This window comes from Heterodontus francisci, chromosome 22 (assembly GCF_036365525.1).
Source record: "Heterodontus francisci isolate sHetFra1 chromosome 22, sHetFra1.hap1, whole genome shotgun sequence".
NCBI lineage: Eukaryota > Metazoa > Chordata > Chondrichthyes > Heterodontiformes > Heterodontidae > Heterodontus > Heterodontus francisci.
The window spans coordinates 30264617-30336705 of NC_090392.1; the positions used below are offsets into that span (position 1 = coordinate 30264617).

Below are 72089 nucleotides of genomic sequence, written 5' to 3' on the forward strand. Positions count from 1 at the left end.
AAACCTTCCTTTGTTCTTAGCTGTACAGCCGACTATTGGCCATTGCATCAGAAGTTACATCTTTTCCCCTGGGCATCTGATCAGTGCTCCAGGTGTGAACAGAGACGAGAGGGAACCAGCTAGGCTGAGTAAGAGAAAAGGAATTTGTTCAGGGAATGTGTAACCCTTTAGTGTCCTGGTTGAGTTAAAGCAGAAAGCTGAAGGGGAAGTGCTAGGTTTCTGTGTTTGAGTTAAAGAGTTTGAAGAGCATGGCTGGGGACAGTGTGGAAGATTCAGCATTGTGGATATCATCCAGACAACTGGATGTATAAACCTTTGATCTCATAGTTTAAAGTAAGACAGGTTAGTTGTCCTATGGATTGGGAGGATTCAGCATCTGTGCGATACTTATTGAGATATTTATAAAATGAGGACACAACTGAAAGAGGTCAGTTTGTGAGTTTTGTTTTCCATTCACCTGTTCATCAGCTATCAGTGTGCTATTCATCATATCCTTGTGATTTTGAAGCAATAGAGTTAGTTTGAGAATTTTGTAATCCTATACCTTTGCCGGTGTCATTATTTATTTTATTCAAGCTTGAATCCTCATCAAATGGAATGTGTGTGGGGGGTTGTATGGGCAGTGGCATTTGGGTATAGAAAAAGTTATTGATCATAGAGTCATAGAGTCATACAGCATAGAAACAGGCCCTTCGGCCCACCGTGTCCATGCCGACCATAATGCCTTTCTATACTAATCCCACCTGCCTGCATTAATTCCATATCCCTCTATGCCTTGCTCATTCAAGTACCTGTCCAGATGCCTCTTAAATGTGGCTACTGTTCCTGCCTCCACCACCATCATGCATGGTGATTGCTCGTACAGGGAAAGACCCTAACACTGAACCCAGTGATATCATGCATGAGGGGAGAGTGAGGGTCAATCCTAGATATAATAGGGTCTCCTTTACTTTATCTGGCACTGCAGTCGAGATAGCCAGGCCAGCTATTGGAAGAAGATCCCTCCTGAACGACTGATCATTGATGAGTGGGAACTTGGTGAGATTAAAGACACAGACTAGGGGAGAGTCTGTGGGTATTGTTTGTAACATTGATTTTACAGTTATACTTACTGGGATTTTAGTGCTATTTTACTGGAATTCTATGTAATCTACGTGTAATGTTTAATCTTGTGGTGCACATTTAATTTTTTTGAAAGCCATATGGAGTTAAAGCTTAAGGTACTCCAATGGACTCATGAGTGTTGGCCTTCACATTGAGGATACCCTCCTTCATGTTGTGTGGCACTACCACTGTGCTAAGTGGGATAGATTTTGAACAGATCTAGCAATGCAAAACTGGGCATCCATGAGGCGCTGTGGACCATCAGCAGCAGCAGAATTGTACTCAACCACAATCTGTAACCTCATGGCCGGCATATCCCCCACTCTACCATTACCATCAAGCCAGGAGACCAACCCTGGTTCAATGAAGAGTGCAGGAGGGCATGCCAGGAGCAGCACCAGGCATACCTCAAAATGAAGTGTCAATCTGGTGAAGCTACAACACAGGACTATCTGCGTACAAAACTGCGTAAGCAGCATGCAATAGACAGAGCTAAGCGATCCCATAACCAATGGATCAGATCTAAGCTCTGCGGTCCTGCCACATCGAGCCGTGAATGGTGGTGGACAATTAAACAACTAACTGGAGGAGGTGGCTCCACAAATATCCCCATCATCAGTGATGGGGGAGCCCAGCACATCAGTGCGAAGGATAAGGCTGAAGCATTTGTAACAATCTTCAGCCACAAGTGCTGAGTTGATGATCCATCTCGGCCTCCTCCTGAAGTCCCCAGCATCACAGATGCCGGTCTTCAGCCAATTCAAATCACACCGCGTGATATCAAGAAACGACTGAAGGCACTGGATACTGCACAGGCTATGGGCCCTGACAATATTCCGGCAATAGTACAGAAGACCTGTGCTCCAGAACCTGCCGTACCCCTAGCCAAGCTGTTCCAGTATAGCTACAACACTGGCATCTACCCTGCAATGTGGAAAATGGCCCAGCTATGTCCTGTACACAAAAAGCAGGACAAGTCCACCCGGCCAATTACCGCCCCATCAGCCTACTCTCAATCATCAGGAAAGTGATGGAAGGTGTCATCAACAGTGCCATCAAGCAGCACTTGCTTAGCAATAACCTGCTCAGTGACGCTTAGTTTGGGTTCCACCAGGGCCACTCAGCTCCTGACCTCATTACAGCCTTGGTTTAAACATGGACAAAAGAGCTGAACTCAAGAGGTGAGGTGAGAGTGACTGCCCTTGACATCGAGGCAGCATTTGACCGCATAAGGAGCCCTAGCAGAACTGAGGTCAATGGGAATCAGGGGGAAAACCCTCCGCTGGCTGAAAGATGGTTGTGGTTGTTGCAGGTCAATCATCTGAGCTCCAGGACATCACTGCAGGAGTTCCTCAGGGTAGTGTCCTATGCCCAACCAACTTCAGCTGCTTCATCAATGACGTTCCTTCAATCATAAGGTCAGAAGTGGGGATGTTCGCTGATGATTGCACAGTGTTCAGCACCATTCGTGCCTCCTCAGATACTGAAGCAGTCTGTGTAGAAATGCAGCAAGACTTGGACAATATCCAGGCTTGGGCTGATAAGTGGCAAGTAACATTCGCGCCACACAAGTGCCAGGCAATGTCCATCTCCTAACCATCTCCCCTTGACATTCAACGGCATTACCATCGCTGAATCCCCCACTATCAACATCCTGGGGCTACCATTGACCAGAAACTGAACTGGAGTAGCCATATAAATACCATGGCTACAAGAGCAGGTCAGAGGCTAGGAATCCTGCAGCAAGTAACTCACCTCCTTACTTCTCAAAGCCTGTCTACCATCTACATGACACAAGTCAGGAGTGTGGTGGAACACTCTCCACTTGCCTGGATGGGTGCAGCTCCAACAACACTCAGGAAGCTCAACACCATCCAGGACAAAGCAGCCCGCTTGAATGGCACCCCATCTACAAACATTCACTCCCTCCACCATCAACGCACAGTGGCAGCAGTGTGTACCTAATTACACACGAGGCCATAATTTATTCCAAGTTCTACAAAACATAGGGCTCAGTACATCCCAACCTCCATTTACAATCTAAATGTTTCCTGGTTCCTTAAACTTTGTGGTGGAGCAGGTGACTCAGAGTCTGTTCTTTACATAGAGTCGTAGAGTCGTTTATGGCATAGAAGGAGGACATTCAGCCCATTGAGTCCATGCTGGCTCTCCTCGGAACAATCCAGACAGTCCCACTCCCTGCTTGATCCTTGTAGCTCTGCAAGTTTATTTCCTTCAAGTGCCCATCCAATTTCCTTTTGAAATCATTGATTGTCTCTGTTTCCACCACCCTCGTAGGCAGCGAGTTCCACTCACTGCGTAAAAAAGTTTCTCCCTGCATCTCTTTCCCAAAATCTTCAATCTGTGTCTCCTAGTCCTTGTACCATTAGTTAATGGGAACAGTTTTTCCTTGTCTAAATTAATCCTGTCATAATCCTGTACACTTCTATCAAATCTCCCCTCAATCTCCTTTGCTCCAGCGAGAACAACCCCAGCTTTTCCAACCTAACTTTGTGACTAAAGTCCCTCATCTCCGGAACCATTCTGGTAAATCTCCTCTGCACTCTCAAGGATCCTCACATCCTTTCTAAGGTGTGGTGACCAGAACTGTATGCAATATGCTAGTTGTGGCCTAGCCAGAACTTTATAAAGGTGCAGCAGAACTTCACTGCTTTTGTACTCTATGCCTCTGCTTATGAAGCATAAGATCTCAGGTGCTTTGTTACCACTCTCTCAATATGTCCAGTTAGCTTCAAGGATCATGCACATGCACCAGCATGTCCCTCTGTTCTTGCTGTTTTTAAAACTGTGCCATTAAGTCTATATTTCCTTATCCTATGCCTTCTGCTAAAATATGTCACCTCACATTTCTCTGTATTAAATTCCATCTGCCACTTCCATTCTGCTAGCCTATCTATGTCCTATTGCGGTGATTTGTATCGCCCTCACTATTTGCCACTCTGCTAAATTTGGTATAATCGATAAACTTTGAAATTCCATTCTGTATTCCAAGATCCAAGCCATTTATATACTGTAAAAAAAGCAGTGGCCCTAATTCTGACCCTTGGGGAATACCACTGTCTACCAGCCTTCAGTCTGACGAACAAGTATTTACCACAACTTGCTCTTTTCTGTTCTTGAGCCAAATTTTATCCAATTGGGCACTGACCCACCTATTCCATGAGCCTCAATTTTGTTAAGCAGCCTTTTATGTGATACTATGGTGTGGCTAAAACTGAACTCAGCTGCGCGAATTGCCGAGTTCATAAGTTCAATGAATACTGATACACACAATGGTGGCAGGACTAGATCGCTATGATATAGCGCTGCAGTGCAAATATCTATGGCTTCCTTAAGTGGTACATTGGTGAATAGGCTAGCAATGTCAAATGAGCATATGGACACGGCATTGCTATCGATATGCAAGTCCTGTATGGTCTTCGCAAATGTGAAGAAATCCTTCACCGTTTTTGTGGAGAACTTGGTCAAAACTGGTTGTAACAATTCGCCCAACCATTTGGCAATTAATTTCAGGATACTATTTACATTACTTCAAATAAAGAAAACACAACTACACAAAGAACTGAGCACAACACTGAATGTTTCACAGCAAATAGTCAAATGGGAAAGGGATGAAATACAGAAAGAAAAAGCCTAAAATGCTGAAAACACTCAGCCAGTCCAGAAACAACTGTGGAGAAGAGAAGCTCGGATTAATGGTCCAGTTCTGTGACCCTTCTATAGACCTGAAACATTGCTCCTACCTTTCTCTCTACACAGATACTGCTGGAACTGCTGAGTGTTTCCAGAATCTTCTGTTATTATTCAGATTTCCAGTGTGTGCAGTATTTCTCTTTTTGAAAATGAAATATTCCCTGAGAGGAATGGAACTTTACATAAAAAATAGGAGTGGGCCATTCGGCCCATCGAAATAGCTCTGTCATTCAATAAGATCACAGCTGATCTCCTACATCAACTCCATCTTACCACACTAGCACAGATCCCTTGATTCCCTTAGTATCCAAAAACCGATCGATCTCTCTCTTGGATATACCCAATGATTGAGCAACCACAGCTCTAGAGTCATAGAGAGATACAGCACTGAAACAGGCCCTTCGGCCCACCGAGTCTGTGCCGACCAACAACCACCCATTTATACTAATCTTACATTCATCCCATATTCCCTACCACATCCCCACCATTCTCCGACCATCTACACCATCTATACTATCTACACTAGGGGCAATTTACAATGGCCAATTTACCTATCAACATGCAAGTCTTTGGCTGTGGGAGGAAATGGGAGCACCTGACGGAAACCCACGCAGTCAGAGGGAGAACTTGCAAACTCCGCACAGACAGTACCCAGAACGGAACCAAGGTCACTGGAGCTGTGAGGCTGCGGTGCTAACCACTGCGTGTAGAGAATTCCCAAGATTCACAATGCTTTGAGTGGAAAAAAAATTCTCCTCTTCTCAGTCCTAAATGACTCAGCCATTTATACTGAAACTGTGACCCCAGGTTCTAGATTCCCCAGCCAGAGGAAACATCCTCCCAGAATTTGCTGTGTTAAACCCCTTAAGGTTTTTAGGTGCCAGTAAGATAACCTCTCACTCTTCTAAATTCTGAGGAATGTCAGCCTCGTCTACTCAATCTCTTTTTTTCAGAGATGCAGCACTGAAGCAGGCCCTTCAGCCCACCGAGTCTGTGCCGACCATCAACCACCCATTTATACTAATCCTATACTAATTCCATATTCCTACCACATCCCACCAGTCCCCATATTTCCCGACCACCTACCTATCCTAGGGGTAATTTATAACGGCAAATTTACCTATCAACCTGCAAGTCTTTGGCATGTGGGAGGAAACTGGAGCACCCAGAGGAAACCCACGCAGTACATTAAAATATAGTTTCCCGTAGTGGTTTTAAAAAACTTTTAAAACACAATTCTGCTTTTACCGACTCAAATTGCTGGCGCTATTTTATGAACAGCTTTATTTTGCCAATTTTTGTCAACTTCTTATCTGTAACTGACAGTAAAAGACTCCGTTCAGCAATCTTTCACGCGACAAATAACTCAAACTCGGTGTGGAAGTAATAAATTACAGACTATTGGTAATTCCCCTTTACACAGGCTTCAGGGGGACAGTGAGAAGCCACTGAAATAGTTGCTTCATCCTTTTAAAAGATTCCCATTCTGTCCTGTTACTGACGTGTTGGAATCAGATTTGTATTTAACAAGATATTTCTGTGAAAACAAAATCCTCAACGGATCAGCTGGGAATCTGGGAATCACTACAGTGAAATAAAAGGCTTTTGATTGAGAAGACGGGACCTTCTCACCAGCAGCCGGGTTACATTCCCCTCACATCCTGACACAGTGAGCAGCTCTTTTCCTCGAGAAATAGACAGTAGCAGTTGGAAGTTCAGTAAAAGGATTGGTTCATTGAGACAAGTTTCTGATTGACAGGTGGTGCTGAATATTAATACAAGAAGGTCCTGGAATGGGAAACAAGTGTCCAGAGTGGGGTCTGAAATCAGGACAGGGAAATGGCCAGCACTGACACAGATCATTTCATTATTACATTGATATCTGACTGTCTATAAGGAGAAGCGAGTTAAACACATGATGGTGAAAGGAATGGAAGATGACGCTGGTTGTTCTAGATGAAGAGGGATAGACAGAGGTGTGGGTACAGCAGACTTCAGACAGTAATCAGCCCTTTCAGATACTGTGGGTGGCTCTGAAAAGAGCCTTTGGGTATTTGATAAAATCCTGGCAGATTGACTTGGTTTCGGTGCCCGGAGCGCTGGTTTTCTTGGGCAGCAACACGGCCTGGATATTCGGCAGCACCCTGCCCTCAGCGTCCTGGAATCAAAAGCAAGTGTCCTGAGTGGGACCTGAAATAAGGATAGGGAAAAAATCTCTTTGTTTAAAAACCCTCAAATTGCTACCTTGCAATTGGTAATGTTACTAATGTTTTAGTTAGTGTAATTTATTAATAATTACTAATTAGAAAGTGCTGTTTGGACAGAGTGTAAAGCTGTGAGTTGATGTGTGAGGGACTTCACTGACGAGGGGAAGGAGGTGCTCTTTGGTCTCTCTTTTCTTTTCTGCCTTTTCAGCCTCCATGGAACAGGGGAAGATGCTGATCGGCGAGTAACTGGTAAATTATTCTACTTATTACACGAGCAATAATTAGTTTGTAGAGCGAAATAATGGCAGGGCAGCTCGGCCAGGTGGAATGTGCCTCCTGCGGTATGTGGGAAGTCGTGGATGCACCATGTGTCCTTGACAAACACATTTGCAGGAAGTGTCACCAACTGCAGAAGCTTGAGCTCCAGGTTTCAGAACTCGAGCAGCGGCTGGAGTCACTGTGGTGCATCCGTGAGCCAGAGAACTATGTGGATAAGACTTTTCAGGAGGTAGTCACCCCGGAGCTTAAGAGAGCACAGGCAGAGAGGGATTGGGTGTTTACTAGACAGCCAAGAAGGTCAAGGCAGGTAGTGCAGGAGTCCCTGGAGGGCATCCCACTTTCTAACCGGTATTCAGTTCTGAGTACTGATGGGAGAGAGGGTTCCTCTGGAGAGTACAGTGAGAGTCATGACCAGAGCACCATGGGTGGCTCAGCTGTGCAGGGAGGGAGGAGAAAAGACAAGAGAGCAATAGTGGTAGGGGATTCTATAGTTAGGGGAACAAATAGGTATTTCAGTGGTCGGAAACCAAGTTTTCTCCCTGGTGCAAGGATCATGGATATCACTGAGTGGCTGCAGAGAATTCTGGAGGGCAAGGGTGCACAGCCAGAGGTCGTGGTCCACATTGGCACCAACGATATAGGAAGAAAGAGGGATGAGGTCCTTCAGGCTGAGTTTAGGGAGTTAGGAAAGTGATTAGCAAGCAGGACCTCAAAGGTAGTAATCTCCAGATTACTCCCAAGGCCACGTGCCAGTGAGTATAGAAATAGGAGAATACACCAGATGAATGAATGGCTGGAGAGATGATGCAGGAAAGAGGGCTTCAGATTTCTGGGGCATTGGGACCAGTTCTGGGGAAGGTAGGACCTGTACAAGTCGGATGGTCTACACCTGAACAAGACTGGGATGAATATCCTTGCAGGAAGGTTTGCTAGTGCTGTTGAGGATTGTTTAAACTAATTTGACAGGTTGATGGGAACCTGAGGGCAGTTTCAGATAGGGCAATTTTAGGACAGGGACCAGGAGGCAGAAAGTTAGCAAGTGACTCTGAAAAACAGTAGGAAGAGAGATGGGGATTTAAGGCAGAAATTCAGGGAGCTAGGGTGGAAGCTTAGAGCGGGAACAAACAGAGTTGTTATCTCTAGGTTGTTGCCCGTGCCACGTGCTAGCGAAGCGAGGAATAGGGAGAGAGAGGAGTTGAACACGTGGCTGCAGGGATGGTGCAGGAGGGAGGGCTTTGGTTTCCTGGATAATTGGGGCTCTTTCTGGGGTAGGTGTGACCTCTACAAACAGGATGGTCTTCACCTGAACCAGAGGGGTACCAATATCCTGGGGGGGAGATTTGCTAGTGCTCTTCGGGGGGGTTTAAACTAATTCAGCAGGGGGATGGGAACCTAAATTGTAGTTCCAGTGTACAGGATGTTGAGAGTAGTGAGGTCAGGGATAAGGTTACAAGGACGCAAGAGGGCACTGGCAAGCAAGAACTTGGTTTAAAGTGTGTCTACTTCAACACCAGGAGCATCCGGAATAAGGTGGGTGAGCTTGCAGCATGGGTTGGTACCTGGGATCTCGATGTTGTGGCCATTTCGGAGACATGGGTAGAGCAGGGACAGGAATGGATGTTGCAGATTCCGGGATTTAGATGTTTCAGTAAGAACAGAGAAGATGGTAAAAGAGGGGGGGGTGTGGCATTGTTAATCAAGGAGAGTATTACGGCGGCAGAAAGGACGTTTGAGGACTCGTCTACTGAGGTAGTATCGGCCGAGGTTAGAAACAGGAGAGGAGAGGTCACCCTGTTGGGAGTTTTCTATAGACCTCCGAATAGTTCCAGAGATGTAGAGGAAAGGATAGCGAAGATGATTCTGGACAGGAGCGAGAGTAACAGGGTAGTTGTTATGGGGGACTTTAACTTTTCAAATATTGACTGGAAATACTATAGTTCGAGTACTTTAGATGGGTCAGTTTTTGTCCAGTGTGTGCAGGAGGGTTTTCTGACACAGTATGTAGACAGGCCAACCAGGGGCAATGCCACATTGGATTTGGTACTGGGTAATGAACCGGCCAGGTGTTAGATTTAGATGTAGGTGAGCACTTTGGTGATAGTGATCACAATTCGGTTAGGTTTACCTTAGCGATGGGCAGGGACAGGTATATACCGCAGGGCAAGAATTATAGCTGGGGGACAGGAAATTATGATGCGATTAGGCAAGATTTAGGATCGTAGGATGGGGAAGGAAACTGCAGGGGATGGGCACAATCGAAATGTGGAGCTTATTCAAGGAGCAGCTATTGCGTGTCCTTGATAAGTATGTCCCTGTCAGGCAGGGAGGAGGTTGGCGAGCGAGGGAGCCGTGGTTTACTAAAGAAGTTGAAGCGCTTGTCAAGAGGAAGAAGAAGGCTTATGTTAGGATGAGACGTGAAAGCTCAGTTAGGGCGCTTGAGAGTTACAAGCTAGCCAGGAAGGATCTAAAGGGAGAGATAAGAAGAGCAAGGAGAGGACACGAGAAGTCATTGGCGGATAGGATCAAAGAAAACCCTAAGGCTTTCTATAGGTATATCAGGAATAAAAGAATGACGAGAGTTAGATTAGGGCCAATTAAGGATAGTAGTGGGAAGTTGTGTGTGGAATCAGAGGAGATAGGGGAAGCGTTAAATGAATATTTTTCATCAGTATTTACAGTAGAGAAAGAAAATGTTGTCGAGGAGAATACTGAGATACAGACTACTAGGCTAGATGGGATTGAGGTTCACAAGGAGGAGGTGTTAGCAATTTTGGAAAGTGTGAAAATAGATAGGTCCCCTGGGCCAGATGGGATTTATCCTAGGATTCTCTGGGAAGCCAGGGAGGAGATTGCAGAGCCTTTGTCCTTGATCTTTATGTCGTCATTGTCGACAGGAATAGTGCCGGAAGACTGGAGGATAGCAAATGTTGTCCCCTTGTTCAAGAAGGGGAGTAGAGACAGCCCTGGTAATTATAGACCTGTGAGCCTTACTTCGGTTGTGGGTAAAATGTTGGAAAAGGTTATAAGAGATAGGATTTATAATCATCTTGAAAAGAATAAGTTCATTAGCGATAGTCAGCACGGTTTTGTGAAGGGTAGGTCGTGCCTCACAAACCTTATTGAGTTTTTTGAGAAGGTGACCAAACAGGTGGATGAGGGTAAAGCCGTGGATGTGGTGTTTATGGATTTCAGTAAGGCGTTTGAAAAGGTTCCCCACGGTAGGCTATTGCAGAAAATATGGAAGTATGGGATTGAAGGTGATTTAGTGCTTTGGATCAGAAATTGGCTAGCTGAAAGAAGACAGAGGGTGGTGGTTGATGGCAAATGTTCATCCTGGAGTTTAGTTACTGGTGGTGTACCCCAAGGATCTGTTTTGGGGCCACTGCTGTTTGTCATTTTTATAAATGACCTGGATGAGGGTGTAGAAGGGAGGGTTAGTAAATTTGTGGATGACACGAAGGTCGGTGGAGTTGTGGATAGTGCTGAAGGATGTTGTAGGTTACAGAGGGACATAGATAGGCTGCAGAGCTGGGCTGAGAGATGGCAAATGGAGTTTAATGCGGAAAAGTGTGAGGTGATTCACTTTGGAAGGAGTAACAGGAATGCAGAGTACTGGGCTAATGGGAAGATTCTTGATAGTGTAGATGAGCAGAGAGATCTTGGTGTCCAGGTACATAAATCCCTGAAAGTTGCCACCCAGGTTAATAGGGCTGTTAAGAAGGCATATGGTGTGTTAGCTTTTATTAGTAGGGGGATCGTGTTTCGGAGCCACGAGGTCATGCTGCAGCTGTACAAAACTCTGGTGCGGCCGCACCTTGAGTATTGTGTGCAGTTCTGGTCACCGCATTATAGGAAGGATGTGGAAGCTTTGGAAAGGGTGCAGAGGAGATTTACTAGGATGTTGCCTGGTATGGAGGGAAGGTCTTACGAGGAAAGGCTGAGGGACTTGAGGTTGTTTTTCGTTAGAGACAAGGAGGAGGAGAGGTGACTTAATAGAGACATATAAGATAATCAGAGGGTTAGATAGGGTGGATAGTGAGAGTCTTTTTCCTCGGATGGTGATGGCAAACACGAGGGGACATAGCTTTAAGTTGAGGGGTGATAGATATAGGAGAGATGTCAGAGGTAGTTTCTTTACTCAGAGAGTAGTAGGGGCGTGGAATGCCCTTCCTGCAACAGTAGTAGACTCGCCAACTTTAAGGGCATTTATGTGGTCATTGGATAGACATATGGATGAAAATGGAATAGTTTAGGTCAGATGGTTTCACAGGTCGGCGCAACATTGAGGGCCGAAGGGCCTGTACTGCGCTGTAATGTTCTATGTTCTATGTTCTAGAAGAAGCAAAAGTTAAAAAGTGTGCAGCTCAGGAATTTGGCAGTGTTAAAGGATATTCATTTATTTATAGAGGCAACTTGATTGAAACATATCAGATCCTGAGGAGTCTTGACAGGGTGGATGTGGAAAGGATGTTTCCCCTTGTGGGAGAATCTAGAACTAGAGGTTACTGTTTAAAAATAAGGGGTCGTCCATTTAAGACAGCAATCAGGAGAATTTTTTCCCTCAGAGGGTCGTGAGTCTTTGGAACTCTCTTCCTCAATAGGCGGTGGAAACAGAGACTTTGAATATGTTTAAGGCAGACAGAAATCGATTCTTGATAAGCAAGGGGGTGAAAGGTTATCGGGGGTAGGCGGGTTCGTGGAGTAATCAGTTCAGCCATGAACTTATTGAATGGCAAAGCAGGCTCTAGGGGTCGAGTGGCTTACTCCTGCTCCTAATTTTTATACTCGTATGTATATTCATATCGTAAATAAAGCTGATGAGCTGAAGGCACAGTTAGACACATGGCAACACAATATCATTGCAATAAGGGAAACATGGCTTAAAGAGGGCAAGAATGGCAGCTCAACATCCCTGGATCTCGAGTTTTCAGGCGGGATAGAAACAGGGATAAAAAAGGAGGGGGTGTAGCATTATTAGTTAAGGAAGACATACAGCTTGAGGAGGGATTATATGATAAATGAATCATCAAATGAGGCCATATGGGTGGAGCTCAGAAATAAAAAGGGGCAGCCACACTACTAGGAGTGTACTGTAGACCCCCAAATAGTGAGAGAGAGATGGAAGAACAAATATGGAGGCAAATTTCTGAGTGCAAAACTATAGGGCAATAATAGTTGGGGATTTCAACTATCCCAATATCAACTGGGATACAAACAGTGTGAAGGGCACAGAGGGCACAAAATTCGTGAACTGCATTCAAGCGATTAGCCAGCACATAACAAGCCCAATGAGAGGGGGCACAATTTTAGATCTGGTCTTCAGTAATGAAGTAGTAGTGGGTGACCATTTTGGAGATAGTGACCATCGTACAATTTAGTTTGAGCATAATCATGTAAAAGGACACAGATAAAACAGAAGTAAAAGTTCTAAATTGGGGGAAGGTAAATTGTACAATACTGAGAGATGATTTCTTGGATGTGGACTCGATACAACTACTTGAAGGAAACCACAAAGATATTTTATCAATACATTAAGAGCAAGAGGATAACTAAGGAAAGTGTAAGGCCTATCAGAGATTTTCAAGGGAACTTATGCATGGATGCAGAAGACGTAGGCGGGTTCTTCATGAGTTTTTTGTTTCTGCCTTCACAAAGGAGAGGGATGATGCAGACATTGGAGAAAAGAAGAGGAATGTGAAATATTAGATATGATAAGCACAATGGCAGTGGAAGTACTAGAGGGTTTGACATCCTTGAAAGTGAATAAATCACCAGGGCCGGATGGTTTGCCTCTGTGGTTGTTAAACGAAGCCACGGAGGAAATAGTGGATGTGCTGAGGATCATCTTCAAATCCTCACTGGATACGGGGGAGGTGCCAGAAGCTTGGAGGTCTGCGAATGTTGTACTATTATTTAAAAGGGGTGCGAGGGATAGGCCAAATAATTATAGGCTGGTCAGTCTGACCTCGGTGGTGGGTAAATGATTGGAATCAATTCTGAGGGACAGGATAAACTGCCACTTCGAAAGGCATGGATTAATCAGGGATAGTCAGCATGGATTTGTTAAGTGAAGGTCATGTCTCACTAACTTGATTGAGTTTTTTGAGGAAGTAACAAGGAGCATTGATGAGGATAGTGTGGTGGATGTGGTCGACATGGATTTTAGTAAGGCACGTTGGTAAGGTCACAGCTGGAGTACTGTGTGCAATTCTGGTTGCCAGATTATAGGAAGGATGTGATTGCATTGGAGGGGGTGCAGAGGAGATTCACCAGGATATTGCCTGGGATGGAACATTTAAGCTATGAAGAGAGGTTGGATAGGCTTGTGTTTTTTCGCTGGAGCAGAGAAGACTGAAGGGTGACCTGATCGAGGTGCACAAGATTATGAGGGGCATGGACAGGATAGGGAGCAGCTGTTCCTCTTAGTTGAAGGGTCAGTTACAAGGGGACACAAGTTTTAGGATAAGGTGTGGGAGGTTTAAGGGGGATTTGAGGAAGAGGCTTTTTACCCAGAGGGTGGTGATGGTCTGGAATGCCCTGCCTGGGAGGGTGGTGGAGGAGTACCTGGATGAGCACTTGGCACGTCAAAACATTACAGGCTATGGGCCAAGTGCTGGCAAATGGGATTAGGTAGACAGGTCAGGTGTCTTTAATGCATCGCTGCAGACTCCATGGGCCGAAGGGCTCTTCTGTACTGTATTATTCTGTGATTCTGTGATTTGATAAGGTCCCACAAGGCAGACTGGTCAGTAAAATGAAAGTCCATGGGATAGAGGGGAATGTAGCAGGTTGGATCCAAAATTAACTCAGTGACAGGAAACAGAGAATAGTAGTCGACGGATGTTTTTGTGAATAGAAAGCGGTTTTCAGTGGTGTTCCACAGGGCTCAGTGTTGGGTCCCTTGCTGTTTGTGGTACATATTAATGATTTGGAATTAAATGTGGGAGGTATTATTAGGAAATTTGCTGATGTCACAAAAATTGGCCGTGTAATTGATAGTGAAGAGGATAGCTGCAGAGTTCAGAACGATATGAATGGATTAGTTGAGTGGGCGGAAAAGTAGCAAATGGAATTCAATCCAGAGAAGTGTGAGGTAATGCATTTGGGGAGGGCAAACAAAACAAGGGAATACACAATAAACGGGAGGATATTGAGAGGGGTAGAAGAAGTGAGAGACTTTGGAGTGCGTGTCCACAGGTCCCTGAAAGTGGCAGCACAGGTAGATTGAGTGGTGAAGAAGGCATATGGAATGTTTTCCTTTATTGGCCGAGGTATAGAATGCAAAAGCAGGGATGTAATGCGAGAACTGTTTAAAACGGTGGTTAGGCCACAGCTGGAGTATTGTATACAATTCTGGTCGCCACATTACAGAAAGGACATAATTGCTCTGGAGAGAGTCCAGAGGAAATTTACAAGAATGTTGCCAGGGCTTGAAAGTTGCAGCTATGAGGAAATATTGAAGAGGCTAGGGTTGTTTTCCTTAGAACCGAGGAGGCTGAATGAGGTGTACAAAATTATGAGGCGCCTAGACAGAGTGGACAGGAAGGAGCTCTTTTCCCTGGTGGGGAGGTCAGTTACCAGGGGGCACAGATTTAAGGTGATTGGTGGAAGGATTAGAGGTGACACGAGGGGAAACTTTTTCACCCAGAGGGTGATGGGTGTCTGGAATTCGCTGCCAGGAATGGTGGTGGAGGCAGAAATCCTCAACTCATTTAAAAGGTACCTCGACATGCACCTGAATTCTACGGACCAGGTGCTGGAAGATGGGATTAGATTGGTTGGCTAGATTTTTTGGCCACAGAAGACACAATGGGCTCCTCTGTGCTGTAATTATTCTATGGTTCTATGGAAATGGCCAGCATTGACACAGATCATTTCATTATTACTTTGATATCTGACTGCCTATAAGGAGAAGCGAGTTAAACACATGATAGTGAAAGGAATGGAAGATGACGCTGGTTGTTCAGGATGAAGAGGGATAGACAGAGGTGTGGGTACAGCAGAGTTCAGACAGTAATCAGCCCTTTCAGATACTGTGGGTGGCTCTGAAACGAACCGTTGGGAATTTGATGAAATTCTGGCGTATTGACTTGGTTTTGGTGCCCAGAGCGCTGGTTTTCTTGGGTAGCAGCACAGCCTGGATATTAGGCAGCGCCCCGCCGTGACCGATGGTCACCCCTCCCAGCAGCCTGCTGAGCTCCTCGTCGTTGCGGACGGCCAGCTGCAGGTGTCTGGGGATGATGCGGGTCTTCTTGTTGTCCGGGGCTGCGTTACCAGCTAGCTCGAGGATATCAGCGGTCAGATACTCGAGCACAGCAGCCAGATAGACCGGGGCTCCGGCACCCTCATGCTCAGCATAGTTGTCCTTTCTCAGGAGCCTGTGTACACGGCCCACTGGGAACTGCTGTCCAACCCGGGAGGAGTGAGACTTGGCCTTGGCCCAAGCTTTCCCGCCGCTCTTTCCTCTTCCAGACTTTTCTTCCCCAAAAATATACATTATTCATAAAATTCTGTAAGAAAATACATTACAAAACAGTTCAAAACAGCACCAAGTTGATATTCCGGAAAGTGCAAAGGAAATCAGTTTTCTTCAATACAGGAGTGAGTTCCTCACAACCCTTCCATTCCATTTTACATACAATGTACATTTTACAGCAAACCCATATTTGGTGTAGACAGCATGAGGGGTTTCCCAGAGGTCCAGCCCCGAGGTTCACTATGGCGGGAGGACCTTACACAGTGATCTTTCACCATTGAGCCTTTGCAGCGGCTGCCCCAAGCTTTAGTGCGTCTCTCAGCACATAGTCCTGGACCTTGGAATCTGCCAGTCTGCAATACTTGGTCATGGACAACTCTTTGCACTGGAAGACCAGCAAATTTCAGGCAGATCAAAGAGCGTCTTTCACTGAATTGATGGTGCTCCAGCAGCAGTTGATGTTTATCTCGGTGCGTGTCCCTGAGAACAGCCCATAGAGCACAGACTCCTGTGTTACAGAGCTGCTTGGGATGAACCTCGACAAAAAACACTGCATCTCTTTCCACACCTGCTTTGCCAAGGCACATTCCAGAAGGAGGTGGGAAACAGTCTCTTCCCCACCACAGCCATCTCGAGGGCAGCGTGCGGAGGCGGTGAGATTCCGGGTGTGCAGGAAGGATCGGACAGGGAGGGCCCTTCTCACCACCAGCCAAGCTACGTCTTGGTGTTTGTTTAAACGTTCTGGTGATGAGACATTCTGTCAATTGATGGTTTGCTCGGGGAACCATCTGACAGGATCCACCATCTCCTTTTCCCATAGGGCCTTGAGGACATTCCGTGCAGACCACTGCCAGATGGATTGGTGATCAAAGGTGTTTTTCTGCACAAACATTTCCACGAAGGCACGGTCCAACTGGATGGCAATGTGACCAGATCCATTCTTCACAACACCGGGGAAAGAACCTCAGCACGTCGTGACAGTTGCTTTTTGCTTACTGGGGCTATCCACAAAGCTTGATGCAGCCGCAGACAAAGGTGGCCATCAGGTTGAGTGCGATGTTGGGTACGTCTTTTCCGCCTTTATCCAGAGGTTGAACCCTCCGGACCCAGTCAATTTTTGCATCTTCAGATAAAGCAGAAAATGACTCGTGTGACTGCCACAGCACAGGAGTGGGGTATGGGCCAGACCTGCACCATGTACAGCAACAATGTGAGCGCCATGCACTAGATGACCAGGTTCTTACCCACAATGGAGAGAGAACGCCACTCCCACATGCTCAGCTTATTTTGTACCCTGGCTACTCGCTCCTTTCAGGTTTTGGCACACGTCTCTGCCCTTCCGAACTATATTCCCAACACCTTCAAGTAGTCTTACCTGACAGTGAAGGGCACAAAGAATCAATCAGCCCAGTTCCAAAGAACATGGCCTCGCTCCTGCCACGGTTAACTTTGGCTCCCGAGGCCAGTTCGAACTGGTCACAGATGCTCATCAGTTTGCGCACAGACAGCGGATCCATGCAGAAGAAGGCGACATCATCCATGTACAGGAAGGTTTTAACCTGAGTGCCTCCACTGCCTGAGATTGTCACCCACCGCCCCCCCAACCCCTTCTGCTCGCATCCTTCCTAACAGACTCAGCAAAGGGTACAATACAGCAAGCAAACAAGACAGAGGAGAGAGGACAGGCTTGTCTGTCTTTGCAAAGCAGGTGTGGAAAGAGATGCAGTGTTTTTTGTCGAGGTTCATCCCAAGGAGCTCTGTTACACAGGAGTCTGTGCTCTACGGGCTGTTCCCAGGGAGTCACGCCGAGATAAGCATCAACTGCTGCTGGAGGACGATCAATTCAGTGAAAGATGCCCTATGGTCTGCCCGAAACTCGCTGGTTCTCCAGCGCAAAGAGTTATCCACGACCGAATGTTGCAGACTGGCACATTCCAAGGTCCAGGACTACGTGCTGAAGGACACACTAAAGCTTGGGGCAGCCGCAGCAAAGGCTCAATGGGGAAAGACCACAGTGTAAGGTCCCCCAACCAAGCTGAACTGAGGGGCTGGACCCATGGAAAACCCCTCGGACTGTATCCAGAAAATAATTGCTTGCTGCCAAAAGCTCATGGCAGGTAAAATGAAATGGAAGGGTTGTGAGGCAACTCACTCCTATATTGAAGAAAACTGATCTCCTTTGCACTTTTTGTATTGTTGACTTGGTGCTGTTTATGAACAGTTTTGTAATGTATTTTTTACAGTTTTATTTACGAATAAAGCATATGTTGGAAATGAAAAAAGTTCAGAGAAGGTTCAGTGGATTGATTCCTGTGATGAAGGGGTTGTCGTATGAGGAGAGTTGAGCAGGTTGGACCTAAAATCATTGGAGTTTTGAAAAATGAGACATATAAGATTCTGAGGGGGCTTGACAGGGAAGGTGCTGAGAGGATGTTTCCCCTCGTGGTGGAATCTAGAACTAGGGGACACAGTTTCAGAATTAGGGGTTTTCCATTTAGGAAGGAAATGAGGAGGAATTTCTTCTCTCAGAGGGTCTTTGGAATTCTCTACCGCAGAGAGCAGTGGAGGCTGGGTCATTGAATGTCTTCAAGCTGGAGTTCGACAGATTTTTATCGACAAGGAAGTCTAGGGTTATGGGGGCAGGCATGAAAGTGGGGTTGAGGCCATGATCAGATCAGCCATGATCCTATTGAATGGCAGAGAAGGCTCAAGGGGACAAATGGCCTACTCCTGATACTTCTTCTGTTCTTCTAATCTCATTACAGCTTGGTCCAAACAGAGACTAAAGAGTAGAATTCCAGAGGAGAGGTGAGAGTGATTGCCCTTGAGTGAGTGTGACATCAAGGATCCCCAGCTAAATTGAAGTCAATGGGAATCAGGTGGAAAACTCTCCACTTGTTGGAATCATAACTAGAACAAAGCAAGATGGTTGTGGTTGGTGGAGGCCAATCATCTCAGCCCAGGACATTGCCTCAGCAGTTTCTCAGGGTAGTGTCCTAGGCCCAAACATCCTCAGCTGTTTCATTAATGACTTTCCCTTCAACTTAAGTCAGAAGTGGGAATGTTAGGTGATGATTCACAGCTCATCAGATACTGGAGCAGTCTGTGCCCGCAAGCAGCAAGACCTGAACAACATTCAGGTTTGAGCAGATAAGTGAAAAGCGACTTTGTTGCCACACAAGTGCCAAACAGTGAACATCTCCAATGAGAGAGAATCAAACCATCTACCTTTTGACATTCAGCAGCATTATCATCACTGAATCCCTCACCATCAACATCTTGGGGGTTATCATTGACCAGAAACTTAACTGGACCAGTCACATCTATGCTGTGGCTATAAGTGTAGGTCAGAGATTGGGAATTCTGCAGCAAGTATCTCACCTCCTGATACCTCAAAGCCTGTCCACCATCTACAAGGCACAAGTCAGGAGTGTGATGGAATAGTCTCCACTTGACTGGATAAGTGCAGCTCCAACAACACTCAAAAAGCTCAATACCACCCAGGACAAAGCAGCCCACTTGATCGGCACCTCATCCACCACCTTAAACATTCACTTCCTCCACCACTGGAGCACAGTGGCAGCAGTGTGTACCACCTACAAGATGCACTGCAGTAACTCGCTAAGTAACCTTCGACAGCACCATCCAAACCCCTCTACCACCTCGAAGGACAAGGGCAGCAGATGCATGGGAACATCACCACCTGCAAGTTTCACTCTAAGTCACTCACCATCCTGACTTGGAACAATGTCACCATTTCTTCACTGTTGCTGGGTCAAAATCATGGAAGTCCCTCCCCAATAGCATCGTGGGTGTTCCTACACCACATGGACTGCTGCGGTTCAAGAAGGCAGCTCACTACCACCTTCTCAAGGGCAATAAGGGATGGGTAATAAATGCGAGCCTTATCAGCGATGCTCACACCCAAGAATGAATAAAAAACAAATCACTCTCCACAGATTCCCCACAATCCGGGCTTGGACATTTAGTTCAGGAGCACAGAGCTTTATATAACTTCAACATGAGTTCCAATCTTCATATTCCATTAGCCTTTCACATTATTTTCTACCAGTCCACTAGCTTTTATTGATTCAGTACTCGGGTCTCTGCTCCGCCACAGTTTCTAACATCTCACCACTTTCAAATAAACACTGTGATCTATCTTTCGTAGGTACGAGATGACCCCTCATTTTAAACACCATCTGCCAAAGCATTGCTCACTCACTTAACCTATCAAGAAGATTTGAAAATAAATTTCTTGCCAAAGGATAATATTCTGCTTCTGCTCCCTTGCCATTTGCTTTTCCCATTAGTCTATCACTTGGTGTAAATCTAGAAAAAGTAAAGATGGAAGGAAGGGAGGGAGGGAAATTCTTGTTCCTTTTCGTGATACCTATTTGATCTTTATTCCAGTCCAGTTTGGGTGAAGAATTCCAATTGTCTGTCTCAATTTTAATAAAGTATAAACAATTCTGGAATCACCAGCGAGATTTTGACAAAAACAGGTTTTCAGGCCGTCTTTACACAAAAGCTCCCCACTGGAAACAATAAGACAGGTCATAAACTACTGACAAGGATGGGATTTGAACCCACACATACAGAGCACAATAGATTAGCAATCCAACACTTTAACCTCTCACCACCTTGTCACTTGCGTAGACAGTATAGTCATCTTCAGCTCAGATCCTGGCTGTGCAGCCAGATGTGTAATGTTGGAAATGTTGCTTCTGCAATAAATGAAATTTCCATCACATCAGGTCATGGCCTGTTGGGAATGGAGTGGTGTGAAACATTTTCAGACCTTGTCCAACATGTTTCTACTCAGTGTGAAAACCCACAACGGAAATACTGGGACATACAATCATTTGAGCACATCATGATTAACATCATTCAGACGCCTGTACCATTAGGTCACTGACGAAGTCATGATGACTTCTAATTTCTCATGAAATGACAACTGAACTAATTGAGTGGAAGAATTGATTTAATGCCACGTGATCAGCTGTTTGTGTTAATGGGAAAGGAAGGTCACCTGTCAGTAAATTGGGATGTTCGTGTCTCTGGTACAGAAAGGTCACCTGTCAGTAAATGGGGATGTTTGCTTCACTGGTACAGGAGAATCACCTATCAGTAAGTTGGGATGTTTCTGTATCGAAACAGGAAGATCACCCGCAAGGAAATTGGGATGTTTGTGTCTCTGGTAAAGAAAGATCACCAGTCACGAAATTGGGATGTTTGCGGTCCTGATACAGGAAGATCACCTGTCAATAAATTCGGATGTTTGTGTCTCTTGTGCAAATGGATCAGCTGTCAGTTAATAGGGATGTTTGTGTTACTGGTACAAAAAGGTCTCCTGCCAGTAAATTGGCATGTTTGTGTTACTGGTACAGGAAGGTCCCCTGTCAGTCATTTGGGGTGATTGTGTTACAGGTACAGGAAGATCCCAAGTCAGTAATTTGGGAGGCTTGTGTTACCGGTACAGAAAGGTCACCTGTCAGTAAATTGGGATGTTTGTGTCTCTGGTACAGGAACGTCACCTGTCAGTAATGGGGATGTTTCTGTTACTGGTACACGAAGGTGAACTGTCAGTAAATTGGCATGTTTTTGTTACTGATCCAGGAATATCATCTGTCAGCAATTTGTGATGTTTGCGTCACTGGTACAGGAAGATGTCCGATCAGTAAATTGGGATATTTGTGTCTCAGGTACAGGAATGTCACCTGTCAGTAATTTGGGATGCTTGTGTCACTGGTACAGGAAGATCACCTGTCAGTAAATTGGAATGTTTGCGTTACTGGTACAGCAAATTCACCTGTCAGTAAATTGGGATGTTTGTGACTCTGGTGCATGAAGATCACCTGTCAGTAAATTGGGATGCTTATGTCACTGGTACAGGAAATTCACCTGTCAGTAATTTGGGATGTTTGTGTCACTGGTACAGGAAGATCACCTGTCAGTAAATTGGGATGCTTATGTCACTGGTACAGGAAATTCACCTGTCAGTAATTTGGGATGTTTGTGTCACTGGTACAGGAAGATCACCTGTCAGTAAATTGGGATGCTTGTGTCACTGGTACAGGAAGATCACCTGTCAGTAAATTGGAATGTTTGCGTTACTGGTACAGCAAATTCACCTGTCAGTAAATTGGGATGTTTGTGACTCTGGTGCATGAAGATCACCTGTCAGTAAATTGGGATGCTTATGTCACTGGTACAGGAAATTCACCTGTCAGTAATTTGGGATGTTTGTGTCACTGGTACAGGAAGATCACCTGTCAGTAAGTTGGGATGCTTGTGTCACTGGTACAGGAAGATCACCTGTCAGTAAATTGGAATGTTTGCGTTACTGGTACAGCAAATTCACCTGTCAGTAAATTGGGATGTTTGTGACTCTGGTGCATGAAGATCACCTGTCAGTAAATTGGGATGCTTATGTCACTGGTACAGGAAGATCACCTGTCAGTAAATTGGAATGTTTGCGTTACTGGTACAGCAAATTCACCTGTCAGTAAATTGGGATGTTTGTGACTCTGGTGCATGAAGATCACCTGTCAGTAAATTGGGATGCTTATGTCACTGGTACAGGAAATTCACCTGTCAGTAATTTGGGATGTTTGTGTCACTGGTACAGGAAGATCACCTGTCAGTAAGTTGGGATGCTTATGTCACTGGTACAGGAATTTCACCTGTCAGTAATTTGGGATGTTTGTGTCACTGGTACAGGAAGATCACCTGTCAGTAAATTGGGATGCTTATGTCACTGGTACAGGAAATTCACCTGTCAGTAATTTGGGGATGTTTGTGTCACTGGGACAGGAAGATCACCTGTCAGAAAATTGGGGTGATTTTGTGACTGGTACAGGAAATTCACCTGTCAGTAAATTGGGACATTTGTACCTCCGGTTAAGGCAGGTCACCTGTCAGTAAATTGAGATGTTTGTGTTACTGGTACAGGAAGGTCACCTGTCAGTAAATTGGGATCTTTGTGTCTCTGGAACAGGAAGATCACCTGTCAGTACATTGGGATGATTGTGTTCATGGTAAAGGAAGATCACCTGTCAGTAAATTGAGATGTTTGTGTTACTGGTACAGGAAGATCACCTGTCAGTACATTGGGATGATTGTGTTACTGGTAAAGGAAGATCACCTGTCAGTAAATTGGGATGTTTGTGTTACTGGTAAAGGAAGATCACCTGTCAGTACATTGGGATGATTGTGTTCATGGTAAAGGAAGATCACCTGTCAGTAAATTGGGATGTTTGTGTGTCTGGAACAGGAAGATCAGCTGTCAGTGAATTGGGATCTTTGTGTTACTGGTGAAGGAAGGTCTCCGGTCAGTAAATTGGGATGTTTGTGTTCACGGTAAAGGAAGATCACCTGTCAGTAAATTGGGATGTTTGTGTGTCTGGAACAGGAAGATCGCCTGTCAGTAAATTGGGATGTTTGTGTTACTGGTACAGGAAGGTCACCTGTCAGTAAATTGGGATGTTTGTGTCTCTGGAACAGGAAGGTCACCTGTCAGTACATTGGGATGATTGTGTTGGTGGTAAAGGAAGATCATCGGTCAGTAAATTGGGTGTTTGTGCTACTGGTACAGGAATGTTACCTTTCCGTAATTTGGGATGTTTGTGTCAATGATGCAGGAATGCCACCTGTCAGTAAATTGGGATGTTTTTGTTGCTGGTACTGGACGGTCAAGGACTTCTGTGTTGGAGATATAGTCCTGCCACCTGATGCCAAGTATTCTCCGAAGGCAGCGAAGATGGAATGAATTGAGATGTCGCTCTTGGCTGGCATATGTTGTCCAGGCCTCGCTGCCGTAGAGCAAGGTACTGAGGTACACTACTGAGTCAGCGGCGCTTGAGATGGCTTGGCCATGTGAGCCGCATGGAAGATGGCAGGATCCCCAAAGACACATTGTACAGCGAGCTCGCCACTGGTATCAGACCCACCGGCCGTCCATGTCTCCGTTATAAAGACGTCTGCAAACGCGACATGAAATCGTGTGACATTGATCACAAGTCGTGGGAGTCAGTTGCCAGCATTCGCCAGAGCTGGCGGGCAGCCATAAAGACAGGGCTAAATTGTGGCGAGTCGAAGAGACTTAGTAGTTGGCAGGAAAAAAGACAGAGGCGCAAGGGGAGAGCCAACTGTGCAACAGCCCCAACAAACAAATTTCTCTGCAGCACCTGTGGAAGAGCCTGTCACTCCAGAATTGGCCTTTATAGCCACTCCAGGCGCTGCTTCACAAACCACTGACCACCTCCAGGCGCGTATCCATTGTCTCTCGAGATAAGGAGGCCCAAAAGAAAAAGAAAACTGGACGGTCACCTGTCAGGCAATTGGGATGTTTGTGTCACTGTTACAGGAAGATCACCTGTCAGTAAATTGGGATGTTTGTGTTACAGGTACAGGAAGGTTACCTGTCAGTAAATTGCGATGTTTGTGTCACTGTTACAGGAAGATCACCTGTCAGTAAATTGGGATGTTTGTGTTACAGGTACAGGAAGGTTACCTGTCAGTAAATTGCGATGTTTATGTCACTGGTACAGGAAATTCACATGTTAGTAAATTGGGATGCTTGTCTTACAGGTACAGGAAGGTCACCTGTCAGTAAATTGGGACGTTTTTTCCTCCGGTTCAGGAAGGTCACCTGTCAGTAAATTGGGATGTTTGCGTTACGGATACAGGAAGATCATCTGTCAGTAAATTGGGATGTTTGTGCTACTGGTACAGGAATGTTACCTTTCCGTACTTTAGGATGCTTGTGTCACTGGTACAGGAAATTCACCTGTCCTTAAATTGGGATGTTTGTGTCTCCAGTACATGAAGATCACCTGTCAGTTAATTGGGATGTTTTTGTTGCTGGTACAGCAAGGTCACCTGTCAGGCAAATCTGGATGCTTGTGTCAATGGTACAGGAAGGTCACCTGTCAGTAAATTGGGATGTTTGTGTTACTCGCACAGGAAGGTCACCTGTCAGTAAATTGGGATGTTTGTTTCAATGGTACAGGAATATCATCGGTCAGTAAATTGGGATGTTTGTGGTCCAGGTGCAGGAAGATCATCTGTCAGTAAATTGGGATTATTGTGTTACTGGTACAGGAAGGTCACCTGTCAGTAATTTGGGATGCTTGTGTCACTGGTACAGGAAGATCACCTGTCAGTAATTTGGAATGTTTGCGTTACTGTTCCAGGAAGGTCACCTGTCAGTAATTTGGGATGTTTGTGTCACTGGTACAGGAAGATCACCTGTCAGTAAATTGGAATGTTTGCGTTACTGGTACAGCAAATTCACCTGTCAGTAAATTGGGATGTTTGTGACTCTGGTGCATGAAGATCACCTGTCAGTAAATTGGGATGCTCATGTCACTGGCACAGGAAATTCACCTGTCAGTAATTTGGGATGTTTGTGTCACTGGTACAGGAAGATCACCTGTCAGTAAATTGGGATGTTTGTGTTACTGGTACAGGAAGGTCACCTGTCAGTAAATTGGGATGCTTATGTCACTGGTACAGGAAATATCACCTGTCAGTAAATTGGGATGTTTGTGTTACTGGTACAGGAAGGTCACCTGTCAGAAAATTGGGGTGATTTTGTGACTGGTACAGGAAATTCACCTGTCAGTAAATTGGGACATTTGTCCCTCCGGTTAAGGCAGCTCACCTGTCAGTAAATTGAGATGTTTGTGTTACTGGTACAGGAAGGTCACCTGTCAGTAAATTGGGATGTTTGTGTCACTGGCACAGGAAGGTCACCTGTCAGTAAATTGGGACGTTTGTGACACTGGTACAGGAAGGTCACCTGTCAGTAAATTGGGATGTTTGTGTTACTGGGACAGGAAGGTCAGTTGTCTGTAAATTGGGATGTTTGTGTCACTGGCACAGGAAGGTCACCTGTCAGTAAGTTGGGATGTTTGTGTTACTGGTACAGGAAGGTCACTTGTCAGTAAATTGGGATGTTTGTGTCACTGGCACAGGAAGGTCACCTGTCAGTTAGTTGGGATGTTTGTGTTCCTGGTACAGGAAGGTCACCTGTCAGTAAGTTGGGATGTTAGTGTCACTGGCACAGGAAGGTCACCTGTCAGTAAGTTGGGATGTTTGTGTTACTGGTACAGGAAGGTCACCTGTCAGTAAGTTGGGATGTTTGTGTTACTGGTACAGGAAGGTCACCTGTCAGTAAGTTGGGATGTTTGTGTTACTGGTACAGGAAGATCAGGTGTCTGTAAATTGCGATGTTTGTGTTACTGTCTCAAGAAGGTGACCTTCAGTAAACTGGCATGTTTGTGTCTCTGGAAAAGAAAGATCCCCTGTCAGTCAATTGTGGTGATGATGTTACAGGTACAGGAAGATCCCAAGTCAGTAAATTGGGATGTTTGTGTCACTGGTACAGGAAGGTCACCTTTCAGTAAATGGGGATGTTTGTGTTTCTGGTCCAGGAATATCATCTGTCAGCAAATTGGGATGTGTCACTGGTACATGACGGTCCCTGTCAGTACGTTGGGATCTTTGCGTCACTGGTAAAGGAAGATGTCCTGTCAGTAAATTGGGATGTCTGTGTCTCAGGTACAGGAAGGTCTCCTGTCAGTAATTTGAGATGTTGGTCTTACTGGGACAGGAAAGTCACCTGTCCCTTATTTCGCATGTTTGTGCCACTGGTACAGGAAGGTCACCTGTCAGGAACAGGGATGTTTGTGTCTCTAGTACAGGAGGATCGCCTGTCAGTAAATTGGTATCTTTGTGTCTCTGGTGCAGGAAGATCACCTGTCAGTAAATTAGGATCTTTGTGTCTCTGGCACAGGAAGGTCACCTGTCAGTAAATTGGGATGTTTGTGTCTCTGATACAGGAAGGTCACCTGTCAGTAAATTGGGATGTTTGTGTCTCTGATACAGGAAGATCACCTTTCAGTAAATTGGGATCTTTGTGTCACTGGTACAGGAAGGTCACCTTTCAGTAAATTGGGATGTTTGTGTCTCTGATACAGGAAGATCACCTTTCAGTAAATTAGGATCTTTGTGTCACTGGTACAGGAAGGTCACCTTTCAGTAAATTGGGATGTTTGTGTTTCTGGTCCAGGAATATCATCTGTCAGCAAATTGGGATGTTTGTGTCACTGGTACATGACGGTCCCCTGTCAGTAAGTTGGGATCTTTGCGTCACTGGTAAAGGAAGATGTCCTGTCAGTAAATTGGGATGTCTGTATCTCAGGTACAGGAGGATCACCTGTAAGTAAATTAGGATCTTTGTGTTACTCGTACAGGACGGTCACCTGTCAGTAAATTGGGATGTCTGTGTCTCAGATACAGGAAGATCACCTGTCAGTAAATTAGGATCTTTGTGTTACTGGTACAGGAAGGTCACCTGTCAGTAAATTGGGATGTTTGTTTCACTGGTACAGGAATATCATCGGTCAGTAAATTGGGATGTTTGTGGTCCAGGTGCAGGAAGATCATCTGTCAGTAAATTGGGATTATTGTGTTACTGGTACAGGAAGGTCACCTGTCAGTAATTTGGGATGCTTGTGTCACTGGTACAGGAAGATCACCTGTCAGTAATTTGGAATGTTTGCGTTACTGTTCCAGGAAGGTCACCTGTCAGTAATTTGGGATGTTTGTGTCACTGGTACAGGAAGATCACCTGTCAGTAAATTGGAATGTTTGCGTTACTGGTACAGCAAATTCACCTGTCAGTAAATTGGGATGTTTATGACTCTGGTGCATGAAGATCACCTATCAGTAAATTGGGATGCTTATGTCACTGGTACAGGAAATTCACCTGTCAGTAATTTGGGATGTTTGTGTCACTGGTACAGGAAGATCACCTGTCAGTAAATTGGGATGTTTGTGTTACTGGAACAGGAAGGTCACCTGTCAGAAAATTGGGATGCTTATGTCACTGGTACAGGAAATATCAGCTGTCAGTAAGTTGGGATGTTTGTGTTACTGGTACAGGAAGGTCACCTGTCAGAAAATTGGGGTGATTTTGTGACTGGTACAGGAAATTCACCTGTCAGTAAATTGGGACATTTGTCCCTCCGGTTAAGGCAGCTCACCTGTCAGTAAATTGAGATGTTTGTGTTACTGGTACAGGAAGGTCACCTGTGAGTAAATTGGGATGTTTGTGTCACTGGCACAGGAAGGTCACCTGTCAGTAAATTGGGATGTTTGTGACACTGGTACAGGAAGGTCACCTGTCAGTAAATTGGGATGTTTGTGTTACTGGTACAGGAAGGTCAGTTGTCTGTAAATTGGGATGTTTGTGTCACTGGCACAGGAAGGTCACCTGTCAGTAAGTTGGGATGTTTGTGTTCCTGGTACAGGAAGGTCACCTGTCAGTAAATTGGGATGTTTGTGTCACTGGCACAGGAAGGTCACCTGTCAGTAAGTTGGGATGTTAGTGTCACTGGCACAGGAAGGTCACCTGTCAGTAAGTTGGGATGTTTGTGTTACTGGTACAGGAAGGTCACCTGTCAGTAAGTTGGGATGTTTGTGTTACTGGTACAGGAAGGTCACCTGTCAGTAAGTTGGGATGTTTGTGTTACTGGTACAGGAAGATCAGGTGTCTGTAAATTGCGATGTTTGTGTTACTGTCTCAAGAAGGTGACCTTCAGTAAACTGGCATGTTTGTGTCTCTGGAAAAGAAAGATCCCCTGTCAGTCAATTGTGGTGATTATGTTACAGGTACAGGAAGATCCCAAGTCAGTAAATTGGGATGTTTGTGTCACTGGTACAGGAAGGTCACCTTTCAGTAAATGGGGATGTTTGTGTTTCTGGTCCAGGAATATCATCTGTCAGCAAATTGGGATGTGTCACTGGTACATGACGGTCCCTGTCAGTAAGTTGGGATCTTTGCGTCACTGGTAAAGGAAGATGTCCTGTCAGTAAATTGGGATGTCTGTGTCTCAGGTACAGGAAGGTCTCCTGTCAGTAATTTGAGATGTTTGTCTTACTGGGACAGGAAAGTCACCTGTCCCTTATTTCGCATGTTTGTGCCACTGGTACAGGAAGGTCACCTGTCAGGAACAGGGATGTTTGTGTCTCTAGTACAGGAGGATCGCCTGTCAGTAAATTGGGATCTTTGTGTCTCTGGTGCAGGAAGATCACCTGTCAGTAAATTAGGATCTTTGTGTCTCTGGCACAGGAAGGTCACCTGTCAGTAAATTGGGATGTTTGTGTCTCTGATACAGGAAGATCACCTGTCAGTAAATTGGGATGTTTGTGTCTCTGACACAGGAAGATCACCTTTCAGTAAATTAGGATCTTTGTGTTACTGGTACAGGAAGGTCACCTGTCAGTAAATTGGGATGTTTGTGTCTCTGATACAGGAAGGCCACCTGTCAGTAAATTGGGATGTTTGTTTCACTGGTCCAGGAATATCATCGGTAAGTAAATTGGGATGTTTGTGGTCCAGGTGCAGGAAGATCATCTGGCAGTAAATTGGGATGTTTGTGTCACTGGTACAGGAAGGTCACCTGTCAGTAATTTGGGATGCTTGTGTCACTGGTACAGGAAGATCACCTGTCAGTAAATTGGAATGTTTGCGTTACTGGTACAGGAAGATCACCTGTCAGTAAATTGGGATGTTTGTGTTACTGGTACAGGAAGGTCACCTGTCAGAAAATTGGGGTGATTTTGTGACTGGTACAGGAAATTCACCTGTCAGTAAATTGGGACATTTGTACCTCCGGTTAAGGCAGGTCACCTGTCAGTAAATTGAGATATTTGTGTTACTGGTACAGGAAGATCACCTGTCAGTAAATTGGGATCTTTGTGTCTCTGGTGCAGGAAGATCACCTGTCAGTACATTGGGATGATTGTGTTCATGGTAAAGGAAGATCACCTGTCAGTAAATTGGGATGTTTGTGTTCCTGGTACTGGAAGATCACCTGTCAGTAATTTGGGATCTTTGTGTCACTGGTACAGGAAGATCACCTGTCAGTAAATTGGAATGTTTGCGTTACTGGTACAGGAAGGTCACCTGTCAGTAAATTGGAATGTTTGCGTTACTGGGACAGCAAATTCACCTGTCAGTAAATTGTGATGTTTGTGACTCTGGTGCATGAAGATCACCTGTCAGTAAATTGGGATGCTTATGTCACTGGTACAGGAAATTCACCTGTCAGTAATTTGGGATGTTTGTGTCACTGGTACAGGAAGATCACCTGTCAGTAAATTGGGATGTTTGTGTTACTGGTACAGGAAGGTCACCTGTCAGAAAATTGGGGTGATTTTGTGACTGGTACAGGAAATTCACCTGTCAGTAAATTGGGACATTTGTACCTCCGGTTAAGGCAGGTCACCTGTCAGTAAATTGAGATGTTTGTGTTACTGGTACAGGAAGGTCACCTGTCAGTAAATTGGGATGTTTGTGTCTCTGGAACAGGAAGATCACCTGTCAGTACATTGGGATGATTGTGTTCATGGTCAAGGAAGATCACCTGTCAGTAAATTGGGATCTTTGTGTTACTGGTGAAGGAAGGTCTCATGTCAGTAAATTGGGATGTTTGTGTTCACGGTAAAGGAAGATCACCTGTCAGTAAATTGGGATGTTTGTGTGTCTGCAACAGGAAGATCGCCTGTCAGTAAATTGGGATGTTTGTGTTCTGGTACTGGAAGGTCACCGGTCTGTAAATTGGGATGTTTGTGTCTCTGGAACAGGAAGGTCACCTGTCAGTACATTGGGATGATTGTGTTGCTGGTAAAGGAAGATCATCTGTCAGTAAATTGGGACATTTGTACATCCGGTTAAGGCAGGTCACCTGTCAGAAAATTGAGATGTTTGTGTTACTGGTACTGGAAGGTCACCTGTCAGTAAATTGGGATGTTTGTGTCTCTGGAACAGGAAGGTCACCTGTCAGTACATTGGGATGATTGTGTTGCTGGTAAAGGAAGATCATCTGTCAGTAAATTGGGATGTTTGTGTTCACGGTAAAGGAAGATCACCTGTCAGTAAATTGGGATGTTTGTGTGTCTGCAACAGGAAGATCGCCTGTCAGTAAATTGGGATGTTTGTGTTACTGGTACTGGAAGGTCACCTGTCTGTAAATTGGGATGTTTGTGTCTCTGGAACAGGAAGGTCACCTGTCAGTACATTGGGATGATTGTGTTGCTGGTAAAGGAAGATCATCTGTCAGTAAATTGGGACATTTGTACCTCCGGTTAAGGCAGGTCACCTGTCAGTAAATTGAGATGTTTGTGTTACTGGTACTGGAAGGTCACCTGTCAGTAAATTGGGATGTTTGTGTCTCTGGAACAGGAAGGTCACCTGTCAGTACATTGGGATGATTGTGTTGCTGGTAAAGGAAGATCATCTGTCAGTAAATTGGGATGTTTGTGTTCACGGTAAAGGAAGATCACCTGTCAGTAAATTGGGATGTTTGTGTGTCTGCAACAGGAAGATCGCCTGTCAGTAAATTGGGATGTTTGTGTTACTGGTACTGGAAGGTCACCTGTCTGTAAATTGGGATGTTTGTGTCTCTGGAACAGGAAGATCACCTGTCAGTACATTGGGATGATTGTGTTCATGGTCAAGGAAGATCACCTGTCAGTAAATTGGGATCTTTGTGTTACTGGTGAAGGAAGGTCTCATGTCAGTAAATTGGGATGTTTGTGTTCACGGTAAAGGAAGATCACCTGTCAGTAAATTGGGATGTTTGTGTGTCTGCAACAGGAAGATCGCCTGTCAGTAAATTGGGATGTTTGTGTCTCTGGAACAGGAAGGTCACCTTTCAGTACATTGGGATGATTGTGTTGCTGGTAAAGGAAGATCATCTGTCAGTAAATTGGGACATTTGTACCTCCGGTTAAGGCAGGTCACCTGTCAGTAAATTGAGATGTTTGTGTTACTGGTACTGGAAGGTCACCTGTCAGTAAATTGGGATGTTTGTGTCTCTGGAACAGGAAGGTCACCTGTCAGTACATTGGGATGATTGTGTTGCTGGTAAAGGAAGATCATCTGTCAGTAAATTGGGATGTTTGTGTTCACGGTAAAGGAAGATCACCTGTCAGTAAATTGGGATGTTTGTGTGTCTGCAACAGGAAGATCGCCTGTCAGTAAATTGGGATGTTTGTGTTACTGGTACTGGAAGGTCACCTGTCTGGAAATTGGGATGTTTGTGTCTCTGGAACAGGAAGATCACCTGTCAGTACATTGGGATCTTTGTGTTACTGGTGAAGGAAGGTCTCATGTCAGTAAATTGGGATGTTTGTGTTCACGGTAAAGGAAGATCACCTGTCAGTAAATTGGGATGTTTGTGTGTCTGCAACAGGAAGATCGCCTGTCAGTAAATTGGGATGTTTGTGTTACTGGTACTGGAAGGTCACCTGTCTGCAAATTGGGATGTTTGTGTCTCTGGAACAGGAAGGTCACCTGTCAGTACATTGGGATGATTGTGTTGCTGGTAAAGGAAGATCATCTGTCAGTAAATTGGGACATTTGTACCTCCGGTTAAGGCAGGTCACCTGTCAGTAAATTGAGATGTTTGTGTTACTGGTACTGGAAGGTCACCTGTCAGTAAATTGGGATGTTTGTGTCTCTGGAACAGGAAGGTCACCTGTCAGTACATTGGGATGATTGTGTTGCTGGTAAAGGAAGATCATCTGTCAGTAAATTGGGATGTTTGTGTTCACGGTAAAGGAAGATCACCTGTCAGTAAATTGGGATGTTTGTGTGTCTGCAACAGGAAGATCGCCTGTCAGTAAATTGGGATGTTTGTGTTACTGGTACTGGAAGGTCACCGGTCTGTAAATTGGGATGTTTGTGTCTCTGGAACAGGAAGGTCACCTGTCAGTACATTGGGATGATTGTGTTGCTGGTAAAGGAAGATCATCTGTCAGTAAATTGGGACATTTGTACCTCCGGTTAAGGCAGGTCACCTGTCAGTAAATTGAGATGTTTGTGTTACTGGTACTGGAAGGTCACATGTCAGTAAATTGGGATGTTTGTGCCTCTGGAACAGGAAGGTCACCTGTCAGTACATTGGGATGATTGTGTTGATGGTAAAGGAAGATCATCTGTCAGTAAATTGGGTGTTTGTGCTACTGGTACAGGAATGTTACGTTTCCGTAATTTGGGATGTTTGTGTCATTGATACAGGAATGCCACCTGTCAGTAAATTGGGATGATTTTGTTGCTGGTACTGGACGGTCACCTGTCAGGCAATTGGTATGTTTGTGTCACTGTTATAGGAAGATCATCTGTCAGTAAATTGGGATGTTTGTGTTACAGGTACAGGAAGGTTACCTGTCAGTAAATTGCGATGTTTATGTCACTGGTACAGGAAATTCACTTGTTAGTAAATTGGGATGCTTGTCTTACAGGTACAGGAAGGTCACCTGTCATTAAATTGGGATGTTTGTTCCTCCAGTTCAGGAAGGTCACCTGTCAGTAAATTGGGATGCTTGCGTTACGGATACAGGAAGATCATCTGTCAGTAAATTGGGATGTTTGTGCTACGGGTACAGGAATGTTACCTTTCCGTACTTGAGGATGCTTGTGTCACTGGTACAGGAAATTCACCTGTCCTTAAATTGGGATGTTTGTGTCTCCAGTCCATGAAGATCACCTGTCAGTTAATTGGGATGTTTTTGTTGCTGGGACAGCAAGGTCACCTGTCAGGCAAATCTGGATGTTTGTGTCAATGGTACAGGAAGGTCACCTGTCAGTAAATTGGGATGTTTGTGACACTGGTCCAGGAAGGTCACCTGTCAGTAAGTTGGGATGTTTGTGTTACTGGTACAGGAAGGTCACCTGTCAGTAAGTTGGGATGTTTGTGTCACTGGCACAGGAAGGTCACCTGTCAGTAAGTTGGGATGTTTGTGTTACTGGTACAGGAAGGTCACCTGTCAGTAAATTGGGATATTTGTGTCACTGGCACAGGAAGGTCACCTGTCAGTAAGCTGCGATGTTTGTGTTACTGGTACAGAAAGGTCACCTGTCAGTAAGTTGGGATGTTTGTGTCACTGGCACAGGAAGGTCACCTGTCAGTAAGTTGGGATGTTTGTGTTACTGGTACAGGAAGGTCATCTGTCAGTAAGTTGGGATGTTTGTGTTACTGGTACAGGAAGGTCAGTTGTCTGTAAATTGCGATGTTTGTGTTACTGTCTCAAGAAGGTGACCTTCAGTAAACTGCCATGTTTGTGTCTCTGGAACGGAAAGATCCCCTGTCAGTCAATTGTGGTGATTATGTTACAGGTACAGGAAGATCCCAAGTCAGTAAATTGGGATGTTTGTGTCACTGGTACAGGAAGGTCACCTTTCAGTAAATGGGGATGTTTGTGTTTCTGGTCCAGGAATATCATCTGTCAGCAAATTGGGATGTGTCACTGGGACATGACGGTCCCTGTTAGTAAGTTGGGATCTTTGCGTCACTGGTAAAGGAAGATGTCTTGTCAGTAAATTGGGATGTCTGTGTCTCAGGTACAGGAAGGTCTCCTGTCAGTAATTTGAGATGTTTGTCTTACTGGGACAGGAAAGTCACCTGTCCCTTATTTCGCATGTTTGTGCCACTGGTACAGGAAGGTCACCTGTCAGGAACAGGGATGTTTGTGTCTCTAGTACAGGAGGATCGCCTGTCAGTAAATTGGGATCTTTGTGTCTCTGGTGCAGGAAGATCACCAGCCAGTAAATTGGGATGTTTGTGTTACTGATATAGGAAGATCACCTGTCAGTAAATTAGGATCTTTGTGTTACTGGTACAGGAAGGTCACCTGTCAGTAAATTGGGATGTTTGTGTCTCTGATACAGGAAGATCACCTGTCAGTAAATTAGGATCTTTGTGTTACTGGGACAGGAAGGTCACCTGTCAGTAATTTGGGATGTTTGTTTCACTGGTACAGGAATATCATCGGTCAGTAAATTGGGATGTTTGTGGTCCAGGTGCAGGAAGATCACCTGTCAGTTAATTGGGATGTTTTTGTTGCTGGTACAGCAAGGTCACCTGTCAGGCAAATCTGGATGTTTGTGTCAATGGTACAGGAAGGTCACCTGTCAGTAAATTGGGATGTTTGTGTCACTGGCACAGGAAGGTCACCTGTCAGTAAATTGGGATCTTTGTGTGACGGGTGAAGGAAGGTCTCCTGTCAGTAAATTGGGATGTTTGTGTTCACGGTAAAGGAAGATCACCTGTCAGTAAATTGGGATGTTTGTGTGTCTGGAACAGGAAGATCACCTGTCAGTAAATTGGGATCTTTGTGTGACGGGTGAAGGAAGGTCTCCTGTCAGTAAATTGGGATGTTTGTGTTCACGGTAAAGGAAGATCACCTGTTAGTAAATTGGGATGTTTGTGTGTCTGCAACAGGAAGATCGCCTGTCAGTAAATTGGGATGTTTGTGTTACTGGTACTGGAAGGTCACCTGTCTGTAAATTGGGATGTTTGTGTCTCTGGAACAGGAAGGTCACCTGTCAGTACATCGGGATGATTGTGTTGCTGGTAAAGGAAGATCATCTGTCAGTAAATTGGGACATTTGTACCTCCGGTTAAGGCAGGTCACCTGTCAGTAAATTGAGATGTTTGTGTTACTGGTACTGGAAGGTCACCTGTCAGTAAATTGGGATGTTCGTGTCTCTGGAACAGGAAGGTCACCTGTCAGTACATTGGGATGATTGTGTTGCTGGTAAAGGAAGATCATCTGTCAGTAAATTGGGTGTTTGTGCTACTGGTACAGGAATGTTACCTTTCCGTAATTTGGGATGTTTGTGTCATTGATACAGGAATGCCACCTGTCAGTAAATTGGGATGTTTGTGTTTCAGGTACAGGAAGGTTACCTGTCAGTAAATTGCGATGTTTATGTCACTGGTGCAGGAAAATCACCTGTTAGTAAATTGGGATGCTTCTCTGACAGGTACAGGAAGGTCACCTGTCAGTAAATTGGGTCGTTTGTTCCTCCAGTTCAGGAAGGTCACCTGTCAGTAAATTGGGTCGTTTGTTCCTCCGGTTCAGGAAGGTCACCTGTCAGTAAATTGGGATGCTTGCGTTACGGATACAGGAAGATCATCTGTCAGTAAATTGGGATGTTTGTGCTACTGGTACAGGAATGTTACCTTTCCGTACTTGAGGATGTTTGTGTCACTGGTACAGGAAATTCACCTGTCCTTAAATTGGGATGTTTGTGTCTCCAGTACATAAAGATCACCTGTCAGTTAATTGGGATGTTTTTGTTGCTGGAACAGCAAGGTCACCTGTCAGGCAAATCTGGATGTTTGTGTCAATGGTACAGGAAGGTCACCTGTCAGTAAATTGGGATGTTTGTGTCACTGGCACAGGAAGGTCACCTGTCAGTAAATTGGGACGTTTGTGACACTGGAACAGGAAGGACACCTGTCAGTAAGTTGGGATGTTTGTGTTACTGGAACAGGAAGGTCAGTTGTCTGTAAATTGGGATGTTTGTGTCACTGGCACAGGAAGGTCACCTGTCAGTAAGTTGGGATGTTTGTGTTACTGGTACAGGAAGGTCACCTGTCAGTAAGTTGGGATGTTTGTGTCACTGGCACAGGAAGGTCACCTGTCAGTAAGTTGGGATGTTTGTGTTACTGGTACAGGAAGGGCACCTGTCAGTAAATTGGGATATTTGTTTCACTGGCACAGGAAGGTCACCTGTCAGTCAGCTGCGATGTTTGCGTTACTGGGACAGAAAGGTCACCTGTCAGTAAATTGGGATGTTTGTGTCACTGGCACAGGAAGGTCACCTGTCAGTAAGTTGGGATGTTTGTGTTACTGGTACAGGAAGGTCACCTGTCAGTAAGTTGGGATGTTTGTGTTACTGGTACAGGAAGGTCAGTTGTCTGTAAATTGCGATGTTTGTGTTACTGTCTCAAGAAGGTGACCTTCAGTAAACTGGCATGTTTGTGTCTCTGGAAAAGAAAGATCCCCTGTCAGTCAATTGTGGTGATTATGTTACAGGTACAGGAAGATCCCAAGTCAGTAAATTGGGATGTTTGTGTCACTGGTACAGGAAGGTCACCTTTCAGTAAATGGGGATGTTTGTGTTTCTGGTCCAGGAATATCATCTGTCAGCAAATTGGGATGTGTCACTGGTACATGACGGTCCCTGTCAGTAAGTTGGGATCTTTGCGTCACTGGTAAAGGAAGATGTCCTGTCAGTAAATTGGGATGTCTGTGTCTCAGGTACAGGAAGGTCTCCTGTCAGTAATTTGAGATGTTTGTCTTACTGGGACAGGAAAGTCACCTGTCCCTTATTTCGCATGTTTGTGCCACTGGTACAGGAAGGTCACCTGTCAGGAACAGGGATGTTTGTGTCTCTAGTACAGGAGGATCGCCTGTCAGTAAATTGGGATCTTTGTGTCTCTGGTGCAGGAAGATCACCTGTCAGTAAATTAGGATCTTTGTGTCTCTGGCACAGGAAGGTCACCTGTCAGTAAATTGGGATGTTTGTGTCTCTGATACAGGAAGATCACCTGTCAGTAAATTGGGATGTTTGTGTCTCTGACACAGGAAGATCACCTTTCAGTAAATTAGGATCTTTGTGTTACTGGTACAGGAAGGTCACCTGTCAGTAAATTGGGATGTTTGTGTCTCTGATACAGGAAGGCCACCTGTCAGTAAATTGGGATGTTTGTTTCACTGGTCCAGGAATATCATCGGTAAGTAAATTGGGATGTTTGTGGTCCAGGTGCAGGAAGATCATCTGGCAGTAAATTGGGATGTTTGTGTCACTGGTACAGGAAGGTCACCTGTCAGTAATTTGGGATGCTTGTGTCACTGGTACAGGAAGATCACCTGTCAGTAAATTGGAATGTTTGCGTTACTGGTACAGGAAGATCACCTGTCAGTAAATTGGGATGTTTGTGTTACTGGTACAGGAAGGTCACCTGTCAGAAAATTGGGGTGATTTTGTGACTGGTACAGGAAATTCACCTGTCAGTAAATTGGGACATTTGTACCTCCGGTTAAGGCAGGTCACCTGTCAGTAAATTGAGATATTTGTGTTACTGGTACAGGAAGATCACCTGTCAGTAAATTGGGATCTTTGTGTCTCTGGTGCAGGAAGATCACCTGTCAGTACATTGGGATGATTGTGTTCATGGTAAAGGAAGATCACCTGTCAGTAAATTGGGATGTTTGTGTTCCTGGTACTGGAAGATCACCTGTCAGTAATTTGGGATCTTTGTGTCACTGGTACAGGAAGATCACCTGTCAGTAAATTGGAATGTTTGCGTTACTGGTACAGGAAGGTCACCTGTCAGTAAATTGGAATGTTTGCGTTACTGGGACAGCAAATTCACCTGTCAGTAAATTGTGATGTTTGTGACTCTGGTGCATGAAGATCACCTGTCAGTAAATTGGGATGCTTATGTCACTGGTACAGGAAATTCACCTGTCAGTAATTTGGGATGTTTGTGTCACTGGTACAGGAAGATCACCTGTCAGTAAATTGGGATGTTTGTGTTACTGGTACAGGAAGGTCACCTGTCAGAAAATTGGGGTGATTTTGTGACTGGTACAGGAAATTCACCTGTCAGTAAATTGGGACATTTGTACCTCCGGTTAAGGCAGGTCACCTGTCAGTAAATTGAGATGTTTGTGTTACTGGTACAGGAAGGTCACCTGTCAGTAAATTGGGATGTTTGTGTCTCTGGAACAGGAAGATCACCTGTCAGTACATTGGGATGATTGTGTTCATGGTCAAGGAAGATCACCTGTCAGTAAATTGGGATCTTTGTGTTACTGGTGAAGGAAGGTCTCATGTCAGTAAATTGGGATGTTTGTGTTCACGGTAAAGGAAGATCACCTGTCAGTAAATTGGGATGTTTGTGTGTCTGCAACAGGAAGATCGCCTGTCAGTAAATTGGGATGTTTGTGTTCTGGTACTGGAAGGTCACCGGTCTGTAAATTGGGATGTTTGTGTCTCTGGAACAGGAAGGTCACCTGTCAGTACATTGGGATGATTGTGTTGCTGGTAAAGGAAGATCATCTGTCAGTAAATTGGGACATTTGTACATCCGGTTAAGGCAGGTCACCTGTCAGAAAATTGAGATGTTTGTGTTACTGGTACTGGAAGGTCACCTGTCAGTAAATTGGGATGTTTGTGTCTCTGGAACAGGAAGGTCACCTGTCAGTACATTGGGATGATTGTGTTGCTGGTAAAGGAAGATCATCTGTCAGTAAATTGGGATGTTTGTGTTCACGGTAAAGGAAGATCACCTGTCAGTAAATTGGGATGTTTGTGTGTCTGCAACAGGAAGATCGCCTGTCAGTAAATTGGGATGTTTGTGTTACTGGTACTGGAAGGTCACCTGTCTGTAAATTGGGATGTTTGTGTCTCTGGAACAGGAAGGTCACCTGTCAGTACATTGGGATGATTGTGTTGCTGGTAAAGGAAGATCATCTGTCAGTAAATTGGGACATTTGTACCTCCGGTTAAGGCAGGTCACCTGTCAGTAAATTGAGATGTTTGTGTTACTGGTACTGGAAGGTCACCTGTCAGTAAATTGGGATGTTTGTGTCTCTGGAACAGGAAGGTCACCTGTCAGTACATTGGGATGATTGTGTTGCTGGTAAAGGAAGATCATCTGTCAGTAAATTGGGATGTTTGTGTTCACGGTAAAGGAAGATCACCTGTCAGTAAATTGGGATGTTTGAGTGTCTGCAACAGGAAGATCGCCTGTCAGTAAATTGGGATGTTTGTGTTACTGGTACTGGAAGGTCACCTGTCTGTAAATTGGGATGTTTGTGTCTCTGGAACAGGAAGATCACCTGTCAGTACATTGGGATGATTGTGTTCATGGTCAAGGAGGATCACCTGTCAGTAAATTGGGATCTTTGTGTTACTGGTGAAGGAAGGTCTCATGTCAGTAAATTGGGATGTTTGTGTTCACGGTAAAGGAAGATCACCTGTCAGTAAATTGGGATGTTTGTGTGTCTGCAACAGGAAGATCGCCTGTCAGTAAATTGGGATGTTTGTGTCTCTGGAACAGGAAGGTCACCTTTCAGTACATTGGGATGATTGTGTTGCTGGTAAAGGAAGATCATCTGTCAGTAAATTGGGACATTTGTACCTCCGGTTAAGGCAGGTCACCTGTCAGTAAATTGAGATGTTTGTGTTACTGGTACTGGAAGGTCACCTGTCAGTAAATTGGGATGTTTGTGTCTCTGGAACAGGAAGGTCACCTGTCAGTACATTGGGATGATTGTGTTGCTGGTAAAGGAAGATCATCTGTCAGTAAATTGGGATGTTTGTGTTCACGGTAAAGGAAGATCACCTGTCAGTAAATTGGGATGTTTGTGTGTCTGCAACAGGAAGATCGCCTGTCAGTAAATTGGGATGTTTGTGTTACTGGTACTGGAAGGTCACCTGTCTGGAAATTGGGATGTTTGTGTCTCTGGAACAGGAAGATCACCTGTCAGTACATTGGGATCTTTGTGTTACTGGTGAAGGAAGGTCTCATGTCAGTAAATTGGGATGTTTGTGTTCACGGTAAAGGAAGATCACCTGTCAGTAAATTGGGATGTTTGTGTGTCTGCAACAGGAAGATCGCCTGTCAGTAAATTGGGATGTTTGTGTTACTGGTACTGGAAGGTCACCTGTCTGCAAATTGGGATGTTTGTGTCTCTGGAACAGGAAGGTCACCTGTCAGTACATTGGGATGATTGTGTTGCTGGTAAAGGAAGATCATCTGTCAGTAAATTGGGACATTTGTACCTCCGGTTAAGGCAGGTCACCTGTCAGTAAATTGAGATGTTTGTGTTACTGGTACTGGAAGGTCACCTGTCAGTAAATTGGGATGTTTGTGTCTCTGGAACAGGAAGGTCACCTGTCAGTACATTGGGATGATTGTGTTGCTGGTAAAGGAAGATCATCTGTCAGTAAATTGGGATGTTTGTGTTCACGGTAAAGGAAGATCACCTGTCAGTAAATTGGGATGTTTGTGTGTCTGCAACAGGAAGATCGCCTGTCAGTAAATTGGGATGTTTGTGTTACTGGTACTGGAAGGTCACCGGTCTGTAAATTGGGATGTTTGTGTCTCTGGAACAGGAAGGTCACCTGTCAGTACATTGGGATGATTGTGTTGCTGGTAAAGGAAGATCATCTGTCAGTAAATTGGGACATTTGTACCTCCGGTTAAGGCAGGTCACCTGTCAGTAAATTGAGATGTTTGTGTTACTGGTACTGGAAGGTCACATGTCAGTAAATTGGGATGTTTGTGCCTCTGGAACAGGAAGGTCACCTGTCAGTACATTGGGATGATTGTGTTGATGGTAAAGGAAGATCATCTGTCAGTAAATTGGGTGTTTGTGCTACTGGTACAGGAATGTTACGTTTCCGTAATTTGGGATGTTTGTGTCATTGATACAGGAATGCCACCTGTCAGTAAATTGGGATGATTTTGTTGCTGGTACTGGACGGTCACCTGTCAGGCAATTGGTATGTTTGTGTCACTGTTATAGGAAGATCATCTGTCAGTAAATTGGGATGTTTGTGTTACAGGTACAGGAAGGTTACCTGTCAGTAAATTGCGATGTTTATGTCACTGGTACAGGAAATTCACTTGTTAGTAAATTGGGATGCTTGTCTTACAGGTACAGGAAGGTCACCTGTCATTAAATTGGGATGTTTGTTCCTCCAGTTCAGGAAGGTCACCTGTCAGTAAATTGGGATGCTTGCGTTACGGATACAGGAAGATCATCTGTCAGTAAATTGGGATGTTTGTGCTACGGGTACAGGAATGTTACCTTTCCGTACTTGAGGATGCTTGTGTCACTGGTACAGGAAATTCACCTGTCCTTAAATTGGGATGTTTGTGTCTCCAGTCCATGAAGATCACCTGTCAGTTAATTGGGATGTTTTTGTTGCTGGGACAGCAAGGTCACCTGTCAGGCAAATCTGGATGTTTGTGTCAATGGTACAGGAAGGTCACCTGTCAGTAAATTGGGATGTTTGTGACACTGGTCCAGGAAGGTCACCTGTCAGTAAGTTGGGATGTTTGTGTTACTGGTACAGGAAGGTCACCTGTCAGTAAGTTGGGATGTTTGTGTCACTGGCACAGGAAGGTCACCTGTCAGTAAGTTGGGATGTTTGTGTTACTGGTACAGGAAGGTCACCTGTCAGTAAATTGGGATATTTGTGTCACTGGCACAGGAAGGTCACCTGTCAGTAAGCTGCGATGTTTGTGTTACTGGTACAGAAAGGTCACCTGTCAGTAAGTTGGGATGTTTGTGTCACTGGCACAGGAAGGTCACCTGTCAGTAAGTTGGGATGTTTGTGTTACTGGTACAGGAAGGTCATCTGTCAGTAAGTTGGGATGTTTGTGTTACTGGTACAGGAAGGTCAGTTGTCTGTAAATTGCGATGTTTGTGTTACTGTCTCAAGAAGGTGACCTTCAGTAAACTGCCATGTTTGTGTCTCTGGAACGGAAAGATCCCCTGTCAGTCAATTGTGGTGATTATGTTACAGGTACAGGAAGATCCCAAGTCAGTAAATTGGGATGTTTGTGTCACTGGTACAGGAAGGTCACCTTTCAGTAAATGGGGATGTTTGTGTTTCTGGTCCAGGAATATCATCTGTCAGCAAATTGGGATGTGTCACTGGGACATGACGGTCCCTGTTAGTAAGTTGGGATCTTTGCGTCACTGGTAAAGGAAGATGTCTTGTCAGTAAATTGGGATGTCTGTGTCTCAGGTACAGGAAGGTCTCCTGTCAGTAATTTGAGATGTTTGTCTTACTGGGACAGGAAAGTCACCTGTCCCTTATTTCGCATGTTTGTGCCACTGGTACAGGAAGGTCACCTGTCAGGAACAGGGATGTTTGTGTCTCTAGTACAGGAGGATCGCCTGTCAGTAAATTGGGATCTTTGTGTCTCTGGTGCAGGAAGATCACCAGCCAGTAAATTGGGATGTTTGTGTTACTGATATAGGAAGATCACCTGTCAGTAAATTAGGATCTTTGTGTTACTGGTACAGGAAGGTCACCTGTCAGTAAATTGGGATGTTTGTGTCTCTGATACAGGAAGATCACCTGTCAGTAAATTAGGATCTTTGTGTTACTGGGACAGGAAGGTCACCTGTCAGTAATTTGGGATGTTTGTTTCACTGGTACAGGAATATCATCGGTCAGTAAATTGGGATGTTTGTGGTCCAGGTGCAGGAAGATCACCTGTCAGTTAATTGGGATGTTTTTGTTGCTGGTACAGCAAGGTCACCTGTCAGGCAAATCTGGATGTTTGTGTCAATGGTACAGGAAGGTCACCTGTCAGTAAATTGGGATGTTTGTGTCACTGGCACAGGAAGGTCACCTGTCAGTAAATTGGGATCTTTGTGTGACGGGTGAAGGAAGGTCTCCTGTCAGTAAATTGGGATGTTTGTGTTCACGGTAAAGGAAGATCACCTGTCAGTAAATTGGGATGTTTGTGTGTCTGGAACAGGAAGATCACCTGTCAGTAAATTGGGATCTTTGTGTGACGGGTGAAGGAAGGTCTCCTGTCAGTAAATTGGGATGTTTGTGTTCACGGTAAAGGAAGATCACCTGTTAGTAAATTGGGATGTTTGTGTGTCTGCAACAGGAAGATCGCCTGTCAGTAAATTGGGATGTTTGTGTTACTGGTACTGGAAGGTCACCTGTCTGTAAATTGGGATGTTTGTGTCTCTGGAACAGGAAGGTCACCTGTCAGTACATCGGGATGATTGTGTTGCTGGTAAAGGAAGATCATCTGTCAGTAAATTGGGACATTTGTACCTCCGGTTAAGGCAGGTCACCTGTCAGTAAATTGAGATGTTTGTGTTACTGGTACTGGAAGGTCACCTGTCAGTAAATTGGGATGTTCGTGTCTCTGGAACAGGAAGGTCACCTGTCAGTACATTGGGATGATTGTGTTGCTGGTAAAGGAAGATCATCTGTCAGTAAATTGGGTGTTTGTGCTACTGGTACAGGAATGTTACCTTTCCGTAATTTGGGATGTTTGTGTCATTGATACAGGAATGCCACCTGTCAGTAAATTGGGATGTTTGTGTTTCAGGTACAGGAAGGTTACCTGTCAGTAAATTGCGATGTTTATGTCACTGGTGCAGGAAAATCACCTGTTAGTAAATTGGGATGCTTGTCTTACAGGTACAGGAAGGTCACCTGTCAGTAAATTGGGTCGTTTGTTCCTCCAGTTCAGGAAAGTCACCTGTCAGTAAATTGGGATGCTTGCGTTACGGATACAGGAAGATCATCTGTCAGTAAATTGGGATGTTTGTGCTACTGGTACAGGAATGTTACCTTTCCGTACTTGAGGATGTTTGTGTCACTGGTACAGGAAATTCACCTGTCCTTAAATTGGGATGTTTGTGTCTCCAGTACATAAAGATCACCTGTCAGTTAATTGGGATGTTTTTGTTGCTGGAACAGCAAGGTCACCTGTCAGGCAAATCTGGATGTTTGTGTCAATGGTACAGGAAGGTCACCTGTCAGTAAATTGGGATGTTTGTGTCACTGGCACAGGAAGGTCACCTGTCAGTAAATTGGGACGTTTGTGACACTGGAACAGGAAGGACACCTGTCAGTAAGTTGGGATGTTTGTGTTACTGGAACAGGAAGGTCAGTTGTCTGTAAATTGGGATGTTTGTGTCACTGGCACAGGAAGGTCACCTGTCAGTAAGTTGGGATGTTTGTGTTACTGGTACAGGAAGGTCACCTGTCAGTAAGTTGGGATGTTTGTGTCACTGGCACAGGAAGGTCACCTGTCAGTAAGTTGGGATGTTTGTGTTACTGGTACAGGAAGGGCACCTGTCAGTAAATTGGGATATTTGTTTCACTGGCACAGGAAGGTCACCTGTCAGTCAGCTGCGATGTTTGCGTTACTGGGACAGAAAGGTCACCTGTCAGTAAATTGGGATGTTTGTGTCACTGGCACAGGAAGGTCACCTGTCAGTAAGTTGGGATGTTTGTGTTACTGGTACAGGAAGGTCACCTGTCAGTAAGTTGGGATGTTTGTGTTACTGGTACAGGAAGGTCAGTTGTCTGTAAATTGCGATGTTTGTGTTACTGTCTCAAGAAGGTGACCTTCAGTAAACTGCCATGTTTGTGTCTCTGGAACAGAAAGATCCCCTGTCAGTCAATTGTGGTGATTATGTTACAGGTACAGGAAGATCCCAAGTCAGTAAATTGGGATGTTTGTGTCACTGGTACAGGAAGGTCACCTTTCAGTAAATGGGGATGTTTGTGTTTCTGGTCCAGGAATATCATCTGTCAGCAAAGTGGGATGTTTGTGTCACTGGTACATGACGGTCCCCTGTCAGTACGTTGGGATCTTTGCGTCACTGGTAAAGGAAGATGTCCTGTCAGTAAATTGGGATGTCTGTATCTCAGGTACAGGAAGGTCTCCTGTCAGTAATTTGAGATGTTTGTCTTACTGGGACAGGAAAGTCACCTGTCCCTTATTTCGCATGTTTGTGCCACTGGTACAGGAAGGTCACCTGTCAGGAACAGGGATGTTTGTGTCTCTAGTACAGGAGGATCGCCTGTCAGTAAATTGGGATCTTTGTGTCTCTGGTGCAGGAAGATCACCAGCCAGTAAATTGGGATGTTTGTGTTACTGATACAGGAAGATCACCTGTCAGTAAATTAGGATCTTTGTGTTACTGGTACAGGAAGGTCACCTGTCAGTAAATTGGGATGTTTGTGTCTCTGATACAGGAAGATCACCTGTCAGTAAATTAGGATCTTTGTGTTACTGGTACAGGAAGGTCACCTGTCAGTAAATTGGGATGTTTGTTTCACTGGTACAGGAATATCATCGGTCAGTTAATTGGGATGTTTGTGGTCCAGGTGCATGAAGATCACATGTCAGTTAATTGGGATGTTTTTGTTGCTGGTACAGCAAGGTCACCTATCAGGCAAATCTGGATGTTTGTGTCAATGGTACAGGAAGGTCACCTGTCAGTAAATTGGGATGTTTGTGTCACTGGCACAGGAAGGTCACCTGTCAGTAAATTGGGACGTTTGTGACACTGGTACAGGAAGGTCACCTGTCAGTAAGTTGGGATGTTTGTGTTACTGGTACAGGAAGGTCAGTTGTCTGTAAATTGGGATGTTTGTGTCACTGGTACAGGAAGGTCACCTGTCAGTAAGTTGGGATGTTTGTGTCACTGGCACAGGAAGGTTACCTGTCAGTAAATTGGGATGTTTGTGTCACTGGCACAGGAAGGTCACCTGTCAGTAAGTTGCGATGTTTGTGTTACTGGTACAGGAAGGGCACCTGTCAGTAAATTGGGATATTTGTTTCACTGGCACAGGAAGGTCACCTGTCAGTCAGCTGCGATGTTTGTGTTACTGGGACAGAAAGGTCACCTGTCAGTAAATTGGGATGTTTGTGTCACTGGCACAGGAAGGTCACCTGTCAGTAAGTTGGGATGTTTGTGTTACTGGTACAGGAAGGTCACCTGTCAGTAAGTTGGGATGTTTGTGTTACTGGTACAGGAAGGTCAGTTGTCTGTAAATTGCGATGTTTGTGTTACTGTCTCAAGAAGGTGACCTTCAGTAAACTGCCATGTTTGTGTCTCTGGAACAGAAAGATCCCCTGTCAGTCAATTGTGGTGATTATGTTACAGGTACAGGAAGATCCCAAGTCAGTAAATTGGGATGTTTGTGTCACTGGTACAGGAAGGTCACCTTTCAGTAAATGGGGATGTTTGTGTTTCTGGTCCAGGAATATCATCTGTCAGCAAAGTGGGATGTTTGTGTCACTGGTACATGACGGTCCCCTGTCAGTAAGTTGGGATCTTTGCGTCACTGGTAAAGGAAGATGTCCTGTCAGTAAATTGGGATGTCTGTATCTCAGGTACAGGAAGGTCTCCTGTCAGTAATTTGAGATGTTTGTCTTACTGGGACAGGAAAGTCACCTGTCCCTTATTTCGCATGTTTGTGCCACTGGTACAGGAAGGTCACCTGTCAGGAACAGGGATGTTTGTGTCTCTAGTACAGGAAGATCACCTGTCAGTAAATTGGGATCTTTGTGTTACTGGTACAGGAAGGTCACCTGTCAGTAAATTGGGATGTTTGTGTCTCTGATACAGGAAGATCACCTGTCAGTAAATTAGGATCTTTGTGTTACTGGTACAGGAAGGTCACCTGTCAGTAAATTGGGATGTTTGTTTCACTGGTACAGGAATATCATCGGTCAGTTAATTGGGATGTTTGTGGTCCAGGTGCATGAAGATCACATGTCAGTTAATTGGGATGTTTTTGTTGCTGGTACAGCAAGGTCACCTATCAGGCAAATCTGGATGTTTGTGTCAATGGTACAGGAAGGTCACCTGTCAGTAAATTGGGATGTTTGTGTCACTGGCACAGGAAGGTCACCTGTCAGTAAATTGGGACGTTTGTGACACTGGTACAGGAAGGTCACCTGTCAGTAAGTTGGGATGTTTGTGTTACTGGTACAGGAAGGTCAGTTGTCTGTAAATTGGGATGTTTGTGTCACTGGTACAGGAAGGTCACCTGTCAGTAAGTTGGGATGTTTGTGTCACTGGCACAGGAAGGTTACCTGTCAGTAAATTGGGATGTTTGTGTCACTGGCACAGGAAGGTCACCTGTCAGTAAGTTGCGATGTTTGTGTCACTGGCACAGGAAGGTCACCTGTCAGTAAGTTGGGATGTTTGTGTTACTGGCACAGGAAGGTCAGTTGTCTGTAAATTGGGATGTTTGTGTTACTGGTACAGGAAGGTCACCTGTCAGTAAGTTGGGATGTTTGTGTCACTGGCACAGGAAGGTCACCTGTCAGTAAGTTGCAATGTTTGTGTCACTGGCACAGGAAGGTCACCTGTCAGTAAATTGGGATGTTTGTGTTACTGGTACAGGAAGGTCAGTTGTCTGTAAATTGCGATGTTTGTGTGACTGTCTCAAGAAGGTGACCTTCAGTAAACTGGCATGTTTGTGTCTCTGGAACAGAAAGATCCCCTGTCAGTAAGTTGGGATGTTTGTGTTACTGGTACAGGAAGGTCACCTGTCAGTAAATTGGGATATTTGTGTCACTGGCACAGGAAGGTCACCTGTCAGTAAGCTGCGATGTTTGTGTTACTGGTACAGAAAGGTCACCTGTCAGTAAGTTGGGATGTTTGTGTCACTGGCACAGGAAGGTCACCTGTCTGTAAGTTGGGATGTTTGTGACACTGGTACAGGAAGGTCACCTGTCAGTAAGTTGGGATGTTTGTGTTACTGGTACAGGAAGGTCAGTTGTCTGTAAATTGGGATGTTTGTGTCACTGGCACAGGAAGGTCACCTGTCAGTAAGTTGGGATGTTTGTGTTACTGGTACAGGAAGGTCACCTGTCAGTAAGTTGGGATGTTTGTGTCACTGGCACAGGAAGGTCACCTGTCAGTAAGTTGGGATGTTTGTGTTACTGGTACAGGAAGGTCACCTGTCAGTAAATTGGGATATTTGTGTCACTGGCACAGGAAGGTCACCTGTCAGTAAGCTGCGATGTTTGTGTTCCTGGTACAGAAAGGTCACCTGTCAGTAAGTTGGGATGTTTGTGTCACTGACACAGGAAGGTCACCTGTCAGTAAGTTGGGATGTTTTTGTTACTGGTACAGGAAGGTCACCTGTCAGTAAGTTGGGATGTTTGTGTTACTGGTACAGGAAGGTCAGTTGTCTGTAAATTGCGATGTTTGTGTTACTGTCTCAAGAATGTGACCTTCAGTAAACTGGCATGTTTGTGTCTCTGGAACAGAAAGATCCCCTGTCAGTCAATTGTGGTGATTATGTTACAGGTACAGGAAGATCCCAAGTCAGTAAATTTCGATGTTTGTGTCACTGGTACAGGAAGGTCACCTTTCAGTAAATGGGGATGTTTGTGTTTCTGGTCCAGGAATATCATCTGTCAGCAAATTGGGATGTTTGTGTCACTGGTACATGACGGTCCCCTGTCAGTAAGTTGGGATCTTTGCGTCACTGGTAAAGGAAGATGTCCTGTCAGTAAATTGGGATGTCTGTATCTCAGGTACAGGAAGGTCTCCTGTCAGTAATTTGAGATGTTTGTCTTACTGGGACAGGAAAGTCACCTGTCCCTTATTTCGCATGTTTGTGCCACTGGTACAGGAAGGTCACCTGTCAGGAACAGGGATGTTTGTGTCTCTAGTACAGGAGGATCGCCTGTCAGTAAATTGGGATCTTTGTGTCTCTGGTGCAGGAAGATCACCAGCCAGTAAATTGGGATGTTTGTGTTACTGATACAGGAAGATCACCTGTCAGTAAATTGGGATGTTTGTGTTACTGGTACTGGAAGGTCACCTGTCTGTAAATTGGGATGTTTGTGTCTCTGGAACAGGAAGGTCTCCTGTCAGTACATTGGGATGATTGTGTTGCTGGTGAAGGAATATCATCTGTCAGTAAATTGGGACATTTGTACCTCCGGTTAAGGCAGGTCACCTGTCAGTAAATTGGGATGTTTGTGTCTCTGGAACAGGACGGTCACCTGTCAGTACATTGGGATGATTGTGTTGCTGGTAAAGGAAGATCATCTGTCAGTAAATTGGGTGTTTGTGCTACTGGTACAGGAATGTTACGTTTCCGTAATTTGGGATGTTTGTGTCATTGATGCAGGAATGCCACCTGTCAGTAAATTGGGATGTTTTTGTTGCTGGTACTGGACGGTCACCTGTCAGGCAATTGGGATGTTTGTGTCACTGTTACAGGAAGATCACCTGTCAGTAAATTGGGATGTTTGTGTTACAGGTACAGGAAGGTTCCCTGTCAGTAAATTGCGATGTTTATGTCACTCGTACAGGAAATTCACCTGTTAGTAAATTGGGATGCTTGTCTTACAGGTACAGGAAGGTCACCTGTCAGTAAATTGGGACGTTTGTTCCTCCAGTTCAGGAAAGTCACCTGTCAGTAAATTGGGATGCTTGCGTTACGGATACAGGAAGATCATCTGTCAGTAAATTGGGATGTTTGTGCTACTGGTACAGGAATGTTAGCTTTCCGTACTTGAGGATGCTTGTGTCACTGGTACAGGAAAATCACCTGTCCTTAAATTGGGATGTTTGTGTCTCCAGTACATGAAGATCACCTGTCAGTTAATTGGGATGTTTTTGTTGCTGGTACAGCAAGGTCACCTGTCAGGCAAATCTGGATGATTGTGTCAATGGTACAGGAAGGTCACCTGTCAGTAACTTGGGATGTTTGTGACACTGGTACAGGAAGGTCACCTGTCAGTAAGTTGGGATGTTTGTGTTACTGGTACAGGAAGGTCAGTTGTCTGTAAATTGGGATGTTTGTGTCACTGGCACAGGAAGGTCACCTGTCAGTAAGTTGGGATGTTTGTGTTACTGGTACAGGAAGGTCACCTGTCAGTAAGTTGGGATGTTTGTGTCACTGGCACAGGAAGGTCACCTGTCAGTAAGTTGGGATGTTTGTGTTACTGGTACAGGAACGTCATCTGTCAGTAAATTGGGATATTTGTGTCACTGGCACAGGAAGGTCACCTGTCAGTTAGCTGCGATGTTTGTGTTACTGGTACAGAAAGGTCACCTGTCAGTAAGTTGGGATGTTTGTGTCACTGGCACAGGAAGGTCACCTGTCAGTAAGTTGGGATGTTTGTGTTACTGGTACAGGAAGGTCACCTGTCAGTAAGTTGGGATGTTTGTGTTACTGGTACAGGAAGGTCAGTTGTCTGTAAATTGCGATGTTTGTGTTACTGTCTCAAGAAGGTGACCTTCAGTAAACTGGCATGTTTGTGTCTCTGGAACAGAAAGATCCCCTGTCAGTCAATTGTGGTGATTATGTTACAGGTACAGGAAGATCCCAAGTCAGTAAATTGGGATGTTTGTGTCACTGGTACAGGAAGGTCACCTTTCAGTAAATGGGGATGTTTGTGTTTCTGGTCCAGGAATATCATCTGTCAGCAAACTGGGATGTTTGTGTCACTGGTACATGACGGTCCCCTGTCAGTAAGTTGGGATCTTTGCGTCACTGGTAAAGGAAGATGTCCTGTCAGTAAATTGGGATGTCTGTATCTCAGGTACAGGAAGGTCTCCTGTCAGTAATTTGAGATGTTTGTCTTACTGGGACAGGAAAGTCACCTGTCCCTTATTTCGCATGTTTGTGCCACTGGTACAGGAAGGTCACCTGTCAGGAACAGGGATGTTTGTGTCTCTAGTACAGGAGGATCGCCTGTCAGTAAATTGGGATCTTTGTGTCTCTGGTGCAGGAAGATCACCAGCCAGTAAATTGGGATGTTTGTGTTACTGATACAGGAAGATCACCTGTCAGTAAATTAGGATCTTTGTGTTACTGGTACAGGAAGGTCACCTGTCAGTAAATTGGGATGTTTGTGTCTCTGATACAGGAAGATCACCTGTCAGTAAATTAGGATCTTTCTGTTACTGGTACAGGAAGGTCACCTGTCAGTAAATTGGGATGTTTGTTTCACTGGTACAGGAATATCATCGGTCAGTAAATTGGGATGTTTGTGGTCCAGGTGCAGGAAGATCACCTGTCAGTTAATTGGGATGTTTTTGTTGCTGGTACAGCAAGGTCACCTGTCAGGCAAATCTGGATGTTTGTGTCAATGGTACAGGAAGGTCACCTGTCAGTAAATTGGGACGTTTGTGACACTGGTACAGGAAGGTCACCTGTCAGTAAGTTGGGATGTTTGTGTTACTGGTACAGGAAGGTCAGTTGTCTGTAAATTGGGATGTTTGTGTCACTGGCACAGGAAGGTCACCTGTCAGTAAGTTGGGATGTTTGTGTTTCTGGTCCAGGAATATCATCTGTCAGCAAATTGGGATGTTTGTGTCACTGGTACATGACGGTCCCCTGTCAGTAAGTTGGGATCTTTGCGTCACTGGTAAAGGAAGATGTCCTGTCAGTAAATTGGGATGTCTATATCTCAGGTACAGGAAGGTCTCCTGTCAGTAATTTGAAAGGTTTGTCTTACTGGGGCAGGAAAGTCACCTGTCCCTTATTTCGCATGTTTGTGCCACTGGTACAGGAAGGTCACCTGTCAGGAACAGGGATGTTTGTGTCTCTAGTACAGGAGGATCGCCTGTCAGTAAATTGGGATCTTTGTGTCTCTGGTGCAGGAAGATCACCAGCCAGTAAATTGGGATGTTTGTGTCCCTGGAACAGGAGGATCACCTGTAAGTAAATTAGGATCTTTGTGTTACTGGTACAGGACGGTCACCTGTCAGTAAATTGGGATGTTTGTGTCTCTGATACAGGAAGGTCACCTGTCAGTAAATTGGGATGTTTGTTTCACTGGTACAGGAATATCATCGGTCAGTAAATTGGGATGTTTGTGGTCCAGGTGCAGGAAGATCACCTGTCAGTTAATTGGGATGTTTTTGTTGCTGGTACAGCAAGGTCACCTGTCAGGCAAATCTGGATGTTTGTGTCAATGGTACAGGAAGGTCACCTGTCAGTAAATTGGGACGTTTGTGACACTGGTACAGGAAGGTCACCTGTCAGTAAGTTGGGATGTTTGTGTTACTGGTACAGGAAGGTCAGTTGTCTGTAAATTGGGATGTTTGTGTCACTGGCACAGGAAGGTCACCTGTCAGTAAGTTGGGATGTTTGTGTTACTGGTGCAGGAAGGTCACCTGTCAGTAAGTTGGGATGTTTGTGTCACTGGCACAGGAAGGTCTCCTGTCAGTACATTGGGATGATTGTGTTGCTGGTAAAGGAATATCATCTGTCAGTAAATTGGGACATTTGTACCTCCGGTTAAGGCATGTCATCTGTCAGTAAATTGAGATGTTTGTGTTACTGGTACTGGAAGGTCACCTGTCAGTAAATTGGGATGTTTGTGTCTCTGGAACAGGAAGGTCACCTGTCAGTACATTGGGATGATTGTGTTGCTGGTAAAGGAAGATCATCTGTCAGTAGATTGGGTGTTTGTGCTACTGGTACAGGAATGTTACGTTTCCGAAATTTGGGATGTTTGTGTCATTGATGCAGGAATTCCACCTGTCAGTAAATTGGGATGTTTTTGTTGCTGGTACTGGACGGTCACCTGTCAGGCAATTGGGATGTTTGTGTCACTGTTACAGGAAGATCACCTGTCAGTAAATTGGGATGTTTGTGTTACAGGTACAGGAAGGTTCCCTGTCAGTAAATTGCGATGTTTATGTCACTGGTACAGGAAATTCACCTGTTAGTAAATTGGGATGCTTGTCTTACAGGTACAGGAAGGTCACCTGTCAGCAAATTGGGACGTTTGTTCCTCCAGTTCAGGAAGGTCACCTGTCAGTAAATTGGGATGCTTGCGTTACGGATACAGGAAGATCATCTGTCAGTAAATTGGGATGTTTGTGCGACTGGTACAGGAATGTTACCTTTCCGTACTTGAGGATGCTTGTGTCACTGGTACAGGAAAATCACCTGTCCTTAAATTGGGATGTTTGTGTCTCCAGTACATGAAGATCACCTGTCAGTTAATTGGGATCTTTTTGTTGCTGGTACAGCAAGGTCACCTGTCAGGCAAATCTGGATGTTTGTGTCAATGGTACAGGAAGGTCACCTGTCAGTAACTTGGGATGTTTGTGACACTGGTACAGGAAGGTCACCTGTCAGTAAATTGGGATGTTTGTGTCACTTGCACAGGAAGGTCACCTGTCAGTAAATTGGGATGTTTGTGACACTGGTACAGGAAGGTCACCTGTCAGTAAGTTGGGATGTTTGTGTTACTGGAACAGGAAGGTCAGTTGTCTGTAAATTGGGATGTTTGTGTCACTGGCACAGGAAGGTCACCTATCAGTAAGTTGGGATGTTTGTGTTACTGGTACAGGAAGGTCACCTGTCAGTAAGTTGGGATGTTTGTGTCACTGGCACAGGAAGGTCACCTGTCAGTAAGTTGGGATGTTTGTGTTACTGGTACAGGAAGGTCATCTGTCAGTAAATTGGGATGTTTGTGTCTCTGATACAGGAAGATCACCTGTCAGTAAATTAGGATCTTTGTGTTACTGGGACAGGAAGGTCACCTGTCAGTAAATTGGGATGTTTGTGTCTCTGATACAGGAAGGTCACCTGTCAGTAAATTGGGATGTTTGTTTCATTGGTACAGGAATATCATCGGTCAGTAAATTGGGATGTTTGAGGTCCAGGTGCAGGAAGATCATCTGTCAGTAAATTGGGATTATTGTGTTACTGGTACAGGAAGGTCACCTGTCAGTAATTTGGGATGCTTGTGTCACTGGTACAGGAAGATCACCTGTCAGTAATTTGGAATGTTTGTGTTACTGTTCCAGGAAGGTCACCTGTCAGTAATTTGGGATGTTTGTGTCACTGGTACAGGAAGATCACCTGTCAGTAAATTGGAATGTTTGTGTTACTGGTACAGCAAATTTACCTGTCAGTAAATTGGGATGTTTGTGACTCTGGTGCATGAAGATCACCTGTCAGTAAATTGGGATGCTTATGTCACTGGTACAGGAAATTCACCTGTCAGTAATTTGGGATGTTTGTGTCACTGGTACAGGAAGATCACCTGTCAGTAAATTGGAATGTTTGTGTCACTGGTACAGGAAGGTCACCTGTCAGAAAATTGGGATGCTTATGTCACTGGTACAGGAAATTCACCTGTCAGTAAGTTGGGATGTTTGTGTTACTGGTACAGGAAGGTCACCTGTCAGAAAATTGGGGTGATTTTGTGACTGGTACAGGAAATTCACCTGTCAGTAAATTGGGACATTTGTACCTCCGGTTAAGGCAGGTCACCTGTCAGTAAATTGAGATGTTTGTGTTACTGGTACAGGAAGGTCACCTGTCAGTAAATTGGGATGTTTGTGTCTCTGGAACAGGAAGATCACCTGTCAGTACATTGGGATGATTGTGTTCATGGTAAAGGAAGATCACCTGTCAGTAAATTGGGATGTTTGTGTGTCTGGAACAGGAAAATCACCTGTCAGTAAATTGGGATCTTTGTGTTACTGGTGAAGGAAGGTCTCCTGTCAGTAAATTGGGATGTTTGTGTTCACGGGAAAGGAAGATCACCTGTCAGTAAATTGGGATGTTTGTGTGTCTGCAACAGGAAGATCGCCTGTCAGTAAATTGGGATGTTTGTGTTACTGGTACAGGAAGGTCACCTGTCAGTAAATTGGGATGTTTGTGTCTCTGGAACAGGAAGATCACCTGTCAGTACATTGGGATGATTGTGTTGCTGGTAAAGGAAGATCATCTGTCAATAAATTGGGTGGTTGTGCTACTGGTACAGGAATGTTACCTTTCCGTAATTTGGGATGTTTGTGTCTCGAGTACATGAAGATCACCTGTCAGTTAATTGGGATGTTTTTGTTGCTGGGACAGGAAGGTCACCTGTCAGTAAATTGGGATGTTTGTGACACTGGTGCAGGAAGGTCACCTGTCAGTAAATTGGGATGTTTGTGTCACTGGCACAGGAAGGTCACCTGTCAGTAAATTGGGACGTTTGTGACACTGGTACAGGAAGGTCACCTGTCAGTAAGTTGGGATGTTTGTGTTACTGGTACAGGAAGGTCAGTTGTCTGTAAATTGGGATGTTTGTGTCACTGGCACAGGAAGGTCACCTGTCAGTAAGTTGGGATGTTTGTGTTACTGGTACAGGAAGGTCACCTGTCAGTAAGTTGGGATGTTTGTGTCACTGGCACAGGAAGGTCACCTGTCAGTAAGTTGGGATGTTTGTGTTACTGGTACAGGAAGGTCATCTGTCAGTAAATTGGGATATTTGTGTCACTGGCACAGGAAGGTCACCTGTCAGTAAGCTGCGATGTTTGTGTTACTGGTACAGAAAGGTCACCTGTCAGTAAGTTGGGATGTTTGTGTCACTGGCACAGGAAGGTCACCTGTCAGTAAGTTGGGATGTTTGTGTTACTGGTACAGGAAGGTCACCTGTCAGTAAGTTGGGATGTTTGTGTTACTGGTACAGGAAGGTCAGTTGTCTGTAAATTGCGATGTTTGTGTTACTGTCTCAAGAAGGTGACCTTCAGTAAACTGGCATGTTTCTGTCTCTGGAACAGAAAGATCCCCTGTCAGTCAATTGTGGTGATTATGTTACAGGTACAGGAAGATCCCAAGTCAGTAAATTGGGATGTTTGTGTCACTGGTACAGGAAGGTCACCTTTCAGTAAATGGGGATGTTTGTGTTTCTGGTCCAGGAATATCATCTGTCAGCAAACTGGGATGTTTGTGTCACTGGTACATGACGGTCCCCTGTCAGTAAGTTGGGATCTTTGCGTCACTGGTAAAGGAAGATGTCCTGTCAGTAAATTGGGATGTCTGTATCTCAGGTACAGGAAGGTCTCCTGTCAGTAATTTGAGATGTTTGTCTTACTGGGACAGGAAAGTCACCTGTCCCTTATTTCGCATGTTTGTGCCACTGGTACAGGAAGGTCACCTGTCAGGAACAGGGATGTTTGTGTCTCTAGTACAGGAGGATCGCCTGTCAGTAAATTGGGATCTTTGTGTCTCTGGTGCAGGAAGATCACCAGCCAGTAAATTGGGATGTTTGTGTTACTGATACAGGAAGATCACCTGTCAGTAAATTAGGATCTTTGTGTTACTGGTACAGGAAGGTCACCTGTCAGTAAATTGGGATGTTTGTGTCTCTGATACAGGAAGATCACCTGTCAGTAAATTAGGATCTTTCTGTTACTGGTACAGGAAGGTCACCTGTCAGTAAATTGGGATGTTTGTTTCACTGGTACAGGAATATCATCGGTCAGTAAATTGGGATGTTTGTGGTCCAGGTGCAGGAAGATCACCTGTCAGTTAATTGGGATGTTTTTGTTGCTGGTACAGCAAGGTCACCTGTCAGGCAAATCTGGATGTTTGTGTCAATGGTACAGGAAGGTCACCTGTCAGTAAATTGGGACGTTTGTGACACTGGTACAGGAAGGTCACCTGTCAGTAAGTTGGGATGTTTGTGTTTCTGGTCCAGGAATATCATCTGTCAGCAAATTGGGATGTTTGTGTCACTGGTACATGACGGTCCCCTGTCAGTAAGTTGGGATCTTTGCGTCACTGGTAAAGGAAGATGTCCTGTCAGTAAATTGGGATGTCTATATCTCAGGTACAGGAAGGTCTCCTGTCAGTAATTTGAAAGGTTTGTCTTACTGGGGCAGGAAAGTCACCTGTCCCTTATTTCGCATGTTTGTGCCACTGGTACAGGAAGGTCACCTGTCAGGAACAGGGATGTTTGTGTCTCTAGTACAGGAGGATCGCCTGTCAGTAAATTGGGATCTTTGTGTCTCTGGTGCAGGAAGATCACCAGCCAGTAAATTGGGATGTTTGTGTCCCTGGAACAGGAGGATCACCTGTAAGTAAATTAGGATCTTTGTGTTACTGGTACAGGACGGTCACCTGTCAGTAAATTGGGATGTTTCTGTCTCTGATACAGGAAGGTCACCTGTCAGTAAATTGGGATGTTTGTTTCACTGGTACAGGAATATCATCGGTCAGTAAATTGGGATGTTTGTGGTCCAGGTGCAGGAAGATCACCTGTCAGTTAATTGGGATGTTTTTGTTGCTGGTACAGCAAGGTCACCTGTCAGGCAAATCTGGATGTTTGTGTCAATGGTACAGGAAGGTCACCTGTCAGTAAATTGGGACGTTTGTGACACTGGTACAGGAAGGTCACCTGTCAGTAAGTTGGGATGTTTGTGTTACTGGTACAGGAAGGTCAGTTGTCTGTAAATTGGGATGTTTGTGTCACTGGCACAGGAAGGTCACCTGTCAGTAAGTTGGGATGTTTGTGTTACTGGTGCAGGAAGGTCACCTGTCAGTAAGTTGGGATGTTTGTGTCACTGGCACAGGAAGGTCTCCTGTCAGTACATTGGGATGATTGTGTTGCTGGTAAAGGAATATCATCTGTCAGTAAATTGGGACATTTGTACCTCCGGTTAAGGCATGTCATCTGTCAGTAAATTGAGATGTTTGTGTTACTGGTACTGGAAGGTCACCTGTCAGTAAATTGGGATGTTTGTGTCTCTGGAACAGGAAGGTCACCTGTCAGTACATTGGGATGATTGTGTTGCTGGTAAAGGAAGATCATCTGTCAGTAGATTGGGTGTTTGTGCTACTGGTACAGGAATGTTACGTTTCCGTAATTTGGGATGTTTGTGTCATTGATGCAGGAATTCCACCTGTCAGTAAATTGGGATGTTTTTGTTGCTGGTACTGGACGGTCACCTGTCAGGCAATTGGGATGTTTGTGTCACTGTTACAGGAAGATCACCTGTCAGTAAATTGGGATGTTTGTGTTACAGGTACAGGAAGGTTCCCTGTCAGTAAATTGCGATGTTTATGTCACTGGTACAGGAAATTCACCTGTTAGTAAATTGGGATGCTTGTCTTACAGGTACAGGAAGGTCACCTGTCAGCAAATTGGGACGTTTGTTCCTCCAGTTCAGGAAGGTCACCTGTCAGTAAATTGGGATGCTTGCGTTACGGATACAGGAAGATCATCTGTCAGTAAATTGGGATGTTTGTGCGACTGGTACAGGAATGTTACCTTTCCGTACTTGAGGATGCTTGTGTCACTGGTACAGGAAAATCACCTGTCCTTAAATTGGGATGTTTGTGTCTCCAGTACATGAAGATCACCTGTCAGTTAATTGGGATGTTTTTGTTGCTGGTACAGCAAGGTCACCTGTCAGGCAAATCTGGATGTTTGTGTCAATGGTACAGGAAGGTCACCTGTCAGTAACTTGGGATGTTTGTGACACTGGTACAGGAAGGTCACCTGTCAGTAAATTGGGATGTTTGTGTCACTTGCACAGGAAGGTCACCTGTCAGTAAATTGGGACGTTTGTGACACTGGTACAGGAAGGTCACCTGTCAGTAAGTTGGGATGTTTGTGTTACTGGAACAGGAAGGTCAGTTGTCTGTAAATTGGGATGTTTGTGTCACTGGCACAAGAAGGTCACCTGTCAGTAAGTTGGGATGTTTGTGTTACTGGTACAGGAAGGTCACCTGTCAGTAAGTTGGGATGTTTGTGTCACTGGCACAGGAAGGTCACCTGTCAGTAAGTTGGGATGTTTGTGTTACTGGTACAGGAAGGTCATCTGTCAGTAAATTGGGATGTTTGTGTCTCTGATACAGGAAGATCACCTGTCAGTAAATTAGGATCTTTGTGTTACTGGGACAGGAAGGTCACCTGTCAGTAAATTGGGATGTTTGTGTCTCTGATACAGGAAGGTCACCTGTCAGTAAATTGGGATGTTTGTTTCATTGGTACAGGAATATCATCGGTCAGTAAATTGGGATGTTTGAGGTCCAGGTGCAGGAAGATCATCTGTCAGTAAATTGGGATTATTGTGTTACTGGTACAGGAAGGTCACCTGTCAGTAATTTGGGATGCTTGTGTCACTGGTACAGGAAGATCACCTGTCAGTAATTTGGAATGTTTGTGTTACTGTTCCAGGAAGGTCACCTGTCAGTAATTTGGGATGTTTGTGTCACTGGTACAGGAAGATCACCTGTCAGTAAATTGGAATGTTTGTGTTACTGGTACAGCAAATTTACCTGTCAGTAAATTGGGATGTTTGTGACTCTGGTGCATGAAGATCACCTGTCAGTAAATTGGGATGCTTATGTCACTGGTACAGGAAATTCACCTGTCAGTAATTTGGGATGTTTGTGTCACTGGTACAGGAAGATCACCTGTCAGTAAATTGGAATGTTTGTGTCACTGGTACAGGAAGGTCACCTGTCAGAAAATTGGGATGCTTATGTCACTGGTACAGGAAATTCACCTGTCAGTAAGTTGGGATGTTTGTGTTACTGGTACAGGAAGGTCACCTGTCAGAAAATTGGGGTGATTTTGTGACTGGTACAGGAAATTCACCTGTCAGTAAATTGGGACATTTGTACCTCCGGTTAAGGCAGGTCACCTGTCAGTAAATTGAGATGTTTGTGTTACTGGTACAGGAAGGTCACCTGTCAGTAAATTGGGATGTTTGTGTCTCTGGAACAGGAAGATCACCTGTCAGTACATTGGGATGATTGTGTTCATGGTAAAGGAAGATCACCTGTCAGTAAATTGGGATGTTTGTGTGTCTGGAACAGGAAAATCACCTGTCAGTAAATTGGGATCTTTGTGTTACTGGTGAAGGAAGGTCTCCTGTCAGTAAATTGGGATGTTTGTGTTCACGGGAAAGGAAGATCACCTGTCAGTAAATTGGGATGTTTGTGTGTCTGCAACAGGAAGATCGCCTGTCAGTAAATTGGGATGTTTGTGTTACTGGTACAGGAAGGTCACCTGTCAGTAAATTGGGATGTTTGTGTCTCTGGAACAGGAAGATCACCTGTCAGTACATTGGGATGATTGTGTTGCTGGTAAAGGAAGATCATCTGTCAATAAATTGGGTGGTTGTGCTACTGGTACAGGAATGTTACCTTTCCGTAATTTGGGATGTTTGTGTCTCGAGTACATGAAGATCACCTGTCAGTTAATTGGGATGTTTTTGTTGCTGGGACAGGAAGGTCACCTGTCAGTAAATTGGGATGTTTGTGACACTGGTGCAGGAAGGTCACCTGTCAGTAAATTGGGATGTTTGTGTCACTGGCACAGGAAGGTCACCTGTCAGTAAATTGGGACGTTTGTGACACTGGTACAGGAAGGTCACCTGTCAGTAAGTTGGGATGTTTGTGTTACTGGTACAGGAAGGTCAGTTGTCTGTAAATTGGGATGTTTGTGTCACTGGCACAGGAAGGTCACCTGTCAGTAAGTTGGGATGTTTGTGTTACTGGTACAGGAAGGTCACCTGTCAGTAAGTTGGGATGTTTGTGTCACTGGCACAGGAAGGTCACCTGTCAGTAAGTTGGGATGTTTGTGTTACTGGTACAGGAAGGTCATCTGTCAGTAAATTGGGATATTTGTGTCACTGGCACAGGAAGGTCACCTGTCAGTAAGCTGCGATGTTTGTGTTACTGGTACAGAAAGGTCACCTGTCAGTAAGTTGGGATGTTTGTGTCACTGGCACAGGAAGGTCACCTGTCAGTAAGTTGGGATGTTTGTGTTACTGGTACAGGAAGGTCACCTGTCAGTAAGTTGGGATGTTTGTGTTACTGGTACAGGAAGGTCAGTTGTCTGTAAATTGCGATGTTTGTGTTACTGTCTCAAGAAGGTGACCTTCAGTAAACTGGCATGTTTCTGTCTCTGGAACAGAAAGATCCCCTGTCAGTCAATTGTGGTGATTATGTTACAGGTACAGGAAGATCCCAAGTCAGTAAATTGGGATGTTTGTGTCACTGGTACAGGAAGGTCACCTTTCAGTAAATGGGGATGTTTGTGTTTCTGGTCCAGGAATATCATCTGTCAGCAAACTGGGATGTTTGTGTCACTGGTACATGACGGTCCCCTGTCAGTAAGTTGGGATCTTTGCGTCACTGGTAAAGGAAGATGTCCTGTCAGTAAATTGGGATGTCTGTATCTCAGGTACAGGAAGGTCTCCTGTCAGTAATTTGAGATGTTTGTCTTACTGGGACAGGAAAGTCACCTGTCCCTTATTTCGCATGTTTGTGCCACTGGTACAGGAAGGTCACCTGTCAGGAACAGGGATGTTTGTCTCTCTAGTACAGGAGGATCGCCTGTCAGTAAATTGGGATCTTTGTGTCTCTGGTGCAGGAAGATCACCAGCCAGTAAATTGGGATGTTTGTGTTACTGATACAGGAAGATCACCTGTCAGTAAATTAGGATCTTTGTGTTACTGGTACAGGAAGGTCACCTGTCAGTAAATTGGGATGTTTGTGTCTCTGATACAGGAAGATCACCTGTCAGTAAATTAGGATCTTTCTGTTACTGGTACAGGAAGGTCACCTGTCAGTAAATTGGGATGTTTGTTTCACTGGTACAGGAATATCATCGGTCAGTAAATTGGGATGTTTGTGGTCCAGGTGCAGGAAGATCACCTGTCAGTTAATTGGGATGTTTTTGTTGCTGGTACAGCAAGGTCACCTGTCAGGCAAATCTGGATGTTTGTGTCAATGGTACAGGAAGGTCACCTGTCAGTAAATTGGGACGTTTGTGACACTGGTACAGGAAGGTCACCTGTCAGTAAGTTGGGATGTTTGTGTTTCTGGTCCAGGAATATCATCTGTCAGCAAATTGGGATGTTTGTGTCACTGGTACATGACGGTCCCCTGTCAGTAAGTTGGGATCTTTGCGTCACTGGTAAAGGAAGATGTCCTGTCAGTAAATTGGGATGTCTATATCTCAGGTACAGGAAGGTCTCCTGTCAGTAATTTGAAAGGTTTGTCTTACTGGGGCAGGAAAGTCACCTGTCCCTTATTTCGCATGTTTGTGCCACTGGTACAGGAAGGTCACCTGTCAGGAACAGGGATGTTTGTGTCTCTAGTACAGGAGGATCGCCTGTCAGTAAATTGGGATCTTTGTGTCTCTGGTGCAGGAAGATCACCAGCCAGTAAATTGGGATGTTTGTGTCCCTGGAACAGGAGGATCACCTGTAAGTAAATTAGGATCTTTGTGTTACTGGTACAGGACGGTCACCTGTCAGTAAATTGGGATGTTTCTGTCTCTGATACAGGAAGGTCACCTGTCAGTAAATTGGGATGTTTGTTTCACTGGTACAGGAATATCATCGGTCAGTAAATTGGGATGTTTGTGGTCCAGGTGCAGGAAGATCACCTGTCAGTTAATTGGGATGTTTTTGTTGCTGGTACAGCAAGGTCACCTGTCAGGCAAATCTGGATGTTTGTGTCAATGGTACAGGAAGGTCACCTGTCAGTAAATTGGGACGTTTGTGACACTGGTACAGGAAGGTCACATGTCAGTAAGTTGGGATGTTTGTGTTACTGGTACAGGAAGGTCAGTTGTCTGTAAATTGGGATGTTTGTGTCACTGGCACAGGAAGGTCACCTGTCAGTAAGTTGGGATGTTTGTGTTACTGGTGCAGGAAGGTCACCTGTCAGTAAGTTGGGATGTTTGTGTCACTGGCACAGGAAGGTCTCCTGTCAGTACATTGGGATGATTGTGTTGCTGGTAAAGGAATATCATCTGTCAGTAAATTGGGACATTTGTACCTCCGGTTAAGGCATGTCATCTGTCAGTAAATTGAGATGTTTGTGTTACTGGTACTGGAAGGTCACCTGTCAGTAAATTGGGATGTTTGTGTCTCTGGAACAGGAAGGTCACCTGTCAGTACATTGGGATGATTGTGTTGCTGGTAAAGGAAGATCATCTGTCAGTAGATTGGGTGTTTGTGCTACTGGTACAGGAATGTTACGTTTCCGTAATTTGGGATGTTTGTGTCATTGATGCAGGAATTCCACCTGTCAGTAAATTGGGATGTTTTTGTTGCTGGTACTGGACGGTCACCTGTCAGGCAATTGGGATGTTTGTGTCACTGTTACAGGAAGATCACCTGTCAGTAAATTGGGATGTTTGTGTTACAGGTACAGGAAGGTTCCCTGTCAGTAAATTGCGATGTTTATGTCACTGGTACAGGAAATTCACCTGTTAGTAAATTGGGATGCTTGTCTTACAGGTACAGGAAGGTCACCTGTCAGCAAATTGGGACGTTTGTTCCTCCAGTTCAGGAAGGTCACCTGTCAGTAAATTGGGATGCTTGCGTTACGGATACAGGAAGATCATCTGTCAGTAAATTGGGATGTTTGTGCGACTGGTACAGGAATGTTACCTTTCCGTACTTGAGGATGCTTGTGTCACTGGTACAGGAAAATCACCTGTCCTTAAATTGGGATGTTTGTGTCTCCAGTACATGAAGATCACCTGTCAGTTAATTGGGATGTTTTTGTTGCTGGTACAGCAAGGTCACCTGTCAGGCAAATCTGGATGTTTGTGTCAATGGTACAGGAAGGTCACCTGTCAGTAACTTGGGATGTTTGTGACACTGGTACAGGAAGGTCACCTGTCAGTAAATTGGGATGTTTGTGTCACTTGCACAGGAAGGTCACCTGTCAGTAAATTGGGACGTTTGTGACACTGGTACAGGAAGGTCACCTGTCAGTAAGTTGGGATGTTTGTGTTACTGGAACAGGAAGGTCAGTTGTCTGTAAATTGGGATGTTTGTGTCACTGGCACAAGAAGGTCACCTGTCAGTAAGTTGGGATGTTTGTGTTACTGGTACAGGAAGGTCACCTGTCAGTAAGTTGGGATGTTTGTGTCACTGGCACAGGAAGGTCACCTGTCAGTAAGTTGGGATGTTTGTGTTACTGGTACAGGAAGGTCATCTGTCAGTAAATTGGGATGTTTGTGTCTCTGATACAGGAAGATCACCTGTCAGTAAATTAGGATCTTTGTGTTACTGGGACAGGAAGGTCACCTGTCAGTAAATTGGGATGTTTGTGTCTCTGATACAGGAAGGTCACCTGTCAGTAAATTGGGATGTTTGTTTCATTGGTACAGGAATATCATCGGTCAGTAAATTGGGATGTTTGAGGTCCAGGTGCAGGAAGATCATCTGTCAGTAAATTGGGATTATTGTGTTACTGGTACAGGAAGGTCACCTGTCAGTAATTTGGGATGCTTGTGTCACTGGTACAGGAAGATCACCTGTCAGTAATTTGGAATGTTTGTGTTACTGTTCCAGGAAGGTCACCTGTCAGTAATTTGGGATGTTTGTGTCACTGGTACAGGAAGATCACCTGTCAGTAAATTGGAATGTTTGTGTTACTGGTACAGCAAATTTACCTGTCAGTAAATTGGGATGTTTGTGACTCTGGTGCATGAAGATCACCTGTCAGTAAATTGGGATGCTTATGTCACTGGTACAGGAAATTCACCTGTCAGTAATTTGGGATGTTTGTGTCACTGGTACAGGAAGATCACCTGTCAGTAAATTGGAATGTTTGTGTCACTGGTACAGGAAGGTCACCTGTCAGAAAATTGGGATGCTTATGTCACTGGTACAGGAAATTCACCTGTCAGTAAGTTGGGATGTTTGTGTTACTGGTACAGGAAGGTCACCTGTCAGAAAATTGGGGTGATTTTGTGACTGGTACAGGAAATTCACCTGTCAGTAAATTGGGACATTTGTACCTCCGGTTAAGGCAGGTCACCTGTCAGTAAATTGAGATGTTTGTGTTACTGGTACAGGAAGGTCACCTGTCAGTAAATTGGGATGTTTGTGTCTCTGGAACAGGAAGATCACCTGTCAGTACATTGGGATGATTGTGTTCATGGTAAAGGAAGATCACCTGTCAGTAAATTGGGATGTTTGTGTGTCTGGAACAGGAAAATCACCTGTCAGTAAATTGGGATCTTTGTGTTACTGGTGAAGGAAGGTCTCCTGTCAGTAAATTGGGATGTTTGTGTTCACGGGAAAGGAAGATCACCTGTCAGTAAATTGGGATGTTTGTGTGTCTGCAACAGGAAGATCGCCTGTCAGTAAATTGGGATGTTTGTGTTACTGGTACAGGAAGGTCACCTGTCAGTAAATTGGGATGTTTGTGTCTCTGGAACAGGAAGATCACCTGTCAGTACATTGGGATGATTGTGTTGCTGGTAAAGGAAGATCATCTGTCAATAAATTGGGTGGTTGTGCTACTGGTACAGGAATGTTACCTTTCCGTAATTTGGGATGTTTGTGTCTCGAGTACATGAAGATCACCTGTCAGTTAATTGGGATGTTTTTGTTGCTGGGACAGGAAGGTCACCTGTCAGTAAATTGGGATGTTTGTGACACTGGTGCAGGAAGGTCACCTGTCAGTAAATTGGGATGTTTGTGTCACTGGCACAGGAAGGTCACCTGTCAGTAAATTGGGACGTTTGTGACACTGGTACAGGAAGGTCACCTGTCAGTAAGTTGGGATGTTTGTGTCACTGGCACAGGAAGATCCCAAGTCTGTAAATTGGGATGTTTGTGTCACTGGTACAGGAAGGTCACCTTTCAGTAAATGGGGATGTTTGTGTTTCTGGTCCAGGAATATCATCTGTCAGCAAATTGGGATGTGTCACTGGTACATGATGATCCCTGTCAGTAAGTTGAGATCTTTGCGTCACTGGGAAAGGAAGATGTCCTGTCAGTAAATTGGGATGTCTGTGTCTCAGGTACAGGAAGGTCTCCTGTCAGTAATTTGAGATGTTTGTCTTACTGGGACAGGAAAGTCACCTGTCCCTTATTTCGCATGTTTGTGCCACTGCTACAGGAAAGTCACCTGTCAGGAACAGGGATGTTTGTGTCTCTCGTACAGGAAGGTCACCTGTCAGGAACAGGGATGTTTGTGTCTCTAGTACAGGAGGATCGCCTGTCAGTAAATTGGAATCTTTGTGTCTCTGGTGCAGGAAGATCACCTGTCAGTAAATTAGGATCTTTGTGTCTCTGGCACAGGAAGGTCACCTGTCAGTAAATTGGGATGTTTGTGTCTCTGATACAGGAAGGTCACCTGTCAGTAAATTGGGATGTTTGTGTCTCTGATACAGGAAGATCACCTTTCAGTAAATTAGGATATTTGTGTTACTGGTACGGGAAGGTCACCTGTCAGAAAATTGGGGTGATTTTGTGACTGGTACAGGAAATTAACCTGTCAGTAAATTGGGACATTTGTACCTCCGTTTAAGGCAGGTCACCTGTCAGTAAATTGAGATATCTGTGTTTCTGGTACAGGAAGGTCGCCTGTCAGTAAATTGGGATGTTTGTGTCTCTGGAACAGGAAGATCACCTGTCAGTAAATTGGGATGTTTGTGTGTCTGGAACAGGAAGATCACCTGTCGGTAAATTAGGATCTTTGTGTTACTTATGAAGGAAGGTCTCCTGTCAGTAAATTGGGATGTTTGTGTTCACGGTAAAGGAAGATCACCTGTCAGTAAATTGGGATGTTTGTGTGTCTGCAACAGGAAGATCGCCTGTCAGTAAATTGGGATGTTTGTGTTACTGGTACTGGAAGGTCACCTGTCTGTAAATTGGGATGTTTGTGTCTCTGGAACAGGAAGGTCACCTGTCAGTACATTGGGATGATTGTGTTGCTGGTAAAGGAAGATCATCTGTCAGTAAATTGGGACATTTGTACCTCCGGTTAAGGCAGCTCACCTGTCAGTAAATTGAGATGTTTGTGTTACTGGTCCTGGAAGGTCACCTGTCAGTAAATTGGGATGTTTGTGTCTCTGGAACAGGAAGGTCACCTGTCAGTACATTGGGATGATTGTGCTACTGGTACAGGAATGTTACCTTTCCGTACTTGAGGATGCTTGTGTCACTGGTACAGGAAATTCACTTGTCCTTAAATTGGGATGTTTGTGTTACTGGTGAAGGAAGGTCTCCTGTCAGTAAATTGGGATGTTTATGTTCACGGTAAAGGAAGATCACCTGTCAGCAAACTGGGATGTTTGTGTCACTGGTACATGACGGTCCCCTGTCAGTAAGTTGGGATCTTTGCGTCACTGGTAAAGGAAGATGTCCTGTCAGTAAATTGGGATGTCTGTATCTCAGGTACAGGAAGGTCTCCTGTCAGTAATTTGAGATGTTTGTCTTACTGGGACAGGAAAGTCACCTGTCCCTTATTTCGCATGTTTGTGCCACTGGTACAGGAAGGTCACCTGTCAGGAACAGGGATGTTTGTGTCTCTAGTACAGGAGGATTGCCTGTCAGTAAATTGGGATCTTTGTGTCTCTGGTGCAGGAAGATCACCAGCCAGTAAATTGGGATGTTTGTGTTACTGATACAGGAAGATCACCTGTCAGTAAATTAGGATCTTTGTGTTACTGGTACAGGAAGGTCACCTGTCAGTAAATTGGGATGTTTGTGTCTCTGATACAGGAAGATCACCTGTCAGTAAATTAGGATCTTTCTGTTACTGGTACAGGAAGGTCACCTGTCAGTAAATTGGGATGTTTGTTTCACTGGTACAGGAATATCATCGGTCAGTAAATTGGGATGTTTGTGGTCCAGGTGCAGGAAGATCACCTGTCAGTTAATTGGGATGTTTTTGTTGCTGGTACAGCAAGGTCACCTGTCAGGCAAATCTGGATGTTTGTGTCAATGGTACAGGAAGGTCACCTGTCAGTAAATTGGGACGTTTGTGACACTGGTACAGGAAGGTCACCTGTCAGTAAGTTGGGATGTTTGTGTTTCTGGTCCAGGAATATCATCTGTCAGCAAATTGGGATGTTTGTGTCACTGGTACATGACGGTCCCCTGTCAGTAAGTTGAGATCTTTGCGTCACTGGTAAAGGAAGATGTCCTGTCAGTAAATTGGGATGTCTATATCTCAGGTACAGGAAGGTCTCCTGTCAGTAATTTGAAAGGTTTGTCTTACTGGGGCAGGAAAGTCACCTGTCCCTTATTTCGCATGTTTGTGCCACTGGTACAGGAAGGTCACCTGTCAGGAACAGGGATGTTTGTGTCTCTAGTACAGGAGGATCGCCTGTCAGTAAATTGGGATCTTTGTGTCTCTGGTGCAGGAAGATCACCAGCCAGTAAATTGGGATGTTTGTGTCCCTGGAACAGGAGGATCACCTGTAAGTAAATTAGGATCTTTGTGTTACTGGTACAGGACGGTCACCTGTCAGTAAATTGGGATGTTTGTGTCTCTGATACAGGAAGGTCACCTGTCAGTAAATTGGGATGTTTGTTTCACTGGTACAGGAATATCATCGGTCAGTAAATTGGGATGTTTGTGGTCCAGGTGCAGGAAGATCACCTGTCAGTTAATTGGGATGTTTTTGTTGCTGGTACAGCAAGGTCACCTGTCAGGCAAATCTGGATGTTTGTGTCAATGGTACAGGAAGGTCACCTGTCAGTAAATTGGGACGTTTGTGACACTGGTACAGGAAGGTCACCTGTCAGTAAGTTGGGATGTTTGTGTTACTGGTACAGGAAGGTCAGTTGTCTGTAAATTGGGATGTTTGTGTCACTGGCACAGGAAGGTCACCTGTCAGTAAGTTGGGATGTTTGTGTTACTGGTGCAGGAAGGTCACCTGTCAGTAAGTTGGGATGTTTGTGTCACTGGCACAGGAAGGTCTCCTGTCAGTACATTGGGATGATTGTGTTGCTGGTAAAGGAATATCATCTGTCAGTAAATTGGGACATTTGTACCTCCGGTTAAGGCATGTCATCTGTCAGTAAATTGAGATGTTTGTGTTACTGGTACTGGAAGGTCACCTGTCAGTAAATTGGGATGTTTGTGTCTCTGGAACAGGAAGGTCACCTGTCAGTACATTGGGATGATTGTGTTGCTGGTAAAGGAAGATCATCTGTCAGTAGATTGGGTGTTTGTGCTACTGGTACAGGAATGTTACGTTTCCGTAATTTGGGATGTTTGTGTCATTGATGCAGGAATTCCACCTGTCAGTAAATTGGGATGTTTTTGTTGCTGGTACTGGACGGTCACCTGTCAGGCAATTGGGATGTTTGTGTCACTGTTACAGGAAGATCACCTGTCAGTAAATTGGGATGTTTGTGTTACAGGTACAGGAAGGTTCCCTGTCAGTAAATTGCGATGTTTATGTCACTGGTACAGGAAATTCACCTGTTAGTAAATTGGGATGCTTGTCTTACAGGTACAGGAAGGTCACCTGTCAGCAAATTGGGAAGTTTGTTCCTCCAGTTCAGGAAGGTCACCTGTCAGTAAATTGGGATGCTTGCGTTACGGATACAGGAAGATCATCTGTCAGTAAATTGGGATGTTTGTGCGACTGGTACAGGAATGTTACCTTTCCGTACTTGAGGATGCTTGTGTCACTGGTACAGGAAAATCACCTGTCCTTAAATTGGGATGTTTGTGTCTCCAGTACATGAAGATCACCTGTCAGTTAATTGGGATGTTTTTGTTGCTGGTACAGCAAGGTCACCTGTCAGGCAAATCTGGATGTTTGTGTCAATGGTACAGGAAGGTCACCTGTCAGTAACTTGGGATGTTTGTGACACTGGTACAGGAAGGTCACCTGTCAGTAAATTGGGATGTTTGTGTCACTGGTACAGGAAGGTCACCTGTCAGTAAGTTGGGATGTTTGTGTTACTGGAACAGGAAGGTCAGTTGTCTGTAAATTGGGATGTTTGTGTCACTGGCACAGGAAGGTCACCTGTCAGTAAGTTGGGATGTTTGTGTTACTGGTACAGGAAGGTCACCTGTCAGTAAGTTGGGATGTTTGTGTCACTGGCACAGGAAGGTCACCTGTCAGTAAGTTGGGATGTTTGTGTTACTGGTACAGGAAGGTCATCTGTCAGTAAATTGGGATGTTTGTGTCTCTGATACAGGAAGATCACCTGTCAGTAAATTAGGATCTTTGTGTTACTGGGACAGGAAGGTCACCTGTCAGTAAATTGGGATGTTTGTGTCTCTGATACAGGAAGGTCACCTGTCAGTAAATTGGGATGTTTGTTTCATTGGTACAGGAATATCATCGGTCAGTAAATTGGGATGTTTGAGGTCCAGGTGCAGGAAGATCATCTGTCAGTAAATTGGGATTATTGTGTTACTGGTACAGGAAGGTCACCTGTCAGTAATTTGGGATGCTTGTGTCACTGGTACAGGAAGATCACCTGTCAGTAATTTGGAATGTTTGTGTTACTGTTCCAGGAAGGTCACCTGTCAGTAATTTGGGATGTTTGTGTCACTGGTACAGGAAGATCACCTGTCAGTAAATTGGAATGTTTGTGTTACTGGTACAGCAAATTTACCTGTCAGTAAATTGGGATGTTTGTGACTCTGGTGCATGAAGATCACCTGTCAGTAAATTGGGATGCTTATGTCACTGGTACAGGAAATTCACCTGTCAGTAATTTGGGATGTTTGTGTCACTGGTACAGGAAGATCACCTGTCAGTAAATTGGAATGTTTGTGTCACTGGTACAGGAAGGTCACCTGTCAGAAAATTGGGATGCTTATGTCACTGGTACAGGAAATTCACCTGTCAGTAAGTTGGGATGTTTGTGTTACTGGTACAGGAAGGTCACCTGTCAGAAAATTGGGGTGATTTTGTGACTGGTACAGGAAATTCACCTGTCAGTAAATTGGGACATTTGTACCTCCGGTTAAGGCAGGTCACCTGTCAGTAAATTGAGATGTTTGTGTTACTGGTACAGGAAGGTCACCTGTCAGTAAATTGGGATGTTTGTGTCTCTGGAACAGGAAGATCACCTGTCAGTACATTGGGATGATTGTGTTCATGGTAAAGGAAGATCACCTGTCAGTAAATTGGGATGTTTGTGTGTCTGGAACAGGAAAATCACCTGTCAGTAAATTGGGATCTTTGTGTTACTGGTGAAGGAAGGTCTCCTGTCAGTAAATTGGGATGTTTGTGTTCACGGGAAAGGAAGATCACCTGTCAGTAAATTGGGATGTTTGTGTGTCTGCAACAGGAAGATCGCCTGTCAGTAAATTGGGATGTTTGTGTTACTGGTACAGGAAGGTCACCTGTCAGTAAATTGGGATGTTTGTGTCTCTGGAACAGGAAGATCACCTGTCAGTACATTGGGATGATTGTGTTGCTGGTAAAGGAAGATCATCTGTCAATAAATTGGGTGGTTGTGCTACTGGTACAGGAATGTTACCTTTCCGTAATTTGGGATGTTTGTGTCTCGAGTACATGAAGATCACCTGTCAGTTAATTGGGATGTTTTTGTTGCTGGGACAGGAAGGTCACCTGTCAGTAAATTGGGATGTTTGTGACACTGGTGCAGGAAGGTCACCTGTCAGTAAATTGGGATGTTTGTGTCACTGGCACAGGAAGGTCACCTGTCAGTAAATTGGGACGTTTGTGACACTGGTACAGGAAGGTCACCTGTCAGTAAATTGGGATGTTTGTGTCACTGGCACAGGAAGATCCCAAGTCTGTAAATTGGGATGTTTGTGTCACTGGTACAGGAAGGTCACCTTTCAGTAAATGGGAATGTTTGTGTTTCTGGTCCAGGAATATCATCTGTCAGCAAATTGGGATGTGTCACTGGTACATGATGATCCCTGTCAGTAAGTTGAGATCTTTGCGTCACTGGTAAAGGAAGATGTCCTGTCAGTAAATTGGGATGTCTGTGTCTCAGGTACAGGAAGGTCTCCTGTCAGTAATTTGAGATGTTTGTCTTACTGGGACAGGAAAGTCACCTGTCCCTTATTTCGCATGTTTGTGCCACTGCTACAGGAAGGTCACCTGTCAGGAACAGGGATGTTTGTGTCTCTCGTACAGGAAGGTCACCTGTCAGGAACAGGGATGTTTGTGTCACTAGTACAGGAGGATCGCCTGTCAGTAAATTGGGATGTTTGTTTCACTGGTACAGGAATATCATCGGTCAGTAAATTGGGATGTTTGTGGTCCAGGTGCAGGAAGATCACCTGTCAGTTAATTGGGATGTTTTTGTTGCTGGTACAGCAAGGTCACCTGTCAGGCAAATCTGGATGTTTGTGTCAATGGTACAGGAAGGTCACCTGTCAGTAAATTGGGACGTTTGTGACACTGGTACAGGAAGGTCACCTGTCAGTAAG

At 44.7% G+C, this 72089-nt stretch overlaps 1 protein-coding gene across 1 annotated transcript; it reads right to left on the reverse strand.

The window, feature by feature from the left end:
• Nucleotides 1-15134: 15134 nt before the first annotated feature.
• LOC137381505 (histone H2A-like) lies at nucleotides 15135-15801 on the reverse strand. Its single transcript, XM_068054202.1, has 2 exons — nucleotides 15361-15801; nucleotides 15135-15206 (listed from the first exon to the last, which is right to left on the reverse strand). Exons 1-2 carry the CDS (start codon nucleotides 15799-15801, stop codon nucleotides 15135-15137), a joined length of 513 nt encoding a protein of 170 aa, XP_067910303.1.
• Nucleotides 15802-72089: the final 56288 nt, after the last annotated feature.

Coding starts and splice junctions, on each gene's coding strand:
- LOC137381505 (XM_068054202.1), bottom strand. CDS start 15,801: ATGTATATTTTTGGGGAAGAAAAGTCTGGAAGAGGAAAGAGCGGCGGG. Junction 15,207..15,360: donor ATTTCATCAAATTCCCAACG/GTTCGTTTCAGA, acceptor TTCTCCTTATAG/GCAGTCAGATATCAAAGTAA.